Source organism: Pyrgilauda ruficollis, unplaced genomic scaffold (genome assembly GCF_017590135.1).
Source record: "Pyrgilauda ruficollis isolate IOZ18807 unplaced genomic scaffold, ASM1759013v1 scaffold25, whole genome shotgun sequence".
NCBI lineage: Eukaryota > Metazoa > Chordata > Aves > Passeriformes > Passeridae > Pyrgilauda > Pyrgilauda ruficollis.
In genome coordinates, this window is record NW_024523822.1 from 6,754,740 (window position 1) to 6,826,828 (window position 72,089).

General features: G+C 41.1%; 1 protein-coding gene and 1 non-coding gene across 2 annotated transcripts; both read right to left on the reverse strand.

Annotated features, from left to right (window-relative positions):
• Window positions 1-6,578: 6,578 nt before the first annotated feature.
• CUNH8orf37 (chromosome unknown C8orf37 homolog) lies at window positions 6,579-17,943 on the reverse strand. Its single transcript, XM_041470922.1, has 6 exons — window positions 17,795-17,943; window positions 15,854-15,953; window positions 13,408-13,478; window positions 12,837-12,902; window positions 11,943-12,038; window positions 6,579-9,982 (listed from the first exon to the last, which is right to left on the reverse strand). Exons 1-6 carry the CDS (start codon window positions 17,941-17,943, stop codon window positions 9,823-9,825), a joined length of 642 nt encoding a protein of 213 aa, XP_041326856.1. The 3' UTR covers window positions 6,579-9,822.
• A 204-nt stretch (window positions 17,944-18,147) lies between these two features.
• TRNAS-AGA lies at window positions 18,148-18,229 on the reverse strand. Its single transcript has one exon. It is a non-coding gene; the product is annotated as a tRNA-Ser (tRNA).
• Window positions 18,230-72,089: the final 53,860 nt, after the last annotated feature.

Consider the following 72,089-nt stretch of genomic DNA (forward strand, 5'->3'; position numbering starts at 1 on the left):
ATGCTGAACCCCTTCTTGAATGCCTCCCTCCACAGCCACGGCTGCCCTGAGAGCCAGTCTGGTCCTTTTAAGAAAACTGCTGCACTCCTCAGTGGGAATTTCTGTATTTAAAAGAAATTGCAATTTCTCTAATCCTTCAGTCAAGGCCTCAGCAGTGACCAGGGGTGTCCTTGATCCCTGCCCAGCCACCGAGTGTTTTCATCCTTTAATTCAGGTTAATGCTCCAAAGAAGTACTGTATTTATCCCCATTACACAACCACAGTCTGGAGGCATTTCAGGGCTGGCATACCTTATTTTAGCATCAACTCCTCTTAAAACTATTAAGTTCCTGATGCTGTTTGCATCATGTTGATTTATTTTATGAATCAAGGAAGATAATTTCTCAAGGCTGTAAGGTGTAAAAACCTGTGTCATTAGACTGTGGCTGTAGCTTATTCTCTTAATTTTTTTGCTTTCCTTGCTAAGAGATGATTTTTTTTTTTTAAATAACTAGCAGTTTATGGAGAGATTTTAAAAAGTATGCTATGCATGTGAGTACTCATTGTCTGAACTCCCCAAACTTCTAAAAAAGTGCAGCCTGCCTCCTTCATCTCATCTTCCTCTGCCTTCTGGCTGCTGACAAGCCTTCCTCAAGCACAGTGCACTTATAGCTTCACAGATGCCTCCTTCTTTCATGGTAGAGCCCCAAATCCCTACTAGCAGTGTGGGATTTAGGAGAGGAGGAGGTGTGGAAGGGCCTTCATCTCACAGGAAGCATCCTCCATCTCCTGCCTCTTTCAAACTCATTGCTACTCTTTTTGGCAGCAACCACTGAGGAGCTCCTGCTAGGAGCCCCTTCCTTTGTATTTAAGGTGCATGGGAAAAAATGGAGCCCCTTGGCTGGCGAGGTGGGTTGGTGCCATAAATTAAAACTTCCTAGAGTATAATTAGCAGAGTGAGGGGAGCTCCTCAGGTGTGCCTTTCCAGGGAGCAGGCTCACTCACACCTACCTGGATGGCAGCAACTTACGTGATGATGTTTGTACACAAATATGTTAATGGTCTATAGTTTACACACAAGAGCTGAATCAGAATATGCTACAGTGGAAAGATTTTCCTGAAAACATCTTTGCATTTCAAAAAGAATTTGGCTCTGTATTTTGAAAAACACAACAGCTGTGGCTGTCCCAATTGTGGCCATACTCTCAGACCTTTCTTTCAATCTGCAAACCCACACTTTATTTTTTCCCCAGCAGTACAGTTTCCAGCACAGAAAAATTTAAGGCTGCTGACAACAGAATTGCTTTTCTTAGCTACCCTTCTTAGACCTATTTGATGTGGCCTGTGACCTCCTGGGGCCCAAAGGCCCAAGGACCCACAGCTCCAGACTGCACGCCCCAGAGAATTACTCAGTCTCCTTCAAAATTCAGAAGGATGGCTGTCAAACACAACAGTTGAATTGGCTATATTTATTGAGAAACTAAATTTACTTCCTCAAAGTTTGCTTTGCAAGCATGCCCTAAGCTTTTCCCAGGCCATTTGGACAGAGATAAGGATTTTTCTGGAGGATGAATAAGCATAGTTTTAAGTCCATAAAGAAAACAACAGCCAACAGGAGCCAAAAAAATTGCGGGAAGCAATGTTTTATTTTAAAATGTTTGAAGCATGTAGGTGTTCACTTAAAGCAAGACTGTCAAAAATACCATCAAGTGCCTAAAGCCCACTGTGATGTTAGCTTATTGCAGCTCTCCCCTGTTCTCCCAGGTATTTTTCTTCTTGGCTAGGACACAGCCCAACCCATCAGTCAGCAGGGAGAGAAGGGTGTTCCTTCCCTTCCTCCTGGGACTCAGGGGGCAGCTGGCATGGAACACGTGGTGTCACTTTCTTTGATGTATCCTGTAGCCAGTTCCCCTGTAGACAGGAGGGGCATTTCTTACAGCAACCTGCACCTGGGCTCAGCCTGAGCTTCCTGTAGGGGTAGTCCTGTCTCAAGGCAGAAGGTGACGCCTTGCAGCCCTATGTTACTGTAATTCATTTGAGCATGGCTGTAGAAAAAGGAGAATATTTAATTCCAGACAAGTTAATGAACTATCATATTCAGCCCTTAGTCCTTTAAAAAGCAGGACAGGAAATATGAGTAACCTGCAACATCTGACAGAAAAGGAAAGTAGCTGCTTCATTCTTTTATGGCCTGTTACCCTCTTGAACAATGACGTGAGAATGTGTTGGGCTAAACCTGATGAGGTGCTCTCTGCCACGAGGTGCCCATTAGGCTGCTTGTTTTTCCCCTTCTTACTTAAAGGTGTCATTTGCCTTCTGATGGATCCTGAAAACACCCAAGGTAACCACATGTCCAGCACTGCCTGAGAATCCGGAGTAGAGAACTGTTATTGTAAAGTCTGCCAACTGATTTGACATCTGGAAATTATCCAGTTTACAAACATATACTTTATAAAGAATAGTGTTCTCCAGGTTTGAGGAACAATTTGCAACATACCACAGAGATAAAACTCTTTTGCAAAACTAGAAGGATTAAAGATTTTGGCTTACCCTAGCAACCCTGGTGTGGAGCACCTGGCTGGATACTCCGGTGCTAAGACTGCTGACAGCTGTGTCATCACATCCTCTTGTGCCCAGGAGATGTGTGGTACCCACATTCAGTGAGCAGAACAGATGGACCCCAATATCCTCTTGACTTGAATTATTTTAGCCATTCAAATCCAGAATGTCATCTTTGCAATGACCCAGGACAGATTGCTTTGTTGCTGGTCAGGGCATGGGTAGACTCTTTTATACCACTCTCCTTTTTCATAGTTTGTTTCTAGCCTTCCTCATTAGAATGGAAATAAATATAAATCTAGCATGGAGGATGGGGAAAGGGAAAGGGAAAAGGAAAGGCAAAGATACTTCTATGTGTGTGAAGAAGTAGTTTGTTTCTAGCCTTCCTCATTAGAATGGAAATAAATATAAATCTAGCATGTAGGATGGGGAAAGGGAAAGGGAAAAGAAAAAGGAAAAGGAAAGGCAAAGATATTTCAGACACGTGTGTGAAGATTCAACTAAAAGACTGCTTTAAACTGCCTCCAGGTCTCAATCTTAGCCAAAACAATTTCTCAGTATACTTTGGGGAAGACATGAGAAATGAGAGTCATCATTCATAGAAAAACCACTGTGGAGGAGCCTAGCATTTTGTGCCACTTCAGCCACTGAGGAGCACATATTGATGGAATGGTGCTTTGCTGTGCTGTAGACTCAGAGCAGATGGATTTCCCAAAATATAGACACACATAAATCAAAAGGAAAAATGACATCATATGTTAATGAGAAACTAATTACACTGCAAATAGTGTTTTGAAGCCATGTATCTGCCACTTGTAAACAAGACATCTCACTGACCCAAAGCACTTAAGACAATGCAGCAACAGCTTTTATTTCTGAAGAGGTAGAACCAGAGCTGTGCCAGCACTGATATAAAATCTGTAATCTAAAAATTAAACCATATATTGCAGTGCAAGTTCAGATTCAGGAAAGGCTTATATTCCTTTATGGCTAGTAAGACTAATAATAACTCTTACTATGACAAAGTTTTTATTTTTAAAAATAAATTAAATAAAAAACCCCACACACCTCCTGCTTCAGCATGCAGATTAATCTCTTCCTTCAAGTGCCAGTAAACCAGACTGAATGAGACTGTAGTACACGAAGCATTATTTTGGACAAGTGGTCCCCAGATATAATCCCTTCCTAAACGCATCTGCACGTGTAAGATTGTACTCTGATTACACTGATGAGAATGGTCTTCCCAGGAAGGGCCAGGCAGCTATCACAGGCTGCTGGAGTAATGTATACACTTTTTCTTATCAGCATCCTGAGCACCCCGCTCTGCCTAGATAAGGAGTTTGATGCTAAATTCAGCCTTCCTGTCTCTGCTAACTGCTTCCCCCTTCCTGTGAATGCTGTTTACATCAGGGCAGTCAGGACACGGAATTCCAAGCACACTCAGACTGCTGACTATCCCAAGGCTCCTAGCTGGAAGATGTGTGCTCACTATCAAATCTACTGCAATGTCTTAGAGAGGCAATATGGCTTGCCTTCAAAGAGAGATTGAAAAATTCTATGGGTACATCATAAACATCAGATCACCATTCAATAGTGAACATTTTTTCCTCTTTGCAGGCAATCACATTTTCTAGGCAGAGGAATTTAAGGTACTAAGGAGCTAGAATGTTATGTGCTGGTTTGACTGCTGTGAAAATGCCTTTCCTCCTCTCTGCCTCCCAGTTCTTTAGCAAAAAGTTCTGAAGCTGCAAGGGTTTCAGTTTCACCCAACTCTCTTTAAAAACTTCAATATCTTTTGCTTATATTTGAATAACAGTTTTTAACCACTGTCTAAGAGGGTTTTACAAACCCTGAATATCTTAGCTCTGATATCTAAATATAATATCTATGTTAGCTATTATCTGTAAAACCTAACAACAGGAAACAGGTTTCAAAATACTACAGGAAACCCTGAAAAAGGGAATTAGCGGGGGGGTGGGGGTGGTCGATTCACCCCCATCTTCTGGGCCAGCCTGTGGAACTGCAATCATAAAAGATTCCTAGAAAGGACATCTCCCATGTGAAGTTTTGTCCTTGCTTTTGGTAAATGGACATTTGAACTTCTCCCTGCAGCATGGTATTTTTTATTTCTTTCACTTATGTGTGTCTTTAGTTTAGAAGCAAGCAAAAACGAATGGCTTATTTCTTATCTGAAAAAATGTTTTATCAAAATACATATGAAACCTCTGACAGTGTGCTACTCAGCCTTGCTTGTTCCTTTCTGCTCTATTAAACTTTTAATTCAATTGTTTCTCCTCTTAGAAGAAATTAAGTAAGTAAAGAATGAAGTGTCACAGAGGCCACTCACCTATGGTGTAACTAGGCTAAATTTAGATCATACTCCCTATTTTAAGAGTAAAATATGTAAACTTTAGTTTTATGGTTTAGTTATGTTTGTATTCTAGTTAAAAGCACCGTGTCACTTCTGCAGAAACAGACACAACTGGTTATTGGAAATAATGTTTACTTCCATGCACTTTAAATCTGCTTTGTACACGTTCTGGACTCCCAAAGAACCAGAAGAGTTCAGAGAGTCAGACTTCACTAACCTCAGCCATGGCTCATGGATGATGGACTGCAGGATGTAGGTCTTTGGATGATTCCCATGCTGTATCTCAGACTGCTCTGCAGCATTTCTGGTCTACATTGCTTTCCTACATAGACAGGAACAACTTTTTTTTATATCTAAATTTTGAACTTTTACTATTTCCTTTTAAAGAGCTGTCACCTTGGGTGATGTGCTATATAAATTTATATTGAATATTAGAAGATCCTAACATATGCAACCTCTATTTGCCAAAATTATTTAACATTTTCAGGGAAAATTAATTTGGGCAGGGTGGAAAAATCACGAGGCAATTCAGGTTTTCTACTGATGTTATTAGAGGATAAACATACACAAATATACCTACATATAGACACACAAAGAGTTTTTTTATGCTTTTTTACATGACAGTTAAAAATTTAATCTACTTCAGTATTGGTCAAGGACCACTTAAAGAACATTTGGATGAATTCATACAAAAATCAATTGAAATTCCTACAGATCTGGCTACCCCACTTATAATGACACTAGTAGGAGACAAATGCAAGCCTTGGTCTGCTGAATGTAAACCACTATTACAGAAAAAAAATAGGAGTATGAACAAGTGAGGCAGAAGCCTGGACTGTAACTCTCAGCGGTGCTGCTCTGCCCTCTGCAGACTGGATTGCATAATCACATATTAACCCTGATCATGTACTTCTATCTCAACAGAAAAAGAAGTTATCAAAGTGAATGAAACACACATGAACATCACTGTGACACTGCAAGTCCTCAGGAAGTCAGGAGTACTCCTGAGGCAGTGGCTAGTTTCTGAGGATCCTCACTGTGTCCACACTGCCAATTAAGTTGGGGAAATAATTATTGCCTGAATAGCACCCATGCCTGGAATCCAAATTCAGAATGAGGTACAGGAAGTATTTATGTTGTTACTCTAATGTAAGCCACACAGCATTTCTGGATGGTGGAGAAAGAAGTTCCAAATTCCATGCAGAGCAACTCCTCCCTGGTACTAAGAAGAGTTTCCTGCAGCAAGACCTGGGGCACATGAGCCACAGCAAATGCATGACTGATACACCAGGCTACCAGCACCCCACTCTGCAAGTTGTTTAGCTATCTGACACCCTGTACAGCACCTGCCTCCACCTTTTATCCTCAGTAAACATCCAAGAAGAGTGGCAAACGCATTCACCTTTATGACCTCTCTATTTCATGTGCTCTCCTCATGTTAGCTGGTAAAGAATGTTAAAGCTTCTTTAATTCTCCTCTATTTGCTGCATCCCCACTGATGTGAGAAAACACAATAGTACTTATTGCTTCTTATGAGCTGGACAAGGCTTTTGAACTAAGGACATGTCATAACACTTCTGACAAAAAACATCATTTTCATAAGGCTCCTCTTGGATAGGAACAGTACACTAGAACTCACGCAACACAAGATTCAGATTAGTTCCAACTTTTCATTTTATTAAGCGCTGACATTTGAAAAACTTTCTCAAAGCACACAAGCCAAACCCTAGGCATCAGATGTAGCCCTCACAAATGAGCAGCACCTGATGTTCCTTTACTCCACCTGCCTGCAGTTACCAGGTGTCACACCACAGACAGAATGTCCGGTCTTTTGAAAAAAGGGCCTGGCAGGAAGAGAAATTTGTGTATGCAGCTCCCAGCATAGCACTTCATGTATTGTGTGACTACCACATGTGCTGGTGACATGACCCAAAGACTCACATGTCAGGAAACAAGAGAAGTGGCAGTCTTTCAGCAAGTGGCAGCATTTGCAGAATATCTTCAGTACAAAACTAAAATAGGTGTTAGGACAAAAAAAATCTTTATTTGATATAATACAGTGCAGAGCTTGCAATATGTAGTGCTATTATGCTTCTGCAAGTTAACTTCAATGGCAGGTCAAGTCTTAATAATGACTCTTCTGAGCTATATTCACCCTCCATAGTTTGCAGGTAAAACAAGTGAAAGGTAAGTCAGAGCAGCATATTAGAAGTTGATGGAATCTCATTTTGTCATCCTTCATTGCTTTTGTTTTTTTGAGGGATCTGCTGCAGACTAATGGGACAGGCCAGAAAATTTCAAAGCATATCAGTAAGCAAAATAAAAGTGTTAACTTTTCACCTTGCCCATTTCACAATTGGAAATGGTATTAATATTCCAAAGCAAAAAATTGGAGGAAAACAGTGGTCATGTTTATACTTAGCAACACTCTTCTCCAGTACTTCCATTCGACAACAGCTGAGTTGCATTCTTAAACAGAATTCTTTACATACTCTTAAACAGAATTCTGTACATAATCCCTCCTATCTCAGATAACCAACACAGAAATATCACTTAGGGTCTGGGCTACAACATCTTGAGAACCTTGTACAATCTGACAATACCTTCATCAGATGAACATTCAAGCCCTAGTTTTACCTTTCTTTACATTCTTTTCATCTGAGGACTTTGAAGTGGTTTGTAAGATTTAACTGAAGAAAGCAAAGGAAAGGGAATCAAATCTTAATACTGCTCCTCCCTCCAACAAAATAATTGTATCTAATGATGCAGCAATTATTCTCAAATCTAGAAATATGATAAATTCTGAAAACCTGTACAAGAAGTACTATTCTGTACCTGTTTACAACTTCCCTTGGACAAAAAGCTGTTATACTCCACCACTCTGACCAAGGCCAGAAACAAGTTAATTACACTTGAATATACCTGATTATTCCAGGGGAGTCTTCAGGGTACAGGAGACACTCCACCATCCCTTTCCTAGTCATATAAGACTTGGTCTCATGAACTGAGATGGGAATTAGGATTTTCCCCATTTTTGGCTCACAGATTGCAAGTCCAACTTGTTTCTACACTGTGGCACAATTTCCAGTACAATTCTAGCCAAAAGAAACCCTGTGGAATTACTTTGTCATGAGTTTCAAATAGCCTTGAAACAGAAAAGCCAAGACAACTCAGCACTTTTTGAAATGCATTTTTTGAGAAGAATGGAAAGCAGGTTTCTTCTTCCCAAGAGCTTGTTACCTAGCTCTGGGTTCTTCTCTTATTCTTAGCACTGATGTTCTCTAGGCATGAAAGCCGCTTGGGCCCACCTGAAGAACACCCAGGAACACTCATTGCATACAGCCCAGACCAGGGCTACATCTTCACAAAGGACAGAAAGGCAAGCAGAGCTCTTTTAGGAGCTGTCTGGGCAGTAGTCAACTGGTCCCTGGTCCTGAAACTGCAGTTTTGGACTCTAGCAGTTGAAACCTCAACCTGAAATACTAAATTCATTGAAAACAATACATGACCCTAAATATGCCTACACCATCATGCCAAGTAGTACCTCTCCAAAGCTAACTCACCTCTGACTCTGCAGCAAGGCTGCATGGGCACTGGAAGGAGCAGTCTGGAGCACCGAGGAAGCACTGCCAGACTTCCCAGGCACACTGCTGGGCCTCTGCAGGCTCTAGAACAAGCACTCTTGGAAGGACAAGGTAAGCAGGGTGCAGAGTGCGTGATGCCTCTGATCACTACTGAGATCTGCTCTTTCAGAGGGTGACAGACACAGCAATCACCTCTGCAAGACCACGTAATTGTTTTGGAAAGGCTCAGAAACAGAACAAATATACAGATTAGAACCATGGGCAAAACTTCAGAAAAAAGGAAATGGCTCTGTACAGCTAGAATTGCCCAAAGTAAGTAATTCTGAATTTATCTGTACAGGTACACATACGGCACAGCAAAAACACTGACATACTTCCCATACTGAGACACTTTTCAATGTAGTAAATGACAGGACTGGTTATTCCTTCCTCCCTCTCCCCCTGCATAAAACTGAAATCTATCTTCTGTGTTATGTATACATAATGAAAAGAAAAAGCTCATTAACTATAGTGACTGACTGTAAGAAACACAACTCACCAAGTAACAAGTTACTGAGGGAAGGGAGTATGTTGAAACAGGACAGTTGCACTTTCTGAATACAAAATTTTTTAAAGAGAAGCTGAAGTGAAAGGTAAGTGAAACTTAAAAAAAATCTGAATTTGAACATCAGTAGGGATATATATTTTCTCACTCTTAAAAGCTTGAGCCTTTTTCCCTTAAAAATACTGATAAAAAGAGTAACATACCCTTCAGAATATCTTTAAAATTGCATATTTAAAAACTGAACATTTAATAATTGCACAATAATTTTTTCATCTCTTGTGCAGTGAGGGCTGAAGAGAAGTTCAAGAAATTCATTGTGGTAGAAGTCCTTAGTCAGCAGAAAGTGCTCTGAAGAAAGCAGTAGGAATTGGAAGAAAATGTTCAGCACCTGCAGTTTTGGTTACTGGTGGGTAAAAGTAAGTAAAGTTTGGGGGTGTGCTGAAACCTTGAAGATGAGAGCTGATCCCATAGTAATTTTTTAAGAGATAAACAACCACTTGCTCATTAACAACAATGAGCAAAGCAGAAGAGCAGGATTCACTTCTGTGCAGAAATTCATATGCTTGTGTGTCATGGTTGTTTCCCAACCCACCATTTTGAATCCAGGATTCTGCAGACATGGGAAATGAGGCTCTCTGCTAGATGTGAGGAAGAGTCTCAAGGTGCTATAATCTATTTCTGGATCTAAGTATTCAATTTTCCATCTGTTCTCAGAGAACTGCATGGGAAACAAATTGATTTTAAGAGCCATTTCCAGACAAGTAGATATCCCACACAAGAAGACTTCATTCTCCATGTTTACCACAAACCCACCGAAGCTGCTGCTCTGTTTGCAGGTCAGTTAATTCATCAATGGATCTCCAGCTGCACTGACAAGCATATGCACGTGCTCCTTTCTTCTTTATCATCTTTGCTCTTAGTTTACTGAGCTCAGGCATGTTATTCCTGCCAAAGAAGTGAATTCAAGTTAGGATCATTCTGGGTTGTTTTGGGTTTTTTTTTTAAAGAAAAAATATTCATGAGGCCATTTCAAATCAGAAGACATCTTGACAATTCTGAGTACTTCTGTCATGGATTAATTTAGGGATATATTTGAATTCTGTTTTGAACACTCCTTTCCTGAGAGCAGTCTCAGTGTGTAGTTTCCGTGTTTTCAGACAAACCACAGACTGATGTTTTTGTAAACAATGTTATCTGTTGGGTTTAGAGATTTCCAGTCGGCCTCCAGAGAAAGAATTGTGAAGAAAACTAAGCAAAGCTAATTCTTGTGTTAAAAAATTACCCAAAAATGTATTTATCTTATCAAACTTACTGTAAAAATTGCTATGCATAATGGGTAAAATTACAGGGTTAAATTTTTCATCAGGAACTGCTACTCAAGGTGATTGTTAAAGTGACTGAAATGAAATGGCCATAAGAAGGTAGAATGGACATCAAACCAGAAATAATTCCTGTGCAGCCATTAACCATAACAAATGAAAAATCAGCATGCTATGACAAGAACAAGTTGTTTCAAAAAATCCAAGTGAAAATGTAGCATTTTAGCTATCTCTGCTCTCATGACCTCCTCCTGGCCACTGGACATTGAATTGCTCAAAAACAACATTAACAAGCCCAATTAAATAAAGAAAATGCAAAACAATTATCAAGGGAAGAATTTTTAGAAAAAGAGATCAGACACCTATTGATGGAAGGAAAATGTTTAACCTTAAAGTTTGCTTTCTAAAATTCAGGTTTGTCAAAATTAACAGCTAAATATCTTGCTAGAGATTACAGATTTTAGTCAATGTTACAGGTATCTGATACTAATGCCGCTCATGTGGTTTTTTCTTTTGTTTCATTTATTACTTTCAAGTTCTGAGAAGCAAAATAATTTTGCCTTTGGGTAAATAAAAGAATCTCACTTTTGTTTAAATCTTTTCCACTATCAAACTAATCTTAGGAGACTAGTGCAGCATGGTATTTTTAAAACTGCTTTAAGTAATGGGAAAAATAATGGTATTCAATAAGAAATACGAATTTTGAGACTGGAAGAAAAATACTGGAATAACCAAAGATGTAACATGGGAAAAATAATGGAAAAGGAGCCGGTATCTCCATTAATGTTCTTCTCTGACTGTCATGTGACTCTCCAAGCACATACTCTGAACACATCCACCTCTGCCATCAGTTACCAAGCTCACACAGAGACTGTACTAAAATAAGAGGAATCCAAATCTGATGTCTGTTAGGAACGTGCCTACTACACTATCTTTCACTAAGTCTTGGCATTAGCTTTAGAGAAACTGGAAATAAGAACTCCTTACTTTAGAGTCTTCAAAAACTATTTAAAGAATTAAAAACATCGCAATACAAGCAGAAAACAAAAATCCCACCTCTCTACTTAACCAATAGAGAATATAGAGAATACATAATGTATTTCAATAAAGAAATCTTAAGAAATAAAGCTATTTGATTTTCACAGAACATGACAGCACACCTGATAGTGGAAAAAAGAACATCTGCCTTGAAACCATCAGAGTCTGTATGAGTGAAGGTGAGGTGCAAAGCACATGCTGAACAGCCCGTATTCATGTTACTGACATGGCAGATACCCTGCACTGGTTGGCAGAGTTCAACCCATCACATGGATTACCTGCTTATTTCAGCAATAACCTGGCCTTTTCAGCCATGAAACTTGAATTATTTTTGAAAGCACAGGGAGAGTCATGGGAGAAGAGACAGAAATGGATGAAAACAGATTTTGGGAGATGTTGCTTCCCGCTCCCCACAGACTGTCCCACCTGATCCCAAACAGGTATCATGCATGCTTTTTAGGTGACACAGCACTGCTAGGGGCTTTTCATCTTTTCTTACTGAGCTCCAAAGCATGGTAGCACAACACTAATAGCCACCCCAGACACACCTGAAAAAAAGATAGTCACAGGACTGATCCCAGACGTAGTCATTGAAAAGTGACACGCGGAAGTCACAAGCAGTACAACGCAGCTGATCACACGCCCTGGACAAAGAAGAACAATCAGAGAAGCTGACTGATGCAATACACATCCACCATAAATGGGCCAAAGTACAGCAATCAGAAAGACTAGAAGCAATGTCACCTAATCTTAATGCCTTTACATCTCTGGCATGTTCAGAATTATGGTATGTGATTTAATTATATGTTCATGTATTATTTTTACAGGTTCCTATCTTCACTGAACACATAAAATAAACTGATATTCACTTGATATGTTCTCCCTAGTCTTCCTCACTGACACAATACCTGGGCAGCACCCAAATATCTGTTGAGTGCACAATTACTTACTACAAAAAATGCCACATGGAAATGCAGTAATGTTCTAAAGAATGTTGTGGATAAATCATCAAAGTACCTCCTCTGCTAAATTCAGCTGCAATTGCAAAGTACTCTGACCATTTTCAGTTCAGGTTCTGGAAGATTTCAACCAACCCACTGATTTAAGTCACATACTTGGCATCACATAGAAAGATCAAGAGAGGCAGGGAAAAATAACAATGCAGCAGCAATTTCCTTAACTACTTGTTACTGATTTTTGGTTTCATGTCTCATTTGCAAGCATCTTTCACCACCTCAAACAAACAAAAGGTCAAGTGGTCAACAAGAGAGGGCTGGAAGGGACCAGCTGATTTCAAGTGCAGTTACAGGCAGCCACTTCTTTAGATGACTCTAAGGTTGTTCTGCCCAGTTCAAATGCAGAATTTTGTACCACCACAGAAACACAGCTGTGAATAAAAACAATGATTAAACAAGTAGCACATATTTTTTCAGGTTTCCTACCTTTTTGAAATATTTGTTCCTATCCCAGATGGTGAAAGGCTTCCACCCAAGTACACTGGACAGCATCTATATGGATTCATTAAAAAATATTAAATTACAGCAAAACAGGTTGGAGAAAGCAGTATAACATTTCTCCCTAGTTTAACAGCATAGTACTTATAAAATATTTTTTTAATATAGGCAAAGCATCCAAATGCTTGTAAACTACAGAATTTTAAAATTTCCATTATCAAAGTGTTCAAAGAAAAACTCAATGAAAAACATTCTCTATGCCAAATATACAAAGATCTACATATTGCAGCACTTGATAAATGTATATGTCCATAAAGCAAAGGAAGATATTGTTCAAATAATTAATCAATTTATAATAAATTATTTTGACCACAAGAAAACACATTAACAATTCTTTGAAATTACCTGCTTATCTTTGCTTTTTCTTTAAAAAGACTGTGTCTCTTCTTGGTGTCTTTCTTAAGAAATGTCAACACAGATTAAACAGCAGCAGTATTATTAGCCTGATAAGAAGTTATAATCAAGCAATGTCCAACAAGCCAGAACATTTTTCACCTACCTTTTCCCATGTGCCTGTACAACAAGACTTTTTCTTTCAGGCGTGAGACTTGCAGAATTAGACTTCAAATTCTGTTTAAAAACAACAAAGAATAAAATGCAGCATTACAGCAAAGTCACAATATTCTGTTTTACTTAATAACCAGGAGCCAGAAAATCTCAGTAACAAAAGAAGGAGAATAAGACTTCGGGAATTTTCTTGTTCAAGTTTGTCAGGCTGTGAAGTAACAGGTAAATGAGGAACAAGGCTTCTCTTCCCACATTGAATTTCCAGCTCTGGCTGAAGGAATTCCACACCACATGATTACTTAGACTTTACAATCAAGACTTAGTATTTCATGCCCTCCTTTTGCTAACTTTGCTTTTAAAAACAGTTATAATTTGAAACCCTCTTCCTTGATGTTTTTTAGCTTTTGTTTCATTAAAACCCATCAAAACTTAGATTATTCAAAAAGACAGAGTCTTTGAAAGGTTTCTTATTTGCTGCACACAGAAGAGTTTATTTGAATTCTAGAATATGAGAACTCTAGATCCTAAAGGGGAAGTTCTAGGGATATAAAACAATAAAATGATACAAATTTGCTGGCATAATTCTCTCTCCTTCAGATGTACAGAAGTATTTTTTGTTGGTTCAGATTTAATCACTCTGTAAAAAAATCAAAAACAAGACAAAAACAATGTCACTCGTGAAAATATGGGAATCTGCAGGAGGTTATGAAGTGTAAGTAACACCATTTTCTACTGATGATACCCAAATGAATATCTATTTTCAATGCCTTCTATCATTGTAACTGCCTTGAGAATGTAAATTTGCAGCTTCATCTCCATCTCCTGCTGTGAAGTGACAAGACGTTTGCAGAGGATACAAAATGGGGAGCAGTGGTTGATGTATCAGATGACTGAGCTGCCATTAAGAAGGACCTCAAATGACTTCCAGAAACGGGGTGAGAAGAATCTTTTCAAGTTCAGCTAAGGTGAAATGCAAACTCTCACCCCAGGGGAGGAATAATCCTTATGCACAGAACAGCACGTGGGCTGACCAGCCAGAAAGCAGCTTTGCAGAGAGGGCTGTGGGAAATTCAGTCAATAACAAGCTGACCATGAGCCAGCAACGCGTCCTTGCAGCACAGAGGGCCAACAGTATCTTGGGATGCATTAGGAGGGATGCTGCCAGCATGTCCAGGGAAGTGATCCCTCCTCTCTACTCAGCACTGATGAGACAGAATCAAAGAATCATTTCAGCTGGAAGGGATCCTTCCCTGCTCAAAACAGGGTCAGTTACAGCAGCTCACCAAGGACTGTGTCCAGCTGCATTTTGAACACCTCCACAGACGGAGACTCCACAACCTCTCAGTGAAGATTGTCCCTGTGTTTAGTCACCCTCATAGTAAGAAAAGTGTTTGTTTTCTTGTGTACAGATGGTATTTAGTGTGTTTTCATGTATGCCCACTGCCTCTTCTCCTGTCACTGGGCACTATGGAGGAGAGCCTGGCCCCTCCTTTAATACATCCACAGCTATTTATACACATTGATAAGATCCCCCTGGAGCCTTTTCTTCTCCAGACTGAACAGTCCCAGCTCTCTCAGCTGCTCCTCATAAGACAGGCATTTCAGTCCCTTAACCATCTCCATGGGCCTTTGCTGGAGGTTCTCCAGTAGCTTCATCTCTTGTATTTGAGAGACCAGAACAGATCACATTACTCCAGATACGACCTCACAGACATGTCTGGAGCACTATGTCCCATACAAAAGAAGCATGGACATAATGGAGTGGGCCCAGGAAAGGACCATGAAGGTCCTTAAGGATTTAGACCACCTGACATCCAGGTATCAGCTAGGAGAGTTGGAATTGTTTAGCCTAGAGAAAACAATGGTCAGGATAACCTTATGAAGGTATGTCAGGGAGAAATAACGAACACGTAGCCAGATTCCTCTCAGTGGGATCACTGACAGGAGAGGCAATAGGTGCAAACTGAAGTACAAGAATTTCCACTCAAATGTACAAAAAACATTTATGACTTGTGAGGGTGGTCAAACACTGCAACAGGCTACTTAGAGAGGCTGCAGTCTACATCCTCAGGGATAACTGAAAGCCATTTGGACAGAGTCCTGGGCAACTCGCTCTAGGCAGTCCTGCTTAAGCAGGTGCTTGGACCAGATGATCTCCAGAGGTCCCTCTTCCAACTGTGACCATTCTGTGATTCTGAGCATTGACACTATGCTCTATTTTGAACTAGCATGTTCTTTAATTTCCTGTTATTGCCTAGGTAAGGACATCTCTCCTGTTCCTCACCACAGGATTACTGCATTTCCCTTTCTGCTTTACTTTCCAAGTTTATTCTACAGCTTGCTTTCATTCATGTTTTGCTTTAAAAGTTTTAGCTTATGGTGCTTTTACTTCCATTGTTGAATCTGACTTGTTCTGAATTTCTGCAAACCCTACTCACCGGAGGTGTTTTGGTAAAGCTGCTGTCATTACAGATTTCATCAATAATGTTGTCTAGATCTTCTTCGCTGCTGCCAGCACTCATTAACACTTTAGCTGATCTGAAAAATAAATAAATCAGCCTTCATTTTTGTAGCAAGACTACAGCAATTCTAAGAACTGTGAGTTAAAAAATATAAACAGTTACAGCCTTTTCCCCCTAATATTTTTGTAGTATCTCAGGTAAGCCATCCAAATCACGACTGAACAGATGCAAACTGCAGGATAACACCTTTCAGTCACTGTTGAGTTGTCCCATCATAGGTCTTATTTTTGCTTGCTTCTTTTAATTTCCAACCACTCCCAACTGTGAATAAAAGTATGACAGTATAACCCCTGCTACTACTGGGCAATTAACTGGACAACCCTGATTTTTCACACTTACCTTCAGCAGCAGGAATATGATAAGGTCAGAGGAAGGTCTCTACTCAAGCTACACAACTGAATGTGTCCTGAGGAGAATTCCTGGATGCATTTAGAAAGATCACCTGCACTTGCTTTTGCTCAAGTAACACTCAAGTCTGCTGTTTGCTAGCTCTTTGTCAAAGAAAGAGGCCTGTAGTACCACTGCATTAACCAATCAAGAACAAATCTACTCCTGAGAAAGAAGAAAACGACGTAATTTTTTTTCCAAGATTGTAATTAGATAGACTAAAATTAAGTGCTCATCTAACCATTATGCAAACAATGTGGAAGTCCAGTAATGTGACCAAAGGTGCTAGTCTTGCATTAGTCACTGGATTCTTCAAGATCCTTTCCTGAGACTCTGAAATGTGTGTTGGGAAAGTGCTCAGCAGCTCACCTGTGGAGATATCTGGCCAAGCCTCTCTGGTCCACAGACCTTCCAAAGGGAGTCTGAGATGCCTGTAAGGGCTGGGATGTAAATCTGATGGTCAGGATGGAAAACTGAGGGCAGGCAAAGATGCCTATCAGAGCCAGGATGGAAACCTCAGGGCCAGGATGGATACCTGATGTCTGCGATGGAAGCTTGAGGGCAGGCTGGGATGTCAGACACAGAATGCTTGGCAGTACTGTAAGCAATGACCCTGCCAGGACCAAACTGGCAAAATCACCATTTTGAAAACTGTGGAATTTGAGGCACATACCTCAAAGTGTAGCATGTAAGCTAAGTGCTTACTGTAGTGGATATGATTAACAAAGTATGAACAGAAAAAAGCAGACCAGAGGGAAGAGCATGAAGCTGTGTCAGAGGAGGTTTAGGCTGGACATCAGGAAAAGTTTCTTCATCCAGAGGGTGTTTGGGCACTGGAACAGCTCCCAGGGAAATGGTCACAGCACAGCCTGCCAGAGCCCAAGAAGCCTCTGGACAATGCTCTCAGACACACGGTGTGACTCCTGCAGTGTCCTGGGCAGGGCCAGGAGTTGGACATCAATGAATCCTTGTGTGTCCCTTCCAATTCTGAATATTCTGTGATTTCAGTGAAATGACTGAAGTATCAAGAGAATAAAAAATTTGATAATGCTATTGCTAAAGTTCTTCCTGCTCTAAATCGCGAGATTTATAGATATTTGAGGTCAGTTACATACAGAGAGGTTATATCATAAGGTCAGTAACAGAGCCAAGTAATCCCCAACCCTAACTCAGAGGCAAATTACTGCAGCTTTTAACGCCATATTTAATCCAAGGCTGCGGTACGCGCAGGCGACAAAGACTGTCTGAAATAACTAAACTCGCTGGCACATCATTTGGGTCTTTCAAAACCACGGGCTGCAGGTGACACCCGCCGACCGTCGGCCCGGCTCCGGCTCCCGAGCCCGCCTGTTCTGGGCTCTTGGGCGGTCCGGCCGCACGGGGCAGGCGGGACGGCTGCGCGCCCCCCAGGCGGCGCCTGGCTCGGCGGGGAGGGTGTGTGAGGGGCGGGAGCGCGGCGGGAGCGCTAACCTGCCCTCCTTGGCCGCCGCGGGCTCCTCCTCGCCGATGCCGTGCCGCTGGCACAGCCGCCTCTCCGCCTCGTGCTCCTCGCCGGTGCCGTGCCGCTGGCACAGCCGCCTCTCCACCTCGTCCAGCAGCCGGTCTAGATCATCCGCCATCTTGCCGCCCCGCGGTTGCCAAGGCGGCCCCGCGGCGCTGGCAGGGGCGGGGTCTGCCCTCTCGCCCCGCTGCGGCGGAGGCGGTTCCGGGGCTCCTGCGGGGTCGGGCCGTGGCTGCCGCCCCGCTGCGCCGCTCCCGGCGTTCGGCAGTGAACTACCGGAAAAAGAAGAAAAAAGGAAAACACAAAGCCACGGAACCGCGGCCGTAGTCGGCAGGATTCGAACCTGCGCGGGGAGACCCCAATGGATTTCTAGTCCATCGCCTTAACCACTCGGCCACGACTACGCATGCCACACTTAGCTTTCCCGCTTTACCATGACTACTTCCCCGAGAGGGAGCAGGGTTTGGTGCCAGGGTCTGTCTTCCTCACGGGGCTCAGTGAAAGGTTTAAAATAGAGGTTAAACTTCATGCATCTGTCATGCAGTTCACGGGGCTGGATATTGGTCTGTTTAGAGCAAAACCAAAGGGTTAAGCTTTGCTAAGTTTCGCGGGAAAAACCTGTTTTTGTTTTTTAAATTTTTTGGTTTTTGTTTTTGGCGTAGATTAGGAACAGTTGTGGAGCGAGCGGCCTCAGTCCCCTTAAAACCAGGATCACTCCCCAGCTGGCATCCCCAATAGAGCCCGGGAAGTCGGGGCAGGCATTTTTGAGGAAAGCCCCATAAAGGTGGGTCTCACCTATGGCCCTGATAATAAATCCAGACAGACGTGGGAGGTGTCAGTCACCAGTCTTCCAAGGGCAGCATATTATTTTATTCTTTTAGAAGTATAATGAAGCAATTTAGAGGGAGAGGTCCTGTTAAGCTAAACAGAGCATTGCCATCTCCTTAGGTCAGCTGAGACGGAAGGCACAGTGCTTTACCCTCCCGTTGCCAAGATGGCTCTAAATTTCTCAGCCTGTGATGAAGTGGGTTCTGCTGTCCTTAAGAGCTCCAAGCAAAGCCTCTCTGTAACAAGGTATTTTACAATTGTCTGTGCATTTCAATTAATGTGTTGCAAACCCTGTCTGAATTCCCTCATACTTAAGCTTTTATTTCATTGTTCCATTTTCCTCCCCACATATCTCAGGTCACTGTTAATACCCTGCCTGATCCATGGCAGTGCTGCTGAGGGAGACGTGTTGGGAAGAAGAGTTGTGAGCCTCTCCTGAGTTGATGTGATGGAAGAAACTAAATAGCATTGATGCTGCTCCAGCCCTTTTAAGTGGTCCCTTGGCCAGGACTCTGTGTCATGTAGGTAAATTCAATCCAGAAGAAGTGGATTTTTGGGTGGAATTTTACATTCATCTCTTGCAGCTGTGGAGAGTTTAAACTAATCACAATTCTCCCCAGTATGCTATCATCTCTTTAATTTGAAAAAGGATCAGGAGCCCACAGGCTTGGAAAATCTTGGAGAAACTCTTGTCCTGAAATACATCATCACATGTGGAAAAGACCACTTGCTGCATCATCTTAAAGGAGCTTAAGAATGCCGAAATCCAGTATCATTCTGGCATTCTTTCAAATGGCCTTAGAAATCTGAGTATGTTCTCTTCTGACTGCAAAACAGCTTCTTTCCCTTTCCATCAATCCTGTGGCTGTCAGCATGTCTGTTGCAAGGTGCCAAAAATGTATGGAGTGTCTATGGGATGACGGTGCCAAAGTCAGGGGTGCCTCGAGGCCTTCTCCCATGAACTCGTTGCAGCATTTGCTCAGTTGGAAAGCATTTGAAACCAAAAAGAAAAAGAAAAAGAAAAAAGACACAGACCTTTAAAAATTGTTGAACTGAAAAGATTGGCTTTGTGCAGATTGCTGCCTGCTGTTTAGATCCTTGTTGTTCAAAACTTCTGAAAGGCCTGATGCAATCAAAGAGACTTACTGGGTCAAATTGATTCCAGACTAGTCCCTGGAATCACATGGAGGTGAATCTGACATACTGGGCCTTCAGCTAAGCTGTGGCCAGAAGGAAGGAGTAGAGGTCATGCCCTGAATTTTGTCCTCTCTTAGGAAATCAGTGAAGTAGCTTGTTCAAATCATGTCTCCTACTGACTGCTTGGGTGCAAATGGAAAGGTTACTGATTGCTGAGGGCTGGAAAAGTACAGAATGACTACTTTGATGATGATGGCTTCTTTCTTTCTCTCTTCTTATATACTGTCTCAATATATCCTTAGGAAGAGAGGACAGAAAGCCGGAAGGCTGTCCTGGGTGGAAGCCATAATGTTCTCTAATCCTCAAGCTACTGAAAGCTTTCTCAGTAATGCTGGTAAAACTGGATTTTGCCATAACAGTGATGAAGGAAAAAAAAAATTTTCTAGGGCAGGATGTTAATTTCCCTCTTCTCTTTTCTCTGGGAACCAAAGTGAGCCTAACTTGAGGCTGACTAGAGCTCTTCTTAGCCCACTTCTCTGAACAATGAACTCTTGGGGGCTCAGGTAATGGTAAGAGGTCAGCAGAGCCTGGTAATACCAAAGTAGTTTCTGAGTGCTACCCATTGCCAGACAAGAGGAAAATGATTGCAGGGAGGCACTCTTCTTCTTGATACGTGATGGCATGTTACAGGCCTTTCTGCCTTCCAATCTCTTCCACCAGAAGTTGGGATGGAGGTAATGCAGTGACTGCCTCTCCCCAAGGTGTTCTGCTGCCTCCAGCATAAGTAGAACTGTACAACTCGTTGCTCCCAGCTGCAGGATATTACTGTAATCCTGTTCCTCATCACAATCCAGTATAACATCATTTTTAGTGACATTGCTTATTTCTTATTAGTAGTACAGTGCATCAACATGAGAAAATTCAGGGCTAAATCTAGATTTTTGGCCATATATTTAACAACTAGCAAGCATTCCTGTGAATTAAATTTTTTTTTATGAAAGATACCAGACTGGGAGACAGCTTCTTGAGAGCAGCAAAACCAACAGTATGTGCAAGATTCCTCATATAACACTGGTTTGTGATGTTGAGAGACAGACTCGGATCAAAGGACAGCTTAAGCTGGAGGCTGTCCCAGGCTTGGACTTCACTGTCAATGCTTCCATTGAAGGTGCCAGCTGAGAGGGTGGATTTTCAGTTCAGTTTGCTGGCACAGCTGCCTTACCCATGAGGGGCATGAGGACTGGAAAAACTTCCAGTTACTTCCAACCTTCCTCTCAATTAATAATTTCAAGGTTAGAGTATGTGAGCAGCCACCACCTGTTGCCTGGGCTACACAGTTCTCTTGTAAAGGAAACTGTTCCTGAGAAGAACAGGTAAGTGTCCAGAATGGAAATCTTAGTCCTTGCTGTGAGGGGTCAACTCACTTTTGGATGTTTGTAAACATACATGCTCATTTTCAAATGAGTGTGACATGGTGCTTACCAGGAGAAGCAGAAGATTTTTCAGGACAGTATACAAAACAAAAAAAATACTTGTCTAGGGGCCTTTTAATGAATGTGGCATAATCCTCAAAGCTTCTTATAACCATAACATTTCGATCCCCGTGAGGGCATGACAAACACTGGAAAGTAGTTTCTGGAAAAAAACTGTCATCTTGTAAGGCTGTGTAACAAGGAGATCACGCTTTCAAATCAATGATAATTATGTGTAACTTCAAATAAAAATGGTGTTGCCAGGCACTGTGCAGCTTTACTGCACCTGCATTCTCTGGCACCAAGGGTGTCAGTCCCTGTAAAGTGGAGCCAAGGGAGGCACATGGTGATCCAGCAGGTCAGTGCAGAGAACATATCACAAGGTGAAAATGTTTCCATTTAACCGATAGAAATAATAATAAGTAGGAGATATAAGATAATTGGCCTGCCAGGTAGGACCTAGGCTATAAGAACATGAGTAGGAAGGAGAAAGCATCAAGCACAGAGGACTGGGGACTACTGTGGAAAAATTCTTCCTGCTGGATGCCCACTGCACAGCTGTGGTGAGAGACAAACATCATGTAAAACCAGCCTAGCTGAAGGAGCTGAAACCAAAACAGAGATAGTGTTCCATCACCCTTGCCAAGGCTGGAAAATATTTTTCAGGGATGATTCTCTAGAAGAGTTGTGAACTAGGAAAAGCTATTCCCTAAGCCACAGGGGCATGGTGTGAGTGTGCATGTGGGGGTGAAGGTGCTGTTTGTGTGAGCTCCACACTCATATCCTGCTCCTCAGTGGGGCAGATTCAGATTTTTCTTCCTGAGGCCCCAGGATGATGCATCTCCAAGGCAGACAGATGTGGCAGCTGGCAGGGCTGGTGTTGTCACACATCGGGTTCCAGATACACTCTTTTATTTCACTGCATAGCAGTGAACTTTGTTTCACTGCATAGCTTTCTTTTCTTTTTTTACAAGAATCTTTTCTTTTTTTCTTTTTTACAAGAATCCTGGTCAGTGAAAATATATGTTAGGCAGAATCATACCTGTATAATATGAATGCCATTTGCATGTGTGATTTTGTAGAGATTTTTATAGTTAAAAGACTTAAAAGAATGGCAAGAAGAAGAAACACTTTTTCAGGTGAAAGCTTCTTCATAAAACCTCCCTCTAGAGCTCAAATGCTAAAAAGAGATCTTTATATCTGTGAGTAATGAGGTTTTCATTTGGACTTGAAATAAACAGTTTTTTGTTTGGTGTTTTTTTTTTTTTTTTTCCTCCAGTGCAGTTTTCAGAAGGAAGAATGTTTAAGGGCAAAGTGAAAATTAAAAGCTAGGACCTCACTGATTTCATCAGGGTCAGGATTTCATACAGAAGGTGAAAATTCCATCCATCTCATTGCAAATATCTGTTCCTTGCTGGAGGATGGGAATTGGTAGCTCTCCTTCCAGCTCCATGCTGCATCTCCCAGCAGAGGGCATTGCAGAATGACATTACCATTTTTCAGAAACCTGGCAGAAGGTAAACTGAACTTCAAGGGGTTGTTTGGCCAGTCAAAAATTTATTTTCATGACCTCCACTGGAAGAGTAGATCATTAGGCATTTAAAACCAAAAGATGCTGCTAGCAAACTGTAGCTGGAAGATAAAAAATTTTTCCTTGCACTCTAAAAAACCCTGATGCCTGAAAGAGAAAGCAATTGCCAGAAAGCATTTGTTCCTCAGTTTCTCTATCACACAATTTTTTTTTCATTTTTTAGATGACAGTGTAGGCTGGATTGCAAAGACTTGTTTCAGGTTCAGATCCTCTTGATGTTCTGTAAAAAATAATAAACTGTTTCCTATAAAGAATAAATGCAAAATTAAAATGATAATGATGTGAGCAACAAGGAGATGAGAGAAAGTTCAACATTTGCAGTAGATGTGGATAACAGGCATAATTTAAAATCATGAAAGTAAGAAAGGAGATTTTTCAAAAGACTGGGGTGTGTTGTGTATCAAACCAAGAAGCTGCAGGGTACCCTGAGCAGTGCATAACCTTCAGTGCAGGCTTCTCTCTTCCCTGCCATCTTCCCTGAGCCATGACACATCAGGAACACATTCAGGGGCAGATGGGGCAGTGTCTATTGTGCAGACACGTCTTCTGACCCTGTCTCCACATTCTGGCTGGTTCTGTCACATAACAGTTGTGCCAATCCACCTTCTGGAGGCAGTGTGCATGGATTTAATGAGCAAGGTTGACTCTGAGCAGGTTGACTCCGTAACACAGGCATCCTGTTAAGTCTTTGTCTACAGGCAGTGTTCAGTCCAGCTTATTGTGTGGTCACCCAGCAAAGAGAGTGGGCACATACCTTGGCAGGGAAGAGTGAGGGACTGAGGGCAGGAGAGGCTGAGAAATGTGTGGAGCAACAGTACGTTCTCTTGGTTAGCATTTGTTCTTTGGCAGGTCACAAAAGGATCCCACGTATTTGAAAGTAGTCATTGCAGTTTTACAGGTGGAGAAACTGAGTCACTCAGGTGACTGTAGCCTGCCCAGACTCATTAGATAAAATCAGGATAGAAATATTAGGAGCACTCCCATCTCTCATGTTCATAAAGTTTCAGCTTTGCTGTGCACTCACTCATGTCTATATGCTACGATGAGAAACACTTCCAAGTCAAAGAAGTCCAGATGGGCAAGAGTTAAAGAGCAAATTCTACCACCTTGATCCTTGATAACATTCTCACTCAGGTCAGTTTACACTGTTAAAACCAAAGGGACTTGAACAGAGGAAAGGTCCTGAATCTGAATTTCTGTGAGTGATATTGAGGGAGTGATTGGGGTATTTTATACATACCCTAAAAATGCCTAATAGGCATTCAGCTCTGGAGCACTTGAAAGGACTGTAACCTTTCCTACAGTTTAACAACGCATTTCTCCATAAAACTAACTTGAGAGAAATTCCCTGCATTCCCACACTGAACACTTAGCAGTCTTTTCAAACTTATGTTATTGCAGTAAATATAGCTTATAACCATAAAATTAAGGTTATGTAGACTTGTAACTTTTTATTTTATGCTAGCTCTGTGGGCCACTAGCAATTTCTACAGAGGTTACTGTCCTGAAGTCTGCAATGAATTACATGAGTGAACTAAGAAGAAACAAAACTCAGAAGAGTAAGAAGAAATAGAAAACAACCCAACATATTGGATGTTTAAGGGGAGAAGGACAAATGAAAGAAACTTCTCATACTTTACCATTTCAATTTAAGATAGTTCTTTGTGCTGTACAGGGAACTTGCTAGTATACATAGCTGTGATTGCTCTCAAGGGCTGTTTAATGGCTACAAAATTACTCAAAAAAGGGTGATAGATCTTAAAAATAACAAGTAGTGTTTTCTTGGAGTGCTGCCAATGAGATTCTGATAACCTGTGCCAAGTGAAGCTCTGATGAACAAAATTTAGATGATTTTTACTGTGATGTATTAAATAAAATTTGTTTCCATCTAGCACCATCCTTGCAATTTATCCTACAGATTGATTGTGAAGTTACAGAACCTCTGGTTTCTACAGAAAATGGACTCTGCTTTTATTATGTGGTTTTACAGTGATTAGAAAATCTTTGGCTTTCCAGTAATGTAACTGTAAACTAAAATCTTAAAAAGATAGTTAGCTTTTCTTTTTTCAGTAGTGACTGTAGACTGACCGTAGAGTCAAAGTACCTCACCTTTTGAGTTCCTGAACAGAAATTCTTTAAAGTCCGCTGCTTTTAAGGAAAAGGGTGCTCTGAAATTTTTGGAAATTAGCCCTCTCTATGGCAGATTTGTTACCTCCCAGTACTTCTGTTGTCTTGAAAATTTTGAAGGCTGAGAGCCACCTAATGAGCAGCCTTGTTTTTCATGATAGCTCAGTTTATTGTAAATCTGTGATTACAAGCATTTGGACAGCATGGAAATTGGAAGCATCTTTAGTGGCTCAGGCCCTTAGCTAAAATAAATATGGCCACAGCAGGAGGGGAGCAAGGAAAGGAGCAATTAATTTAGTTTTCCAATAGTATTGCAACAACACGGGCATCATAATTTAAAAACCTTTGGAACAGTCTTCTTAATTTCCTCCTATCCCATTCCCTCAACTTCTTGTCTTGGTCTGGCTTTTGTTCACTTCATGCAGCCTGCCAGACCAACCCAAGGCTGCCTGAACCCAACCAGTTGGTCCCTGACGTAATCCCGAGTGGTGACCTGTGAGGCCGACCTCACGATTCGCCGGGCGGAAAAGGACCCACTTGGTTTTAAAGTGCTGGCTCTGTTTTGTGAAGAGCTGGCAAAGTATGTTTTTCTTTTTACTTTTATAGCTTGTTCCAAAGTCCATGGAGAATACACAGCTGGCTGGCAATACCACAGCTAATTCCATGGCTGTAGAGTCTTAAAAAGCCTCTGGTGGTGATGCTCAGAAGCAAAGCACAGGAGTGGTGCGCCCTGTGAAATACGCGTGCTGCCTACAGACCTTCATGCTCTCCACAAATGCACAATGTTAGTGAGGTGTTTCATTAATCTGTGGTGGAAGTAAAGCAGATGTTTCTCTAGATAGCAAGTTCTAAGTGCTCCTGAACTGTGTCAATTCTGCTTTCCCCCCCCTGCTTCTTGCTCTCTGTGTCTAATGCTACTGAAAGTGAATGACAATTCCAACCTGTTTTACAGTTTGGAAATTGCTTGTGTCAGGGAGAGAGAAAGCTGTTCTTTTGAAACTCTAAATATTCAGGTTCCAAAATTTTTCTCTTCAGTTGTTTATTAATGATAGTTCTATTTTCTCTAGAATATCTATTTTTATGGCCTACCTTTTTCCTTCTTGATGTCTGTGGCTTTGCAAGTAGTCTGGAAAAGTCTGCAGGACAAAAAAGAATACAAATTTACTGAAATTTCATCTAAATCATAACCCAGAAAAGCAGCAACTAGAGAAATAAATAGTAATAACCCTTTTGGAACTAATCTCATCTCTCTCTTCTGATTAAGGGGAATTGCAAACATAATACATGTCTCTGTAGTAGCAATCCCAAGGACAATTGTATGAAACATGGCAACTAGACAGGTCTCCCAAACACTTGCTGGTAGCTAGGATGAGGTAGTTTGTATTTTCCTGTTGTTGAGTAAAGTCACCCACCCAGTCTTTACACAATGGCTGCCTGTGAGCACTGACGTGAATTATCTTACTGTGACCATTACACAGCTCATCACCTTCAGTCAGCTAAATGTCAGCATGTCTTAATAACATAAGAAAATCGGGATGTCTGCAGCTGAGGCTCACACTTCAGTTAGATTTATGTCTCCAAACATGGAAGAGCTACTTTATGTTCTTAGAGGAGCAGGACGGTCCCAGCTCTCAGGACAAGATCCCTAAAACCTCAAAGGAATGCATCAGTGCATTGTTTCTTTCACAGGTTGTGCTTGCCTCTTTTGTGACTCCCCATTCCCAAAACCTAGAGATTAGTGCTCTTACTGAAGGTGTGAAAAATCCATGCTCAGTTCCCTCCCCTGCTCCCATTTTGGGAAAAGGATTTTTCTCCTTTTTGAAGAGGTGTTCTTAGTTCCTCTTGTGGTGCAGAAAAAAGCCCCAAGACTCAGTGGCTACCATTTAATGTTTTTTTTAGTTGTTACATTAATGAAATTGCCTTTGATGTGTTCTTAGGAACTTCTCCAGTGTGTTTCCAGAGTGTTTAGAGTGATTTCTTTTTTTCATTGCAGAATTAATGGATAGGAAAACATCTTCGTTGGCCTTAGAGCAGAGACTGGAACATGAGTCCCACTTTTTCCAGGTGAGTTTCCCAGCCATATTTATGTGATTTTCACCAGAGAGCCTGGAGTTGTGCCCTGTGGTTAGGGCAGGGAGCTTGAACCTTTCAGGTAGAGAAGGGAACTGCTCAAGTGCTCTATCCAGCAGAGCACTATCCAGCAGATAGAGCACTTCTACATAAGACACTGACGGTACAATCTCTGTACTATAGCTTTTCAAGCACCATAATGATCTCTAGCTTGTTCCTGAAAGAGCTTCAAGAGTTACTCTGGAGCTCTTGACCTCAAAAGTGTGTTCTGCAGCACATGGAAAGGAGCTTCAGATTGGGGTGGAGGGAGGCTGCTAACACCCTGTTGTTGCCCATGTTTCATGTTATCTAGCTTTAGATTTATGTCCTCTTGGTGCTGAGGGTATTGGGCCCCATGCCTGGGATTTCTGACTCAAACTGCGCATGTGGGGAGGGCTGGTTTCTATTTCACCACTAACAATTCAGGCAGTGTGGCTCTTGGCATTCAGTCCGTTCTTCCTGCACTATCAGAACGACACAGTTGCCTGGTGGTGTGAGTCTTGGTTGCTCGAGACTAGAGTTCATCTATGCAGCTGCTCATGTCTATCTCAATGGTTGGGATTAATTAATCTCTTTTCTTTCTACCATTTATCTGGGGAATAGACTTGGAAGGAGATCCAGCTCCATAGTACTTTTATTTGTAGGTAATCCAAGTTTCAAATATTAGTTATGTGCAAGGCATAACCAGGTACTCATTTCATGGGTACTGCCTAAGTCCATCCTGAAACGGATATCCATCTTCTTCACTCAAGGCTTCTCTGAGGCTTTTCCAGTTGTCTCTGGCACAGTGTATGGTAGAAATCTTGACTGGAATTGGCAATGGGATAAATAAATGCAGTGTAGTCCATGACTGAGGCAAAGAATGGTGTTAGATCATTACCTTAATCAAGTATTTTAGCTGCATCTCTTCTGAGTGGATCATATGATGGGCAGTGGTTTTTTGTGGTCAGTGGGTCATTTGTTTGGTGCTTCGGCAAAAAGATGAGGGGCAGAGAAGAGGGAGGAACGAGGAGACCAACAAATACCTTGATGGGGGGGAACACATTCACAAAGTGGAGGAGGAGTCTGGGCTTGACTGGTGCTTGCTGACTTCATCACAGGCTACATTTATCCAAAAATCAAGGAGGGGGGTGGGAGGGGAGTTTCCTCTAATAAAAAACCTGAGATGATTTGCTTTTTGTTGACCAATGTGTGAGCAGCTGTCTATGCCTACTACCCAAGCACAAAGCTCCTGTATGATTATAGAGAGGTTGTTAATACACTTTTTAGTTTGCTTCTATTATTTATTTTTACAAATGTCCATGGTATATCCATCATGGGAAAACCAAGATTAGCCAATGAAAGCTGAGCTGCAAAAGCAAAGTCTTCCTATGAATGTAAAATGGAGTTTTATAAAATCATGTGTTTTATAATCTTTATGAATTGTGACTGGTTTCCAGACTGAAAAAAAAAAAAAATTACAGTATCTGCAAAACTGCACCTGCAGCAAGGCTGTATAGTGCTGATGAAAAATGTGTATCATGGATTATTAGAGTTTTGGGATTTTTTGGTGTTTGTTTTATTTTGTTTTTTTTTTAGGTCATGGATTTTCCATTATTTATGGCAATTCCTTAAAGACAGCACTGGAGTCTTGAGTGTTAAATGTGTTCATGTGCTCTGGGGTACCTGCATGCAATTTCAATGGAAAAGAAGATAAGTGTTTGAGAAGATTGAGCTCTACAGCCACTGGAAATTGGAAGGAGAGAAATTTTTACAGCTAGATGTCACAGTTAAATCTTAATTACAATCATACTGGTATAAATCCCGTGTAACTCCACGGGGAGCTTAACAAGGTCCTGACCACACTGCTGCTGAATTAAACACAGCTTGTGCCTAGCATGTTGCAAGCCACCCTTCGGTGGAAATAGCTTTGGTGGATGTAGGCAGGTCCAGGCAAGTTCACAGGCAGTATCCTAATTGTCTTTTATAGCACTATTTTCTGGTGCCCTGCTGGAGTTCCTGGTAGCCAGAAAGCTTAATAAAAAGCTGTGGTACATCTCTAGAAAATGAAGATCTAAGAGAAAAATGTCACCAATGAAAATACTGAAGAAACATGATACTAAGATTAAAAAATGCCATTAGTCAGGTTGCCAGCTCTGTCTAGGTAGTGCTAAGTGCTGGCTTGGAAAAAAAATTAATAGAGATTTCTGAAGACAGTGCAGGAATTAGTAAATAGAACATTTCATAGGTTATGTTTTCTCCTTTGTGTGCATATAGTCAGGGAAGAATATACCACATAGGAAAATTAGTGTGCCTAACATAATTCACATCATGGCTATCCCTGCTGTGCTTTCCATAGTTAGTTTAAAATTGTGTTCCATGAACTTACAGTATTTTCTTTGATTTGCTGCCAATATTTGCTTAAGCAAATTGAAGAGCTTGTACTATACTAGGGTAGAAAGAGTGATAAATTGCAAAAATGCAGTAAATGTTAAAGCCACAATTTTAAGGAGAAATCTGAAGAAATTGCTCTTATGGCTGATAACATTAACAGATTGAAAGGAAAACACATGATCACATAATACAGTAAGTGAAAGCTTATGATAGAGGATACAGGTTAAAACATTTTTGCTACACCTAAAAAGAGTTTGAAGTACTTTTTACCTGGTTCCCTGAATCACAGTTCATTACTGTTCAAAACAAAGGCTTTGATTCCCAGATATTGTGTTCAAATGTGAGAACTCAGATGCTAAAATCTCCCTTTAAAAAAGTGCTTGCAGCTCCACTGTTGACTTCAGGATAGAATTTGGTCCATTGTAGTTCTTTTAGTCTATTTTCTTGTTAACAAATTTATGCTGCTTTTGTTTATTTCTGCATGTGTGGAGAAAACCATTGCAGAAACTCTATTTTCAGAGCCATGAGGCACACAGTACAAAGCAGAACTGAATCCTGACTTGGTGCACTCTAGTTTTGCTGCACTGCAAATAGAGGTTTAGATACTAGTTTTACAGTTTCTGGGAATCTCTTGAAATTCAAAAAAGGAGATGCATGATCAGTTATTATGGACAGGATGTACTGTTTTATGAAGTATAGCAATCAAAAAATAGAAAAGTGGCATGTATTCTGTCTCTGATTTATACTTGATTTATACTTGTCTCTGATTTATGTTTCTACATACCATGTATTTATACTAGTTAATCTGAAGATATGTATGCTACTTAGATCACTTTAAAGTCAGGTGAATACGGTACAAAAATATTTAGAAATTCTAATTTCAACAAAAGAAGGAGCTCAGTGAGGTACAGAACTAATGACGTCTCATATTCCATTGCCTTGTTACTTTTAAGAACCTTGGATATTTGACTGAAGCTGTCATTTCAATTAGATGAAGTTCTCAGATCTTTTAATGATTTCCCTTAATATGGGGATACCTAATTACTTTTATTGAAAGGCTATTAATGGAAAATAGGCCTCATCACAGATACTTATTATATATTTGTACAAAATTTTGTAAGAAGTACATGTTGGGAACAGACAACAGTAGAAAAGAGGGAATAATGAAATCTCTCATCATTTCCAGTGATGTGAGAATTAGGTAATATTGTCACCAGGTGGGGTAAAACCAAGTACAGCCCTGGAAGAGTAAATAGCATGCAACACATAGTGAAAGAAAGAACTGAAGTGAATCATTTAAGAACATCTAAACAGCTGAAATATATTCACTGACACTGTTATTTGAACAGTTGTGAATAACAACCAGATTAATTGAAGTCAAAGTTTCTCCATAATAATTCAGAAAGAGAACAAAAGGCTTAGTCTACTAAATAAAACATTTGCTATGAAAAGCTTGCCCAGCTCTAGTTCATATATTGTAAAAGGATGTTGGCTTAAGATATGCTTTATTACCAAACTCAGATAAGGATACAGGGAAATGCTGCCTGAGGACTTCATTAAAGGAGCTATGGACTAGGAGATCTAAGAGTGGTCAATAGTTGAAATGAAGGTATTTTTACAACTTTATGACTCTAGAGTAATAAGCAAGGATGTAACCAGTGGAACTTGGGGGAGGAGGCAGACAGAGGAAAATAAACGTAAGACAGAGTGCCAGAAGATAAAACGTCTTTTGGCAGGCTTATTTTGACTTTTTAAATTGGAGCAATGAACTACTATGGACAGTCCCTCCTTTCCACCATTATCCATTGACTTCCACCCCTTTTCCATTGGTAGCCCTCTGTGTCAGTAGACACAGATCAGCTCTGGGTTTTAAATGGCCCTGGCATATTATGAGATCTCACCTGATTCAGGTCTGTGAGTTTCCTCAAAGCAAACCCCTGTTTCTGCAGAGTGCTGTGCTGTTCCTCTTGCAGCAAACAAATGTGTGTGGCTTTACTGTGATAACTTCCTCAAGGTTATGTTGACCTTAACTAGTGAGTCAAGTGGATAATATCCTTGTGGGAAGGGAGAACTAAGTGAGGCTTTCCCCTTCTTTCACATGCAGCAATTTTAAGAATTACACAGTGTAACTGGAAAGGGATTGTAGGATTGTCCTGAAAATTGCAGTCCTTTGAAAAGGAAGCTTTATTAATTTTTAGTCATATAAATGACGTTCACCTTTGCAAATCTTAGGCATCTTCTGTGGAGCAGTCTGTGGACAGTGCTAGGAGTCCCATATGCTTAGGCAGGTTGCTAATTTTCCCTAAAGGAAGGCAGTTTCTCACATGGAACAGCTGGCAGAAATCACAATCAACAATGAGACAGGTACATCTTTATTGGATGGGAACCGTCATAAGAAGGAGAAGGGTTTCCACTAAACAAGAATCTTTAAAGATTTCTTTTATAATTTTCTCCTTAGTTCTCTTCTACTTTCTTCTTTAATTCAGCGGTTCCTGAATTCCTTTTAATGCTGGATGGTGAATTCCACACACAGGGTTTAATGCTAACCAGGATACCTGAAGGACTGTAGTAAGTGGAGAAGTTTTTTGCTCAAAGACAGATTTGTATCTTTATTTGCACTTGATTTTTGTGGCTAACTTAAACATTAGCTTCTCCAGTTCCTCTTCATACTGTCCAAATTATCCATGCTCACTTATTGTACTTTTGCAGTTACTGGTCTGCTTTCAGCCATTAAAGGCTGAAAAGGACCAAGGTGAACACAGATTCATGGAATGAAGTATTCTGTCTAGTTTCAGATTCCAGATTACATCTTCTCCCTGGCCCTGCATCCAAGACTTTCATAGAAAGTGACTTCATGGTACTGAGGACCAGGCAAATTTGAGGAGAAAACAAGTTGGTCAAATGAAAGAAGAAAAAGACATGCTAAATCCTAAAACAGTCCTGCCAAAAATCCAAATCCAAAGCAAAGCACAAACTGAGTAACACTGGAACTGCTCTGTGACCTTTCACAGGTGGGAGTTGAGGAATTAAGGAAACCTTAGAAAACTGAGGTCATGTCTGCTCAGCCTAGACATTAAAGATCCCATGGTGCTTTACATACTAGGAGAGGATTTACCCTCATGTTCTGACCAAAACATAACCTTTTTCCCAGAGCAAAGGAGCATCCATACTCTGATTAGAGTCTCTTCTCCATCCTGGAAGTGTCTGCAATTTGATGATGCAGCTTGTGCCTTTGTGTAAACACACAAACAAGTGTATACAGCGAGACTTGGGTATTAAAGGGGGCTTTGCACACAAAAGCAGATTTCCCATGTTTGTACAGTGTGAAAGGCTTATGGTCATGACTTGGGAAGGTATGTTCCCTTGGAAAGGGAAGTATTTGGGGATTGTTTTTTAGATAATTTTCATTATTTATTATTAGTGTGGAGGGATGGCCAGCAGTGCAAGCAACAACATGGGACAGCTGTTGGGCTTGATTGGCCAAACATTCTCCTTTTACACATTAGGGCAGTCCTTTTGACTTCATCAGAACTGTTAGGAGTATTGGTGATATTTACCAATATTAAATTTAATTTGGGAAAATAATTTAGCTGAGAAAAATAAATTGCAAGTATACAGGTAAACTTGCAAGAATATTTGCAGAGCATAGATTTGATTTATAATTAGTGTTTGCCAAGTTCTGTGCTAATGGGTCAGAATTTGTCCCTCCTATTTCCTAATTTAAAAAAAAAAATTCCAATGCAATTTCTGTCATCTTTTAAAGCACTTTGACTCTAGGGATCAAAATAACTCTGACTTCTGCACTAAGTTATACCAGAGAATAATTTTTGTTGTACTGTAGCATAGACTTTGAATAGTTGCTGTTTCAATACAAAAATAAAAACCATTCGCTTAATGTGTAATTAATAGTTTGGCATTTCCCTAAGGCTTTACCCAGGACCCCTTCTGTTTCTGTTTTGTATTACTGAACTCCCCTGCTAAATATTTCCAGATCATATAGATTTAGATAAGACATGTTCCAGAACTTATAACATTTTTTATTTTGACTTTTGCAGTATTTATTAGTGTAATGAAAATAATACTTTGACAAGTCCCCAAATAAATGGTAATATTCACCCCTGGATAGCTGAGTGAAATGTTCAGTGCCATGGGTTATTTAACTGTGTTTACATTACAGACATAAAAGATATGATAAAAATATTAGTGCAGATCCGTTAAAAGCTCGTGACCCTCTCCTTTGACCAAGGTGTTGATCCTGTAGTTTGGGAAGCACTGGAGTACATTGGCAGACATGAGAAATGCCACAGGGCTCTCTTGGGAATACAAAGAGACTACAGGATTGGGACTTAACCTTGTAAGTGCTTTGTGGCATTCTCTGGGACCACTCTTACCTGCTTCTATGCATAATAAAAAGGTGTATGAGGAATGATTTGGTGAAAAATATGTGACTCAGAAATGGAATAGCTGGGAAAATATCCAAAATTGTCAGACATCAACACCCCAATTATGATAAATTGATATGAACTTCTGCATTCCTAGAGAGAGAGAGAGAGAATTTTACCCCTACTCACCAATATGTATGAAGTTATTGAAGCCACTTTTATACTTAGTATTGTATGAATGAAAACTACTTCTGATAAGCATAAAAAGGCCCATTTCTGTGTAACAGGTTGTGTGCTTAACGCCTGTAAAACCTTAAAGGTGACCTTTGTCTTCTTTGTACAACTTTTAACACACTTTTGAGCCTATTCAAAAATTAAGGAGCCTTTGGAATCCAGGCTGGATTTTGGGATGTGTGTGCATACAAAAAGAAGGGCGTTGTAGAGCTCTTTGGCCCAAATGAATGCATTTTCTCCTTTACGTGGCAGATCCCAATTTATGGTTCCCCAGCTGTGTCTTCATACCATAGTTCTTTTCCTGGTGGATGTGAGTCACATGGTTTTTACCTCCACACCATTTGGTCACCCACACAGACTTACAAGTTAGTTTTTAAAAAGTGAAACATCAGTTCAAAACCAAGAGCTGATGAGTCTCCGTTAGAGAATATTTAAAACGATGTTTCAACATTTACGAAAACCAGTATTCCTTTTGCTAAATGAAAAGTTTCAACATAAAAAAATAGTTTTTCCATTTTTTAATCCCAGCCATAAATTGTTTCCAAACATGAGAAAAACTCCTAAGTTTATGCTTCTTACAAAGTTCAGTTGTTCAATACATTTATTGCTTGTTTAAAAATTGTGTAAGTGGCACCAGGTTTGCTACATGAGCAAGGCTGAGAGGCACAAAGGTGTTTCCCTGACAAAAACACTTCTGTTAAGTAACTTGAAATTCTTTTTCTCCTCTTTGTTCTTCCAGAATAGACCACATTGAATGTTGGTTCAAATTTTCATTTCTTTGGAGCATGCCCACTTTTTCATTGACACATCCACAAAGTTGGCTGTGATTTTTTAATATGAAGCTTCATAATTGGAAGAAATTCCTTCTTGCCAGTCTTTTTCCAATACATGCTTTCATGTGTCTATAAAGGGTATGTATTTGACTGCACAAACACATGGAGAAATTTGAGATTAATTCGACATTAATTCAGTGCACGCCTTACTGTTTTTTCAACATAAGGAAGAGTGATCAGTTTTTTGTTTGGTATCACTGTACACATATTGTCTGACACCATCTGGGAATGATCATCGCATCTATGACTGGAAATGCCATGTTTTTACTCTTTCCTATATGTGTGAAATGCCATGTGCTGGTCCACACATTACCTCAACCCTTTGCAAATAGATTATTTTTATAACAGCTCTACAGAGCTCTGTCTCTTTGCAAAAGCCATGTGCCTTGCAAATTAATTGGACCTGAATGTAATGAATCTGAAAAGAAATTAGCTAACTCTCAACTCTACTGTTCACCAGTGTGTATGCAGAAGACACAAAATTTATCATCGCTTTCTTTTTCACCACAGCTACCATTATGTGATGGATCAGTGGAAATGGGTTTCTTGATGATTAAGGAGTAGTATTTATCTATATGAAACATAAATAGTTAGTAGTATTTATGTATATGAAAAACTAGCAATATTTTTAATTGCTGAATGTCTCCTTTGAAACTAAAAGATTAAATCTCTTGATTTAGCGTTATTAAAGTAATAAATGTAAAATTAAAGTATGATTAAAAACCTAATGCATGACCCACCAGTAGAGTTAATACATCACCAAGTCTCCTCCCGAGCACAGTTTCACCATTCTTATTGACATGTTGAAAACTGCTATTGGCATCATTGTGCAGGTTATGCTTTCCTTGTTTATTCTGGTGTCTGAGTTCTTCAGGGATTATAAGGCGAATTTGGGACCCTCCTGTGGCTAAGTGCAACAGGAAAATGACTGGAAAGGAAGGGGGTAGAAAAGTAAAATAAGCAGAGTAATAGCAGTAAGACAGGACTGGGAGGGAAGGACATGGCAGATAGTGAATCTGTATTGAGCAAGTGAATTTCTTTCCAAGCAATCAAGCTGCCATTCTCTGTTGTTTTCCAGAACTCTTATTCAAACTGTTACCTCTGCCTCATTGAAATGGCTATCTCCCATGACTTCAGTGAGAACATGATACCTAGCACTAAGTACAGATGGATATCTCACTTTTTGCATGTTTTGAAGGTTATGTATTCAATTTACACTGGTCATGTGCACGAGGTTGGAGCACACTATTTTTATCTTTAAAAAGGAGAAAAAAAATTTCAAAAAATCAATGCAATTCTTTATCTCTGAGATAGCTTTGAATTTCCAAGACCCTTGTCTGAGTTTCTAGGTCCTGCATAGTTTTGTGTCCTGCTTGGAAATACTTGTATCTGAACTAGAGCCTATGATATGCTACAGGTTCTGCTTCCCTAAAGTGGTATGACTGCAGGGTAAGCAGCTTTTGAGTGTGTGGGCAACCAAGCTGTGCTAGTGGCAAGCAGGTTCTGCCTGCTTAGATTTATCTGTGTAGAAACCTCCAGAGTATCGAATGCAGGGAGCCCCTGACGCAGGGAATGATTGGCATCTGACTCCATGATTCAGAATGCTGAACAACTGCTTTACTAAAACTATACTCTGTTACATTAATACTATATTATACCTGTATAAAAGATACTAAAGAAAAACCCGTGACTGTCTGAGACAGTCAGGACACAGCTTTGACCCAATTGGCCAAGGAAACAAAACAATCCTCAGCAGAATCCAATTGACAAATCACTTCAGGTAAACAATCTTCCTAACACGTTCCACACGTGCAAAAACAACAGGAGCAGAGAATAGAGATAAGAATTGTTTTCTCTTCTTTTCTGTGCTTCTCCAGGAAAAATCCTGGGAGAGAAAATGATGTCTCTCTGTTCAGAGAATGTGAATGCCACACCAGAGCATGCTGGTGATGCAAGAAGGACTTGGAAATTGTTCATAACTTTCCAGAGTCACACTGAAAGAAGGTCTTGATTGTTCATTTTGGTGAGGAGCAGGAAGATCACAGATGGCCAAGAAAAAGTCTTCTTATCTGTAAACAAGTAAGTAATTCAGCTGAGCTCTGTGAATAGGACTGCTGCAGCGCGCGTCCGACCACTGGTGATCTCTCTGACCTGGCTAGCAGCGGAGCAGCTGGAGACAACACCCTGAGGGACCTGTGGGGAGCACAGGGAAACCCTCTGGTCTTGGGAGCTCCACAAAGGTGTGGTCGTGTGGCACAGCAACAACTGGGTACAACTGAAGTGCCAAAACTGAATATATGTATGAAATAAATAAAAGGGCACAAACAAGGGTGCAAACCAAAACATAAAGAGGCTGCATCAGAAGACCCTGAAGCGGGGCTGGCACACACATTTATATATATATATATAATCATGGGCTGTTGATCTGCATGACCACTCCTAGATGGTCCCAGTTGGTCCTCCTTATGGTGAGGAGAAAAAGACTTTGTGAGTCTTTTTCTCCTCACCATAAGCTGCTGCCTGGATGTCATCAGTTGTGGCTTCTTGTTTCTTGAGGCATGATGTTGGTTGTCCGTGGTATGGCTGTGTGGCCAGTCTCTGTCTGGTTCGCTCCAGGGAAAGCTCCCACACAGAACAATTGGAAAGGCAGGATGGAACAAGTCCACACTTACTTAAATCTGGTAACAGCACAGCTTCCAGTAACTGTTGTCAGAGGTTAACAGAGGAAATATGACCTAGGGTTCATCCAATTGCAGATTTCCTTGGGGTCTAGACTTCTGTTTTCAACAGCCTTTTCACCAGCCTTTGTTTGGAGAACAGCTGAGGATAGGGGAGCATTAGAGCCATGTTAAAACTCAGGAAATCGGATTGCTTTTTGTTTAGAATTGCAGAACCATTTAGGTTGGAAAAGACCACTAAGATCATTGAGTCCAGCCAATAGTCCAGCACTGCCATGTTCACCATTAAACCATGTCCTCAAGAGTTTCTGTCTTTTGCATTTATTCATGTTGCAGGTGTGTTAAAGGAAATGGCAACACTTTGTGGTACACACTACAGATGAGTTGGAAAGGGTCTTTTCTAAGTGGGGGCCCATGCAATGTTCAAACAACAGCCAGTTGAATATGCTCTGCAGCAATATTTCAGCAGCGAGATTAAAACAGACCTGGAGGCAGCTGTAACTTAGGAACATGTGTTGAATAATACAGATGAGCTAGTGGTCAGCATGTTTGCCTCTCTTCCAGGCACTCCAGGCTTGCTTAAGGTGTGCTGGCACTGCTAGGGTTTTTGAGAAGCCATCACTTGTGGAAGTGGGTTTGAGGTACAGCACATCACAATAAAATCTGAAAACACTTGAATAACCAGATGTATGGTTTACCCTGACATCCTAAAAGTCGACTGAAATCTCTGAGTAAAAAATAGTGAAGTCTGAGCATGGAAAAAAAACAGCAATGTGTCAGAGAATCATGTGAAAAGCTTGAGGGGAGAAAACAGAACTTTTGCTGAATGCTTAACTACTGTTTCCCAAGCAAAAATACAATGGCTTCTATGCTGGTCACAATTATGCTGTTATAAATCTACTGATTTCTTCTGTGCTACCTAGGATTTACAACATTGTAACCAGCCTTACAGTCTTATTGGGTCTGCTGCTGCCAAAGAATTGTATTTTATCACTCAGGCACACCCAGGAGAATTCTCTTTATGTTGTCACTCAGCAAGTGGTCTATCTTCTGAAAGTAAAGCATGAAGATTCAGCATGCCCAGTTCCTGCTTCTTTTGGTGATTATTCTGTATTTAGTCAGGGTTAGGAACAAAAATTTAGTTCTAACTGGCTAATCTGATAGTGATCTGGTTTGCAACCTTCTATTTTGATTTTGAAGTAGTGATTTGACAGAGAAACCCATTGGATTAAACGTGAGGCTGATCTGTATCAAGGCTCAGTCACAAAGCTGTAGGACTGGAAGGGGTCACAAAATGTCCCACCACCTGTATCACAGCAGGATTCCATGGCATGTCTGGTTTGTTCTCAACAATCTGCACTGTCTTCTCTAACAGACTGCAGCTTTGGTACATTTCTCACTTTCTACCTCTAGACTGAAAACTCTTTCTCTCCTTTCCTGCATTGCTCTGAAATCTTCTTTACTGCAAATTAATTTTTCATCCTGTTCTCTGTGGCTGCAGAGAACAGTTCATCATATCCGTCTCCAAGAGGCTTTTTGATACTGGAAAACTGTTATCATGACCCTTCAGTCTCCTCTTTTCTAGGCAAAACAGACCCAGTAATTTTAGCTTTTCTCCTCATAGGTCATGTTTTTGAAACCTTTAAACATTCTTAGGGAGTTTTTTTTTTTTTTTTTGGGAAAATTATTTCCCCAGCATTTGGCCATAGTGAGTCCCTGCTGTGAGACCATTTCTTCCTTGCTAGACAGTGCTTTACTCATCTTTGAGTTAATGGTAGCCTTAAGGTCTCAGGCTCGTTATCTTGTTATCTGTTATCTCTCATTATCTTGTTATCTGTTTTCAGTCTCTGTGGCCACACAGAGACTGAAAACTCTCTGTGTAGTGTGGGAAATGAAAGTAGAATGCTGAGGAGGTATTACTGAGTGGGGGTAATGTGTGCTAATGTGTGCCAAGTTGTACAGATTTGTCATAGAGATAACTGATTGAGAAGTCACACATTTCATGGTTTCCAATAAGCCCATCTTTAGAAATGCCTCCTTCAAGAGGGAAGTTAGTAGATACCCTTCTTGGAAGATTCTGGAAGGTGGATGCTGTGGAGTCATGGAGCGTCAGTGCTGATGATTTGAACTAAGAATTGATGTTTGCACTGCTAGTGGGAAAGTCTTCTCGGCAGTGGAGAAGAAATTTTCTGCCTCTGACTTTTTCTCCCTCACCCCTCATGACAATGTTATTTCTGGAGGAGGAACTGGTCAGACTTGTCTCAAGAGTCCAGACTTGGCTCATTTCTACCCTAAACATATAGGAATGTTATGTTCTACTGACTTTGTACCTGAAGCTTGAACTACTCTTTCTTTTGTTACTCATTTTAATAAAGTACACCAGAGAATGCAAGGATGATATGAAAAGCCTCTTAGATTCCAGGATCAGCCCTGGGATCCCTTAGTCCCATGACTAGTCAAAATAATGTCTGAACTTATACTAGTTTTTTCACATTTCCTTTCCATGGGGGCAGAGGACTGTAAAATATAATCAGATATGTCTAAATCCATTTTTACGCTTATTAAGCATCATCATCACTTATTGCCCTTACTTTGATACATAAAATTTGCCATAATTTCTGAGTCTGGCACTGCTGAGGAACTGCAGCCTATTGATTCTGGCCTGCACTATGTCTGTGACAAACACACGACAATTACTCTAATGAGTATATTTGCCACAGTATTAAATGCTGGTGGGAATGCAAGTAATAATTATTTCATCTTACAAATTTAGAATTGCCCCTAAATTAGCTCAACTAACTTCTGCTGCAGTTAAGCTCTGCTTACACTGGCCATGACAAAGAGCTTCACCTCTGCTCTAGGACAGAGTTAAGCCTACTTCCAGCTGAGATGGTTTATGAAATGTTTTCTCAAATGTGTGTGGACAGCACCAGACTGTTTCAGAGTCACGTTTACGAACTGCACTTTCCTTCAGGAGCTGTAGACCCTGTTCAGAGAAGAGGCTGAAGGAGCCACTTGTGTCACAGTTTGCACTGTCAAGAGCACAAAGCAAGCACTAGCCAGCGGGGTGCAGCTACCAACCAGGCCAAGCTTGTTGGCGTGCTGTGTCAGCTGGGAATAAGGAAGGCGGAAGCACTGCCCTCCTGTGAGCCCCAGTGGCAGGATTTGACAAGAGGAGAAGGCTGTGGGACTGACCAGGAGGAGCTGTGAGGGAACCAATAAAGAGGTACAGACACTTTTGCTAGAGGTAATCTAGTAATGGATGTCCTGGACCTTGATGGGTCATGCATCTCACTGCCTTCCATATACTAAGGCAGGAGGGAATTTGCCCAAGGTTCCAGAGATACTACAGAAAGCTGCCAAAGAGTAGACCTTATGAATCCTTCTAGACAGTACCTTCTAGACACAGCTGCAGACTGACTGCCTGGGTGTCCATATTGATCCTGAATTGCTGTTTATCCCTTTTGCAGCCTGGAAGAAAGTTGCAAGATTTCTGGATTTTCATTCCTTCAGGGTAATTTTTATCTTCTGTTTTCTGTGTTTGAATTATAAATGCAGTGATGTCCATATAATATTGGCAAAAGGATTTCCTAAAAACTGCAAAGATACTTCTAACCTTCTGCCATTATGTGATTATTTTTGTCAACTTCCTGGACATTCAGAGAGTATTTACTTTCCCATTTTATATTTTTGCAGAATGGAGATAATTATCATCAGACTGTAGTCAAACACATCTAATGAAATAACCCCATTCACATACACATACAAGAGTGGCCAATTTAGGAGCTGCTAGCAGTTCTGCCACAAGCTGAAGGACCATGCCATTAATTTCTTTACATTAAAGTGCAGCTTGCTAAAAAATAATATTTTTTTCCATCACTGGTGGAATTAGAACTTTCCTGATTCCTAGTTTGGCAACAGAAAGGATGGCTTTATGAATGAATGTGTAAAATAAAAGAAACTGTAGCTGATCAGAAGGCAATTTAGCTTTCTGCCATGAAGAACAACTTCCAGAATCAGGAAAAATGTGAAGCCTGTGTTCTGTGTATTTGCCATTCACCGGTGCAGGATGCTATGGTCGATCAGTTGTTAGCGTAGACCTTCAACAAATCACATAACTCTTTCAACCTTTCTACTTTTCTGCGCAAATGAAAAAGTAACTGTAAATCTTGCTGACAATTACTTCTGTATCAATTGGCAGGCAGTCAACTTTGGCCTGAACAACATGGGAACAATATGTGCTGCACAGCCAATGCCCATTAATTGTCTCTTTAGTTTCTCCTGCGGCTTGTAGAACACATTTCTCCCAGGTGATCTGCTTGTTTAAACATTAGTACAAGCTTGTCTGGCACAAAATGCCAGTAATTTATGAGTCAGATTCTGCTTTTCAGTAATATTTACAGTGTGCTCTGTTGTAGAGCACATTAGATACTTTAAGTACAGGTGAAAATGTAGGAAAAGTGATTTTTTTTTTTTGTTAGCATCAAGAAGCAATTAAAATTACTCTAATTTTTCTATGTACTGTTTCATCAGCTGACACAGACCCAAAGCCTGTTTTTATCTCAGTCTACATATGTATGCTCATTAGTGAATGACACAAGGATACAGTAAAACAGCTTCCAGATACTTTCCTCTTTGTGCACAGAACTGCTGTCTGGATTGCCTTGTCGTCTTGACTCCCTGATGTTCTGATTAATCACTGTTGTTTTTGTCTTGTAGCTTCTCCAAGACTTCTTCCTGGTTTCTGAGAAGGGTCCTGTGACAGTAGGCAATAATAACTGCTTGGCTGTTATGGATACTTTTCTAGTGGGAGCAGTTGACCTTTGACTTTCTACTTCTGAACTAGTCTGTCAGTGCTGAATGCTTTATAACACTTATTTAATGAGCAATCTCTTCTCACCTCTCCCAAAGACTTAATAGCAGGAGCTGTAGTGAGATCTCCTATCATCATCTTTTTTTGTTTCAGAGGCATTACTGAACATGCACCAATGTTTTATGTGGTGTTGTTACAGCTAAATCCAAGTAACACACAAAAGCAAATGAGGAGGAGCAAATACTGTCCTGAGTACCATCTCTTTAAGACTTTTCATTCAATTTTATTGTACAATTTAGTCACTGGAAACCCACTGAGGATTAGAATTTGTTAGACTATTTTAGTTAAATGTTAAATGAGAGTTCAAACTATAGTTTAGGTATACTAACAGAGTGACGTTGAATTTAGCGTCCCTTACAATTTTAAGGATCACCTGCTATCTCAGGCTCCCAGGTCTGGAGTTTGGAACTGGACATGTTTTCTGTCCATATTCTGGTCATAATGTCTGGATAATGCTGCACCAGTTACTGTATTTGGCCTATAGCTACTTCAGTTGACTCAAAGTCTCCTTCTTACCTTCAAACTTGAATCCAGCTCAAGTCTGTTTGAAGGCCTGAGAACATTGGAAAGGATGGATGGCTTGCTGTGGTGTGTCACCCATTCAGCTGTGACAGGAGACCCCTGGCCCCTTTTGTGGGGTCAGTTAGTGCCTAAGCTCTCAGGGGGAGTGGATCAGGCTCCTGCTGGTAACCTGGCATCATCAGCTTGCTCCTCTGTGCGTGCATGGTAGATTTATCTCCCACTAGACTGTGCCCCTTTTTCACTAGACCTGAGAGATGGAATAATAGCAAATCCAGCAGTACAGTGTGTCACAGACCCTGCTGACCCACACTGCCCTACTGTGCTGCTGCTGCCCTGCCAGAGGCAGGGCAGGCAGCCCCTGCCCTCTCTGTCCCCTCAAACAGTGCTGGATGAACCAGGATGGTGCACAAGGAGCTGTGAAGACCTCAAAAATGTTAGCTAGTGTGCTGGAGATGTGTCTGTAGCAGCCAGCCTGCCTTAAAGAAATGTTACCTAGTGTGCTGGAGATGTCTGCAGCAGCCAGTGTGCTAACAGTGCTGTGTGAGAGGGGTGCTTGGGCTTTGGGCTGGCTCTGCAGGGAAGCTCTGCCTGGGCTCTGGGCCTGGGGTGTGCCAGGGCAGTGCTTGTGCTTATGCCAGTGGCTATCAGTTCTTCACCTGGACCAGTAAATAATGGGCACAGCATTTACTCTCTGGGGAGCTGCATTTGTGCTAGTGAAATATTTAGGCCAGAATGTGATGGTGCTTCTCAGTCTTGATTATGAGGCTGGACAGAGAAGATACAACTGGATTACAAGGACACTCACAGACCTGGGAGGATGCTCCTTTCACCTTGGCTGGTTTAGTTGAGCAGATATAATTTTGTTGCAATTCTCAGGCTTGGAGTGTTGCAATTCTCAGTGCTCTGGAGAGCAGCACTGACACAGTGGGGCTCCTCTGCCCATCTCTGAGGATGTCTGTAGTCCTCCTCAGAGGTTTCTGGACATGCTCATTAATACAGTCTGTCTGAACTAAGTATCCTAATGAGAAAAGAATAATGCTTATCCTGTCTATGGACAAATGACAGGATTCCCAAATGCCTTTATTTTTTATTTTTATTCAGCAACACTCAAGACACCAGTGTCTATTCCTGCAGAAAAATATTTCCTGCAATATCTCAAAAACTCACTTGTAGGAGTCCCACCTTGTCAGGTGTTTTTCAGCCCTCCTCCTTGTCCTGCCTGGGCCAAAGGTGGTGTTGGACAACCTGCATTGTTCCTCCTGGGGGATGGTGGGAACATGCTCTCTGCTCTGCATCCCATGAAGCAAAGGCAGGGGGAGACTTGTTCATGGTCACAATCGAAAATTTCAGAATGAAACTGAAATTCTATGATTGGCACATAGAAATATGTGGCTTTTCCAAAGGTGCCTAATTTTTACAGCTCCACATACTCTCTTGGGGAGTTCTTTGTGCTGAACATTTTTGGGTGTCAAAAATGAAGCATGAGTGATCTGAGGGAATCTCTGAATAGCTGCTTATTCCTGATGGTCACATGCCTGTAACTGTATTTATTCCTGGTGGTGGTGATGGGGATAAACCCCATTCCCATCTCCAAAACAGGGAAATACATTGTAAAAACAAATTTACAGTGCTGATACTGACTTAGAGGAAGACCAGAGCCAGTAAAAACAGTTATTTCAGCCTTCAGATGAAGTCTCTGATATGCAGTAGCTTTCCCAGATGTACAGGCACAAGGAGGATGGCTGGGTTCACATATTTTCTCACACATATCTGCTAATGGAGAAGTCCCATGTCCCACTGTAAATGTAAATACCCAGTAATGTTATATAAAGTTATGGCTTTCTCTAGAGAATTTTTGCTTCATAAATTCTTGGCAGCTCAGGATGGATGTAATCCTGCTCCTATGTGTTAAGTGGAAACAGGGACTATTGCTGTCAGATCGCTATACTGAAGCCTTGAGGAATAAGGGATATCTTATTAATGGACACAAAAATACACTTGCCATGAATTTTGAGGCTTAGAATTTAAAATGTGCGTGAATATCACCTTTGAATAAAGTACTGCCTCCTGCCTGTATTTTATAACACAAGACAGGATTATTGGTTCACCAGAATACATGAGAGGAGTTGCTGCAGTGGTGGCATGTGAGGTTTGGATATCATAGAATTGCTTTGTCTTAGGTAGCTCATGACACCTTTTCATGATGATCATGATGCTGCATGACACCTTTTTCCAGTGATCTGAAACATAGCAATGGTGTATTCTCTCTTACTGTCTCTGACTTTCTGGGATTTGCCTCAGAGGACATTTTTTTGCCACTGCACATAAAAGCTTTGAAGGATATTGTGTTGGTGATATATTTAGTCTTTTTGTGCTGTTGGAAATTTTCTCATATAAAATCTCTGGGCACTGGTTTTGCTTATCTTTTGTTAAATTACTTTCCTAAACAAATATTTCACATGACCTTGATGTGATTTTACACAATATTTTATATAGCTTCATCCCTGACTCATTAATCCTTTGTATCTGTCTTCAGACATCTGTTGTCTGAAATATTCTCAAGTTGTATAAGGATATATGTGTATAAGTCTCACTTCCTAGGTTGGAGTCAGCACCTGTTTTTTTGGACATCTTTGTACCCTTTCCCAGGGGGACATCCAAGTCTGGGATCTTTCCAAATGGGAAAACTCATCACAAGCTAGATCAGCAGTTGAGATCTATGGAGCTGGCATGAAGGAACTGGATGTGGTTACTAGGCTGATTCCAGGTATGGGGTCTTCAGAAACCTGTGTGAGCTATCTACATGTGAATCTCTGTTGGCAGTAGGATTTTGTCCAGAAGTTTGAATTCCCTGGTCATCCAGAGAAGATTTAATTCAGCATGCTCTGCACTGGCCCTGTGATGTCTGTGTGTGTCCCATGAACACAAAGCAAGTCAGTTTGTTGGGCAGAACAGAGTGGGGTTGGAGTGTCAAGGTGCAGAGCAATCCTGTGCCTCTATTGAGTATATCTAACAGGGATTAGTCACTGTAAAAATGTCACTAGTAAAAATACCCTTTAGAGATGACAAAGAGCACACGTGCACTTCGCAGGTTAAAAGCATGTGTCTATAATTGTGTCATTCTGTGGTACTTATAAACATTTTGGAGAAACTAGCTAAAATTTATGATACATGAAACACAGTGTTTAGGCATCATTGAGCCACCACTGTTTTAAAAATCTGGCATCCCCTTTACTTGTAAGACTAAACTGTTTTAAATTTATTTACACCCCATCATTTCCTTAGGGACCTGTTTTCCATAAACTAATGAAGCACTGGTGCAAGAACTCTGCTGTTATTCCTGGCAAAGACCATTTTGACTCAGAGGCATACCTCACTGAATTTTTTTTTCTTCAGTAGCCTACTGCAAATAACAGATAGGAGAAAATACATTATGTTTTTAAGTATCGGAGACAAGTTTCAGGACTGTGAAAAGTTAAACAACGCAATTGCAAGTTGAAATCCATCTTATTGCACTTGTCCCACAGTTTTTCCTGTCTTACTCTTCTCATCTATTTCAAAATTGTACGTATGATTTGTTGAAGACCAGGTCAATCCACCAGCAGCCACAGAGCATGCAAGCTTGCAAAAGAGAAATGAGATTGACATTCCCCATTGTATCCAAAGGAGTGATATGCCATTCCTTTTCCCTTGGTTAGCAGTGTGTCACACAATGGATCTTTAATGTAACATTTGAGACACCAAAAGACTGCTGTTGCGACAAACAGGACTTTCTAAGCAAGTTGTAAGCTTAAGGTCAATTTTTAGAAGTAAAAAGCCCAAATCTTCAGTGGTTTTCTAGGTGCTGATTTTCAGTGCTGAGTGAAAGTTCTGTAAAGAGACTGGTCACTGTAAACAGCCAAGTACAAAATTGCAACAAAAGTGAGCTATAGCAATCAAACCCTATTCTTACATAATGCTTCCAATATGCACTTCAATTATTCACACCTTTGCACTAAGTCAAATAAGAACGTAAAACTGATTTATTGATGAGGAAAAAGTGGTTGTTATTGATGTGACTACAATTGATTGCTAGAATATTAGCTTATGTAGATGAAAAATGTCAAGATAAGTGTCTGTGATTAACCTCAAGGTAAAAACCTCTTCCCAATTACATATGAAATCATGTTGTTTTACCTGTGGACACGGGAGAATGGGCGCACTCTCCTCCTGGGACATCTAAAGCAAGGTGCCTGTGTAAGGATCTGCCGTTTCTCTGGGGTCGTGGGAGAGAGAGGCGAGGGTAGTAAGTGGCTCTGAAGATGGACTTCTGCTCCCAGTTTGCTTGTAAGGAGGATAGAGCACCCTTCTGATTGACTAGCTGCAGGGGACCTGGGCTGCTCACCTGGAGTGGGGAGGTGAATACTCATGCTCCCTGCCAAGGTTATTAACTTCCCTGGCATTTGTGAAAATCATGGTAGGTAGGAAGGACGTTGTTGTGGTTTAATTCCAGACAGCAACCAAGCCCCCCAGTTGTTCACTCACTCCCCCACCAGTGGGATGGGGGAGAGAATCAGAAGGGCAAAAGGTAGAAAACTCATAGGTTGACATGATGACAGTTTAATAGGGCAAGAAGAGGCCACACATGCAAGCAAAGCAAAGCAAAGCAAGGAATTATGTAATTACTTCCCATGGGTAGCAAGGTAGCAATGCTGTTCATCCATTCCCAGGAGAGCAGGGTCCCATCACGTGTAATGATTACGTGGGAAGACAGTCATTCTGAATGTCCCCCCTTCCTGCTTCTTCCCACCACTTCATATACTGAGCATGATGCCACATGGTCTGGAATATCCCTTTGGTCATTTGGGGTCACCTGTCCCAGCTGTGTCTCCTCTCAGCCTCCCATGGACTCTGAGTCTCCTCAGCAGCATGGCAGTATGAAAAACAGAAAAGGCCTTGATGCTGTGCAAGCCCTGCTCAGCAACAACAAAAACATCACAGAATTATCAACACTGTTCTCAGCACAAATCCAAAACATAGCCCCATGCTATGGAGAAGCATGAAGAAAACTATGAAGAAAATTAACTCTACCCCAGCACAGAAGTGATTTCTCCAAAGCAAAAAAAAAAAAAAAAACCCACCAGTGTGCCAAAGCTGAAACCAGAAGCTAAGTGTCCTGATTTGCTGGTCGTGTACTTTATCTGAAAGACTGCCTCTTCTTGCAGAGAAGAAGAAGTAATTATTAAACCAGGATACAAAATGTGCAGAAATAGTGATGAACTAGAGCTATAAAACAGCATTTGCTTGTTTGGTTTCTCCAGCCACTCCCATTCATCTCAGTTTTAATCTAGTTTCTTTAGTCATGGAGTGGAATACAGTCCTTTATCTGTGAACCCTCAGGAATGTAGAGCAACCAAATAGGACAGAAGTGAAATCTTCAAGCAGGGAATGTCCCTGTATATTTCACAAGCTCAGGTGACCATGAGAAAGAAATCCACACGGCCAAATTGTCAGTGGATACAGAAATATTTTTTCCTCTGACCTTTCTTTTGCTCACCATGTCACTAAATTGATTACTGTTACATGAGGGTGCACTCTCAATAGCTGCCCATTTAAACATTTCAACTTAATTAAATCCACCTTGAAGATGAGATGAACAGTACAGAAAATACTAAAAAATTCTAAATAATTCACTTCAAAAATAACAGTGCTTGAAGTTTAAAAGTACTAATCAGGATGTGTAGAAGTGGCTTGTGCATCACTTTTTGAATTTCATAATTTCTATGTTGTATCTCTGAAACATAAATCCTACAGTAAGCCAGATGAAATCTGTTCACACTGAAAATAGCCATTGTAAAATGCTTCTGAATTACACTAGAAAAAGTACTCTGTTGAATTACAGCATATTATACAAAGAGTACTGTTAAAAAAAAAGAGTTCAGTTTTCTGATATGTTTTAGATCTTCTAATCCATCCTGATAGCCCAAGGTTAAATTTTCCATGTGAACTTTTTCTTTCTTAAATCTTAGAAGGTGATGAGGCCCCATGCTTGTAGAGTATTTCAGACTTTCCATTTCTTTATTATGTGTGTATGATGTAAAGTGCTTTTATGTACAAAGTAAATAATGGCTTTTAGATATAAGTAGACAGATTTGTAAATTTAAATATTATTATATATGTATAACTGCAGCCAGTTTATTTGATAATGCCCATGTCTGCCTACTCCCACAGAATGTGTGAATGTTTTCATTTCATTTTATGATGGTGTATTGCACGTATGTGTGTAAGCACTTGAAAATATTCTCACAGATGTATAGGGATGATGGAGCCCATGTTCAGCCCTTAAAGTGGATGACAGACCTTTGACTTGAACGTATTTCTTGTAAAATTTATTGCTGATTAGGGGCAGAAATGAGTTTTTACACTAAACATGCTCAACATATCAGGTAATGCATTTGACCAAGGATACCTACAATCAAAGGCATCTATGCTGGCAGCCAGGCACCAAGATGCCCAGCATGGTGCTTTAGAGATGCTGTGAGCTCCTGCAGCCTGGCACAGGTCAGGCAAGTGCTACAGGCGAGAGCATGGGTGGGTAGAAGAAATGGTAGAAGCCACAGGATGCCCCATTCCCAGCAGTCCTGCCTCATCTCTGGGTGCACACTGCCTCTGGTATGCACAGCATGTGGGTTTCCCTCATCTCTCTGGTTCAGGTTTGGTCTGCAGAGGGAAAAAGGAGAGAGAGCCTCTGCCTCGGTTCTTTACCCTTAGTGAAGCCAGAGAAATACAAGATTTGGTCAGTTTTGGACAGAGCCTCCATTCCACTGCCTATTCCTGAAGCTTTGCTTGCACACACACACACACCACGGGTGCCGTTCTTGCAGCCAGGTGTTTCACTGCAGACACCTCAGTGAGATGAGGATGGGGCAGGAAGGGGGAGCAGGGCCATCCCTTGACCCAGCAGCCACCAGGAGAGAAACAGTAAATGCCCACTAAAGTAGGTGAATGTACCAGCAGGGTGGACGAGACAACTATGGGGTTATTCAGGAAAAAAACATTTCCCAGACTTGCCCGGGTCTTACCCCTGCCTGTCACTTACTGTGACCTTGCATACCCCATGGTATGCTTATTTTAGTTTTATTAACCATCATCCATTCTGACTCATGGCCAGAAGACAAGGGCCTGCTTTCCTTGCACCCCCTTCCTGCAACCTCAGCCCCATCCTGCTCAGTGTGGAGTGGGGTGACCAGCGCAGCGGGACTGCCACGAGTAGGGGATTAATGGTGTCTGAATGCACTCCAGCACTAAAAGCCACCTTGGTGGGACACTGAGGCTGTGCTGCACTGAGGGACAGAGAGCACCTTTGGGAGATTTATTCCCCTACTTAGACCCTCATAATTTTTTTTCCTTACCTTTGCAGAAAAGGAATTCAATAAATCACCAAGAAATGCCTCATATGCTCGCAAGGAAAAACCATTACCTGCACATTTTCTGCATGCATACAGCATCGTATCTACATTACAAATGTCACAAACATGTCTTAGAATCCGTCTGCTTCATTTTTTCCAGATGGCAGAAAAACAACTTTCTACAGCTGTTCCTTAAAACATATTTTTACTTAAGTAATGGTGTTTTGCTGAACAATGGTACTCATAAACAAGTAATAATGCTAAGAACTATTTTGCACTGTTTTAACTGACTACCCAAGACACAGATAAGTGATGAATTTTGCTTATAGGATCTGTTTTTTTCTCTGCTTCACAGTGTAATTGATACAAAAATTATGTAGAATGGGTTGTCAGATGTGGCAGCATTTTTTTCCACCCTGAGTAAAGGCTTTGAATTTAATTTGGTTATATTTTAAAATAAAGTAGCACTGAGCTGGAGAAACAGAAGTTTGAGTATCAAAGTCCTGAGATGTTTTATTTTGATAATTTCAAGACTTTGTAAAATGCTCTTTAAAATAAGGTCTTGGAATACATGTTTTCCTGTATAATACTTTACTTCTGGCAAATGGGAATTTTCTGAGAAAAAAATACTGTCATTACATGTCTCAATTAATTCCACTTGATATGAGAAAGGTCATTTAAATCTCTTGAAAATATTGTGTATATCCTCACAAAAGTTCTGAGATATTATCAAGGGATTTATGAGGAACCACAGTCAGATGAAAGTAAAGAGAGTCACAGGCCTGCCTTTAGCACATAGGGGATGTCCATCTTTGTATTTTTGGAGGAAATAAGTTCTCAAAACTTTCATCTCCACCTTCCATCTTCCATCCTTCCATCTTCCAGCTCCCTGAAATGGTCCAGAGTGTGCATGAAAGCATGCAACAGCATAGGCAAGCACTCAGCACTTTTGCAGGGCAGTGCCATTTCCTTGGATACAGGGAGCCACCAGGCACAGACAAGGCCAGTGCGCACGCAAGCAAGGCATGGGAGCAAGGGACTGATAGGGAGAAAAATGAGGGATGAAGGCAGATAAAAGATATGTCAATATTACTTTGTCTTTAGAGATAGTAAATGCTGTGGAATATAAAATGATGAAAAGGTAAAATTAATACAGTAATTAATTTCTGGAAAATTAGCCTCAAATACGTGGATGAGGGTAATTAAAAGGCTTTAGCTGTGAGATGGTAGTGAGGTTCTGGCATGCACTTCTAAAGAGCGCAAACTGCTTTAAAAGGGAGCTGATGCAGTTTGAGAAGGTGATTTTCTAACGTGACTAACAGCACAAGAGCTGCTGCACTACCTAGGGCTGCAGGTCCAGGAATCTAAATGCAAGGATATGTGCAGTGTTGTACCTGAGCAAAACCACCTGAAGCCCCTTTGCCAAAGAAGCTGACAGCCGACTGCTTTGCAGAGACATCCTTTTCTTACAGGCCAGTTTCTGCTGGCTCAGGAGATCAGCAAACATCATCCATAAGATTCACCCTCTAATGGACTTAAAACTATCAGGCTTTATTCCCTACATCTACATAAAATAACAATAAATCTGTCCTTATGTCCAAATAAAACAAAAATATGGTAAAATTTTAATGTATGAAGACACTGTTTTGATTTGATTGGTTCTTAGCTAAAGACAATGGAATTCCTTGCTCTATTGGTATGCAGATGCTATTCCCATGTGTACAACCATAACCAGTTTTGAGCCAGCCAGCTTCATTAAGCCACTCCTCAGTAACTCTAATCCTGGTGTTATATATTCCCTCTGGGACCAGCAGGCAGAAGCTGTTCTTCTCCCAGAAGACCGGTATTTTCTCTCAACTGTTTTCATTTCCATTTTTTAAAGCCCACATGGGAAAAGGTGAGATTAATGTGGCCTAACTCTGTGGCACTAAACCATTTAGCTTTGCTAAAGTTAATGGGAATTGCTTGGGGCTGCAAATGAAGCAGTGCATGAGTAAACCTGATTGAGGGCTGAAAAAGCAGTATTCTATGTCTTCTGCACTTACCTGATCACTGAAGTTCCATCTGGTCTTAAGGCCTTACCTTAAGAATTGTACCCAAGAAAATTGTATAAATGAATTTATAAAGTATCCAAAAACCTGTGTTAGTATACAATTATGCCATTAATGTCACTGGTACTTTTCCCACCTGTTAGGAACCTGGAAATCTGCTGTGCCATACTGCAAGTTTGTGTGTGCAGTGCAGACACAGGACTGGAAAAAAGAATTGTAGAGCTTCTAACAACCAAGAACAGAGGACCAAGAGACCTTTGGTGTAACTAAAGCATGCAGCAACATTTCAACTCATGTACTCAGGATACAGGAGTCCCTTTCACAAGCTGCTGCTGGAACACCCAGTGCACCCCAGGATACCATTGCCCCTCGGGGCTGCAAGGGCACTGCTATCTCATGGTCAGCTTGTCACCCACCAAAAGTCCCAGATCCTTCTCTGCAGAGCTCCTCTCTTGTGGGTCAGCTGCCAGCCTGTGCTGGTACTTCTCTCTCTGTTCATGTCTCCACATAGCCCAGTACACCTGAATAAAGAAGACAAAACTCTGGACAATCCCTCTACCCAGAGTTACCGAGTACATGAGTACCTGAGTACAGTAGTCCATGTTCTGTACTGCAGAGTACTGACAGATTGTAGTCACTCTATGTCTAAAGGTCTCTGAGACTTGCCTTCCCTGTAGGGACTGTGATTACAGCATTTGTGTGCTTGGAAATACTCCACAACTCCCTTCTTCATCCTTTCTCCACCCCTTCCCCAAACCTACATCTCTTCCCCTGACCTCTTCTCTAATGTGGAGAGAAGTATTATGGAAGATCTAAAGGACTTTTATTCACTGCCCCAAGCCATCATCATTGTCTGGCAACCCCCCACTCATCTCATGTTAGCCTGTTTGATCCTGTCTTGGTTCAGAGAAGCCATCCCAACAAACCAGGGATCCTGGCTTCTGCTCCAGTCATCTCACTTCTTTACACTCACTGAAAGCTAACTGAAGTCAAGCAGAGGGGACATGTTTTTATTTCTTTGAGTTTATTTCTTTAAATTTAAGTCAAGACCATTTACATGTATAAAAGTCAGTCCTTGGGGTTTTTCAACCCTCCAAAAATAGCCCTCAACATTCAGCCAAAATTAGTACAGCCACAATTTCCATGGAAGGCACCATCAGATGGAGGAGGCTATGCCAGCCAGCGTGCATAGAATGGCTGTTCAGTCTCCTCCCCTCTTCTCACCTTGATAGATTTTGTAGGGAGACAGGGAAAAGGAATGATTGAACTCTAAAATGATGTCATACTCTCCACTCTTTGGAGAAGATCACCAAACCTTTAAAAAAAGTCTCTTACAAAATCTATCAAAAGAAGTTAAAGAAACTATGCAATCACAGAACAAGAAGAAAGCACTGTCAATGATTAGAAATGGAACAAGAAAAAACATAAGAAAAAGGAAAAATGACTAGGTTTATACAGGCTGAAAGAAAAACAGGTGCAATCCATGCTGTGAAATGTTATCACAGGAGATCCTGCAGAAAGAGGTGAACAGTGAGGGGAGTTCTTGGATGTGAGCAGGGTTACACTGCTCACTGGTTGCCATGCAGCTCTGGAGATGGGTACATGAACCACTCACAGGAATTATGGTGCATTTAAAATGAACTGTGATAATTAATAAATGAGCCCAGCAGAAAGATCTATGAAGTCCTTTGGTAAACTAGCAGTGTCCAAACCCAACCAACTGAAAAATCCTCCTGTTTCAAAAGTAAACACTTTGATACCATGGGAATGATGGGCACAATAAGGAGAGGAAAACATCTTCATCTGAAATTATGCATCTCAGCTGAAATTGGTGAGCAATGCTCTCTTAGATAACGGGTGAGGTTCTGACCTTCATCACTACATTCATGACCTTCATTTCAAATGGAAAGCAGGAATAATAAGGACATAAGCAAACAGGTAAAAAGAAGGTGGCATCTTAGAAATAGATTATCCCATAATTTTATTACCACTGGGATTTTCATGGATTTCCTTTGAAACACCTCGGTACATCTTAAAAGCAAGACATTAGACTAAGAAGTTTGTGACTTGATGGAGTATGGCAATTCTTAATGTAAGTGGGAGGTCTTCAATAAGGTCTGACATGATACAGGCTATTGCTAAAGCTAGAATATACAGGATGAATAAATAAAATGTATTTATTTTTTAAAATCCCCCCTTCAGGCTGCAGGGTATTCACTCCTCTCTGGTTGGTAAGGTATAGCTGAAAGATCAGGTTCGGAAAGGAAAGCTCTACAATTTTTCCTGATTTTTTCTCTTTGTGCATGTTTTTATATGACCATGTGCACACTCGCACATAGTACTCTTTGCAAAGATTAATGGATCTAGTAGCACATATTCAGCATCTCTGCATTTCCCAAATCACCACATCTGCAGGAAAAGAAAAGCATTGAGTCCCTCTATCTGTCACTGATGTCAGGCTTGTCCAAAGCTGTGTTTTACACAGCTCAGATTGTTCAGATGCATCACTTAAGCCAGTCATGAGTAGGATGAAGTGTGGGGGACACTGAGAGGGAATGTTTTACAGAATGAAGGGCTTCAGGGAAAGGACTGGAAATGGAAAAACACCCATGATGGACTGTGCTTCTCTAGCTGTCAGATGTAGCTTGGAAGTCAACCAGAATGTCTAGAAAAAGCAGTTTTTTCATATCCTGGTGACTAAGTTCTTCCTTCATTTTTTCCCCCCTTCAATGTTTTTTAAAGTCTTTTACATTTCACTTATACAAAAATGGAATGTTATGGGAAAAGCTCCTTTTTCTATACACAAAATTTTGTCTTCTACCAACCAGGGCAAATTTAGAATTGATGCTGACACTGAGGGAGGTGCACACACAGAGAAAGTAAAAAATTGACCAAAGCATCTCTGGAAATAAATTTGTGTTTAAAGTTCTGGTTTCTAAGATTATTATTATTATTTTCTGTTATTACAGGCCCTAGGCAACAGTGAAGTAGTTCTGGGCATGGGACTAGCAATGGCAATTCCATGCATAGACTAAATAGGCGAGGCAGCTGAATAGGAAAAAGATTGCAACGTACAAGGCAGAGAGGGGCGATGCTGAGGGCTGAACACACCTCTTGGATTCCGCAGCATTAAGCACAACCTCAGTTTCTGTCACCTACATCTTGCACACCAAAAGTATCATCAGTCCTATCACTGCAGGTTGCAGCTCTCCATGGGTCTAAGGCACCTGCTGTTTCCTGCTGCCAGCAATGAAATTCCTGGCACATTGCCCCACTAAACACCAGGGCCTTGTCTAGATGACTGCACTGATGGTGAAAGTGTCTGTCTAGTCTCTTGGCTTGAAAAATTGCTGTTGCTAAAAGAAAATAATCTTGGTTCTGTTGTTTTTTTGTTTGTTTGTTTGGGGTTTTTTTATTATTTTTTAAAAATTTCTTCTGTTTGCAACTTGATTTTAATTTGATTCATGACAAAGACAAACATGGTTCCTCTGCTCTATCTACTCCTGGATTGCTGTATCTGTTGCGGCACCTTCTCAGGAAGTTCCTGCTCTCGTAGGCACGGATATAAAGATTGGAGCCATCTCAACATCTTTCTGGCTTCTTCTCATCAGCACTGAGAGTTCAGGTCTCCAGAGACCTCTTGGAGTTTGCTGTATATTGCCTTTCTTATCAAGCTGTTATGCAAACTCTCAGTACTGTGTGTAAGATATGGTATCTCAATAGCTTTTTCTCTCTCATTGTTTCTGACCTGGCTGGGGTTTGCCGCAGAGGATGTTTATTTGCCACTGGATATAAAAGCATCAAAGAGACAATACACCTTTTTCATGTTTCAGATCACTGGAAAAAGGTGTCATGAAGGATCACTTAAATGAGCTACCTAAGGCCAAAACAAATCTGTGATATGCAAACTTGGTTCTACAGGCAGTTTAGGAATTTAGGTCTTCAGGTGGCTCCAGACACTGCAAATAAAGTGACTGGGATAGTATAGACATTGTAGATAATGGTCCAGCTTCCTTTCAGTGGTCTGCGATTACCCTCCTGATACAAGAGAAGCATCTGCAATGCTGTGTACCACACCACATCATGTGTTTGCTGCTGCATCTATGCTCATTCAAAACACTTCCCTTGGATCAGTAACTTTTGATGCCTGTTTTGGAGGCAGAGACTTCTGCTGAAATTTAGTCATATGCCCCATTTGTCTGTAGTGGTTCGCACTGAGCTTTCTTCATTGGAGCAGCCAAGTCATTTGGAGTGTGCCATTGTGTGAATTTGTGAGGGCTGCATCTTTTTCTCCGCCAGTTAGTAATTCACAGAGCTTATGGGTGTGTGCTAGTGTTACTGCAATTATGCACTAATCATTATTACACACAAAACCTCTGCTGACTTAGTGTACTCTGGGTTATCATTTGCATGCTTATTATGTCCAACTCAGTCTCATCAGTGATGGTAAAACTTCTGCCAGGTCTGGATCAGGTGGGAATACACTCAAATCCTTCCCATTTGCCATGCTCTGACTGACATGTAATGATCTGTTATTTTAAACAAGTAGCACAGTTCTTGCTGACTCACCTGGCTACTTTTTGTGCTGCTGAAATTTATGCTGTTCATCTACCACATCTATCTTTTGCCAGAAAAAAGTCTTTAAAACTAAGAATGTGTTATTGTGTTTGTCTCTGATGAGGGGGAATGCCTTAGGGTGCAGATCTACCTGCAAATCCAATGTAGCACATTTGCTCTCCTGTCACCCATTCCACCCACACCACTCCCTCTTCAGCCACTCCCACAGATTTACTGGCTGATTTCGTTCTGGATTCTTCTTTTGCCTTTCCAGGATGTAGTTTACTGCACAGTATCTGTCTGCATCAGTCCTGTTGCTCAGTACAGATGCAGGAGGTTTTCTGCACCAACAGCAGTGTTTTTCTATGCGGTACCTGTGGGGATGTAACCACGCCAGGCAGCGGTCATGTGAGACTCCTTGGGAGCAGAAAGTCCAAACAGAAAGCTCTGGCTTGCTGATCCCTGTGCCAGCAAATACATGTATATTAAGAGAAACATAAACAGAGGTTGTCCTGGTTTCAGGGCAGCCAGGGAGGTGCAGCTGAACTTGTAAGACAGTCAGCCTTCTTGGTAGAGGCTTGGGGTAGCAGCCAGGCAACTCAGGTTTAATTTACAGTTAAGTCATCTAAGTTTATTTCTCAGAAAATACATATTTTAAAAATTCTGAAATTAAAACATGGTTAAAACTCTCTACAATAAACAGAAGACTTCAGGGGAAAGAATGACTGCCAGCTTTGCTTTTTGTTGAAGCTGTAACAGATTTGAAGTTTATTTTATACTCAAGGCTCAAAAGATGCTTGAGACAGTTCTTCAAAAGGAGCTGCACATCTGTGAAAGCACTCGCTGAATACTTTAGATAATGTTCAATCTGGGTTGGATGCCCCAGAGATCAAGTCAAAGAGAGAAGTGATTGTTTTGCTTTTGATATCTATACCAAACCCCCTTAAAATGGGTGACATTTCAGCTGCAGGCACATTATCAGTAGCCTGAGATCAGAATAGCTGTCAAGTACTTTCAATTTGGAATAAAAACCAAACAAGCAATAGAGGTCATGAGTTAAAGATTTAGGACATGCTGTTAAACTTCTCAGACCTTGTTCTCCCACAGAAAGGAAGCTGTAATAGCTCTCCATATAACTTATATATCATGGTGGTGAAGGAAGCCCTAACAGACCAACCAGTATTCCAAAGAATGCTTCTGCTGTGTAATTACTTGAAAAATGAAACTCTGTAGGACTGGGAGATTAACATGGCAGATTGATTTTTCTCAGGGTTCTCATATCTATGTCTTCAGCAGAGGCTGTGTGAAACTGGTCTGTCCCCGGCCTCACAAGATGGGAACAAAATGACTTCATGCTGACTCTGGTGAGCCTCCTGCATCATGCAGTCTGGGACATCCTGGTGCAGAGGGGCAACTTGTAGTTTGTGGTTTAGGGGTCTAGTTTTTCTGTTCAAAACTCCAGAATTCTTACATGACAAGGTGAGACAAAGCTATTTAATTTTGTCTTAACAATAATTTCTTCTCAAAGACATTTTTGTTAGGAATGACAGAGGATTTTGTTGGTGTTGAAAGGAGAGGAAGCCCCTCCCCCACACTTTGGCTGAATGAAGAGTCCGTGACATCTGCTTGTCTTAATTACCCTGTGTTGCTCTGTAAATGAGTGCTGAGGATTTATGTCTTCCAAGGCATGCCTGGTATCTCCAACACTGCCTTCTGACCTAGCAAATATCAGTCCTTCCACTGTAAGCTTCTTTCTTTTGAAGGCCCTGGAAGACCCCAGCTGTTCATATCCCATCCTGATGCTTTCTAAGCACTCAGAATAATTTTATTTTTATAGGGGTCATTTTTGTTTGTTGTTGTTGTTGTTTTTTTGGGAATTTTGGTTGGTCAGTTTTTGTTTTGGTATTTTTGTTTGTTTGAGGTTTTGTTTGTTTGTTCTTGGTTTGTTTGTTTGGTTGGTTTGGGTTTTGTTTGTTTTGTTTTGTTTTTTAACTACCAGTTAGGAATTCACTGTTAGGAATCAAGGGACATAGTAACCTATTCCAAGCAGCCCTTGCAGGTGCTGCCTTCAGTGTGAGAAATCCCTTCCCTGTCTTTCATTGAACAAACTTCACTCCATCAAGAAGGATTTCAGGTCTTCTTTTGTGTAATTCCCTGTTTTGGCAGCTAGGCAAATTTAGCAGATCTTCATGAAAATCACTTCCTTCTGCTCACAAGCTATGAATGAAGGTATTTCTCAAACCCTCTGTAGATCTTCACAAGCTTTGCGTGTTTCTATCACAGTATTTGAAGGTGTATCAGGCAAGTAACACCAGGTACCTCTAGTGTGAAAGCTTCCCACGGCCTGCCAAAAGTGTACTGATTGTCCAACTGTCCCAAGCACATACACCACGGTGCAGATGGAGTTTCCTGATTCTTCGATGTTCCAAAGGGAGCTGAGGTCTAGTCAGTGCCTGCTGCAGAGCTTAGAGGAACTTTGGTGATCAGAAGTGTTGTTGTGGAAGTCAGCAAGCTCAGTTTCCAGAGTTTGCTGTGCATCCTTTCCATATTCTCTCTGCCTCACAGGAAAAATGGAGGGATGGTTTGTTTTCTCTTAAAACCCTTTTCTGCACAGTCCTGTGTGCATATGCAATAACTTATGGATGCTGGTCTGAGGAGACCTGACAGCTAAGGGTAAGTGACAGTAGCACTGTCTTGTCTGGGATGGAGAGTGTGTAGGGAGCTCCCTCTATTGATATTCCAGGTCTTAGGAGAAAGGTTGGGTTCTCTCTGTCCTTTAATGGGGAAAAGAAAAAAAAATTATGTAAACCCTCATAGAAATATTCACTCAGTGTAATGGATTCTTAGGCTCTGGAATGCACTCATACCACCTAATTACTGACATCTTGAAGTCAGATGTTCAATCTGTTTCTTGGCCTCAGTGGAAAGAAGTGGCTGTTCCCAGGTTGATACATTCAAGCTATCATGGGCATTTGTTTTAGGACAAGTTGTCCTTAGAGGGTGACCATCACTCTGTGTTGGTTGTAGGGTTGGATGTTGAGGCACATAGAGAAGTTGGACCGCAGAACAGATAATTTTTTGTGACCTCTTAAGAAAAAAATATTTCTTCACTTTTTGTTCTCTTTCTCTGGCATGAAAGAAAATCTCCTTGCAGTAACACACAATGATACTTTAAGGACTGTGCAGTCAAGGTGTTTAAACATTTATTTAGAAACTGTGGCCTGAAAACTATAAACTCAGCAGCAGTTTAGATATTGACATTGCTCCTTAAACTACATATATTTATTTTCTCTAAGATTTCCTGTATTTTTACTAGAAACTATTTAGGAAGTTTAGAATTTTGCTTATCACCTGTGTTTGCAGGCTCTGTCATTCATCCAGAAATGTAAAATCTGTACTGTTAGCCCACAACTTCAGGTATCAACTCAGTGATATCTTTTTTTTTTTTCTGGATATAGGTTAGGGAGAAAGACATTAATTGCCTTGCAAAAAAAAAAAAAAAAAAAGAGAAGGTGAAAAGAGTATGATGCTCAGAAACCATGGGAGTTGGGAACCAGGTAAGGGCTTGCAGGGAGAAAGAAATGAAATAACTTCTGCTATGACAAGAGAGCAGCTGCTGCTGTACTGTTATAACAAAACAAGTAATATTCCGTTAAAGGATGAACTGTTATTGCTGAAAGACATACCACAAAAAAAAAGAAGCAGCCTTCCTGCAGAATATTAAGTTGTACCTGATACTGTCATGAGTAACATCTCAGAGGCCACAGGAAATGTATCCTATAATAGGAAGTATTAGGGATTAGAGAGAAAGCGCCACCTTTTATGGAGTTGGAAGCCACAACTCAGTGGGAAGAGATAGACGATTCCTTGATTTTGAAGTGTGCTTTCCTCTCCTGCTTGCCGCAGGTGAAGGATGCCATCCTGCTTTCCTGGTGAGCTCTGCCCAGAGCCTTCCCTGTTTGTCAGGAACATTGAGGACACAGGCTGTGTCTGATTCACCAGTGGGCAGCCCTTTGTTTATGGTGGGAGTCTTGGCTCATAGGCAATGCAGACAGCCACCTGTGGAAGGCACAGCAGTTTTCAGAGTCATTCTTCCACATTAACTAAACACGGCTTTAAAACGACAGCAGCTGCCCAGGGACGCATAGGCAGGCTCCACTGGGGCTCCGTGCTCTGCGGGCACGCACAGCCCGGCCATGCCATGCCTTGGCTGCGCTGGCAGCAGCCCCAGGCCCCCTCAGGTGTCCCCCCAGGTGTCCCCCAGCAGGTGCCCCCTGCCGTGTGTCCTCCCCCAGGTGTCCCCCAGCAGGTGTCCCCTGCCGTGTGCACCGCAGAAGCAGCGGTGGCAGCCGAAGCGGACGCGGGTGGCCTGGGTCACTCACCAAGAAATTTTTGCTCCCTTTGTTTTCAGCCCTGAGTCAAACTTGAGAGTGGTTTCTCTAACCTTGGGCTGTCAATACAAAATAGGGCTCAGATCCAAACTCCCCCAATCTTACTGCCCTCAAACATGCAGTTCCTGGTGGGGAAGCAGGAAATTCACTGGACTTTTTGATTATCATAATTTTTTAAGCTCTGGAAGTAGTTTTCCAAGATGGTGCTGAGAACAGAATGGAGAACTGTTTGCCTTTTAAATGCTACAAATAACTGATCATGTGTAAAAAATATCTGACCTGATTAAGAACTGGAAGTTAGACATCTGGAAGAGTGCTTCTGATCATGATTTGCCACCATTTTTCATGTGTGTGGCCACAGATCCAATTCCCTGTGTGTTACCAAGCTCTGCCTATGGTTCAGGTATGTGATTTGTCCTTCAGCTGCCTTTATAGTGAGTACAGTGCATGCTCATGTACTGATCTAGTTCTGATGGTCAATACATGTTACTCTTCTGCAGCTGAGGAAAAGATAATGGAGACTGATCATATCTGTTCAGTCCAAGCAGGTGATAAGGAGAATGTTCAGATGCAGTTGCTAAACACTGCACATTCTTGGAAACAAAGCATATGATGTTAAAACTAAAGCTATGGGCAGCTCACGAAACAGGTTTTCAAAAAAGCAGTCTAGAGCCATAGGTAGTGTTTCTCCATCCTGAAATATTAGGTGATGGTCAAGAAGACTGAAAAAACCACCTTAATATTATTCTGCCATCATTCAAAAAAAGCAGAAGATAATGCATTGTTAAATATGGCTAAATAAAGACTAGACAGCTTCACGTGTGTTTGGGGCAGATGGCAGAACAGCAGAAACAAGAGTAAGTCAATGACTGCTAAAGAAGGGCAGCCTTGTTCAATGGCAATGCTTCTACAGCTTCATTTTCTCTTTCTTAGTTTTTTGCTAGTGAGATTAGGGCAATCTGAAATTTAGTCATGTAGTTTTGTTCTTTTAGGTCAGATCTAAGTACTTGGCCTTCTTAGGCAGACCATAGAGACAAATGTGGAAAGCAGTCATTCTCATATTAAGATGGGTCTGTAGGGGAGGTGGGATGAGTTGAACTTTGGAGACACTGGTCCTCCACCAGGCTGACTGTGGAGACATTCTCTGGAATGTTCTCTGGAAGTTCAGCTCCGAGATGCATACAGCCAAATGAGGTGAATCATTTCTCAAGCACATGCACATAAAATTGCAAGTACTACAGAGGTATGACAACTGAAATAGTAAGAAAAAGCCAAATATTTAAAAGCTAAAGTAAACATTCTGGAACTTCAGTAGTGAAGATAACTTTTACTGAAAGAAATTTCTTAAAGGTGTTGATGGAACCTCCACCCTTGAAAGTCCTGATAATGTTTTTGTTAAGACTGGATCTTCTTCTAAAAGCTAACTCAAAAGTTCAAGAACTCAAGAGTTCAACTCAATATGAAAAAGGAATTAATTCCTCAAAACTTTATGCTTGGAAAGAAGTCAGATGGCAAACTCTTCTGCTCCTAAAGTCCACCAATCTGGTATAAGCAAGAAAGATGATACAGCAAGAAAAATACTAAGACTGGACTGGGATGATAGCTTGAATGGAAATGAGTAAAAAATTATATGTCTTTTGTTGTGGTTTTCATTAAAAAATGTAGTAAGTGCTCTCCAAGTACCAGTACCATGCTCTTCAACATCCAAAAAAGGACACAGGTATATCCAACCACAGGTTTTTAACACAGAAACACAGCTCTTGAGTACCAGATGTGCATTTAGAAACACCATCTAGGGGAATTAGGGTGTCCATTGGGAATTACTGTGTTGCTACTTCCTGCTAAACTAATATCTGTGAAGCTTTCCCTGAAGAGACGTTCCCATCCCTGTGTTTTATACAACAGGAGTTCACTGGTGTACCGTGCGCCAGGGAAATTTGCATACAGTCAGAAGCTGAGATATTTTTCTGGTTTCCCAGATTTTCAGAGCTCAATACACTACAGCAAAACTTGTAAAAGTCCTCTTTGGACCAAAAAGGGGCCAAAAAGCTGAACATCCTAGGTAAGGCATGAGGCAGCTACGTTTCCCTGGCCAGGAGTTGCTCTGGTGGGTGAGTGGGTTGCTTGCTGACTGCATTTGCAGAGGTCACCTGGCAGAGTAGTCATCAGATTAGTCCAGTAGGAACAAAGTGAGATGTTTCTATTGCTACATTGCACCATGTATTGTGTCACTCTCATGTTATCTCTTATCATTCTGGTACTTGGTAGCCTCACTGAGAAGGAAAATGTCACTGTGCCCAGCATATACCTTCCTTGAAAAGCAGAGGAGGAAAGGTGGTAAGTGTGAGGGAAGCAGGGAAAACAAATTCAAACATCTGCACGGGGCCTTTAAACCAGTAGGAACAAGTAACTGGAGTGAAGATTTCTTGCAGGAAAATACTGTCGTATGGAGGTACTGAAAGGAAAGTGCTAGGACACAGCTGACCTCCTGACATTCCTAACTGCACCCCTTTCTGAGTCTTCCAGGCATCAGGGGGTTCATTACTATCTTAAAAATGAGAAAACCAGAAAGTGTAAGCAGAGGGATTCAAACCAGAACCCCTGTTCTTTACAAACAAGAGTTTGCTACACTGAGCACCTGGGGTTTGAATGGCTCTCTTGCTCTGCCTGCGCAGAGAAGAGCAAGTGAATGCAGCTGCTAATGGACGGCCTGGTTTTGGCTGGGCTGCAAAACCCATTAAAACAGCAGAGCCAAGACAGTGACAATATTTTGGCATGCTTTTGCAGTGGTCAAAGTGACCCTATATATCATTTTATGTATTTATTTTTCTATATGTGTACAGTCACCTCAATGGCTTGGCATGCTTTCTAGTTATGCCAGCCAAACCAGACCTTTTCTATTTGGCTGTACCTTCAAACTTTCTGGCATGTCAACTTCTACAAGGAAAGATGGCTGGCAGAGGAGTCTTTGGTCTCAGCTGGGATGTAGTGCCTTTTTTTTGCTGCAGTCATAGGGCACAGAAGGAAGAATCTCTGTTTATTTCTACATATAAGATAAACACAGTAAAGACAAGAGGGAAAAGGGTTAAAAGCAGGAAACAGTAGAGTACGCATTACTTTTTGAACCAAGGAATGTGTGAAGTTTTAAAACATAACAGCACAGAACTGCACATAGCTTAAAACTGTCTAATGAAACCAGTTAGTAGAACAGTCTCATCTGAAAATACTTGGAAGTATAAGAGCCAGAAAGTACAAGAACTTCAGAGATTCACTTTCAGCTTCATGAACAACTAATACTACATTATGGGTGTAATATTTAATGTTTATGGTTTGCTTGTGTATTCACTTTCTAGGGCCCCAGCAGTCACAAGCTGTACAGTGTTTTAGTGAAGCATCATCTCAGACCTTGCATAAAAAACAGAAACAGAAGTGGTCTAGAAATGTCCAAAGTGAAGCAATGTTTTTGAGGATTGGAAAGTAGAATAGTCTTAGTAGCTTAGTAGCTCCTATCTCATTCACAAAGATACCTTTTATGGCCATGAGAGCATGTTTGAAAGAACTACTGCTTTGGGAAAGAGAGTGGAAAATGTTATGCTGGGAACTCATGTTTGGTCCTTAATGACATTTTGCCCTGGCGTGTGGATGATGTTGTCAGGCTGATCCGAGAAAAATGTCTTCCAGGACCTTGTGAAACAGGGAACTTGATTTCCTGAAGTAAAAAGCAATGAGATTATATGATGGGTGGTTGGATTAAAAAAATAAAATAAATAGAACATGCATCTGCTTCTCAGCAGCAGGCTGAGATATTGAACATGTTACTTACAGATCTGTGCCGTATCTTTCTGAATCTGCTGCTTGCAGACAAGCTCCCATGCTCATTTCTTATAGGAATAATGCTTTAAGTGAGCTGCCCATTTTTCCCATTGGTATAAATTGCCATATTATTAGCACACTACAATGAACTGAATGCAGCAAGGATTACTGTCCCATGGTGGAGGGCTGTTCTCACATACTTCACAGTCTGAAAAAAACCAACACTTTAAAATGTTTCCTATAGAGTATATAACAAGAACAATAACAACGAAAGAGGCAATAAGAACTACAGTACTAGAAATTCACAGGTGTAAGGCATTTTAAAATTAAAGCCAGTAGAGGTGGGGGCATCTGTTATTGAAACTCAGAATTTGATTTGGGAAGAACAGGATGTTCTGTACCACACCACTGAATATTCTTGTGAATTGATATTTTTTGAATATCTATACTGATATATTTTATATGATTCATTTAATATTTTTGGTATCAAAGATAGCCTTCATATAGCTCTGAAAAAATGTTGTAATACATTGCCAGAAATGGCCATGTGTTTGTACTGACTTTAAGAAAACTTTTTGTTGATTCATAAGCAACTGTAAGCAATTGAACAACAGCATAAAGGAATTCATCAGAAGGCACACAACCTAAAGCCAAATAAGGGCTATCTGTTGTTAATTTCTGAATCACAGAACTGTTTTCTGGAAGGGACTGCTGGCAGTCATCTGGGTCAACTTTGCTGTGGAGCTGGACTATTGTTTACATCAGGTTAGAATGGAGAGAGCTGCCTTCCACTGTGCCCTGAAAGAACCAAATACTGATAGGATATTCTGGTGGAATCCAGTTATACAAAGGCAGATTGCTGGTTTCACACGAATTTTGTGAGAAATTTTTTGTGAGAAGGTATGTAGTTATTACATATGATTTAAATTAAAATGTAAGACTGATTGCAGTACAGGAAAGATAATTGCTTTGCTCTACCTCTGGACTATGAATAAAAATGATGTCCTGACATATTCTAACCACTTTTCAGCTATCATTAATTGTTTGGCTTACTACAAAAATATTGCTAATGATTTACTATCATTCCCTAATTGTACCTAAAAGTATCCAAATACAATACATTGTAAAATCTTTCAAATATCTGCTTTGTCAACACAAAATGTACCCTGTTATGGTTTAGTGTGGCGTAAGACGTGGACACCACCCTAGTAAGGAGCAGAGATAATGCCACTTGGCTGAGCTGGACTTGGCACAGCTCTGCTGTGCATGCTTACAGTCTGGGCAAACAGGAGGGAACAATGTCAGCTTAAACTTCAGCAGGTATTTTAGGTCAGCAGATGCTAAATTTCTTATCCCTTGAAGGACGTGGGCTGATAAAGCTGGCAATTGCTATGAGATACTCATCTAGCAAACGCTGCCGTTGTGTTCATCGTGTAGAAGCTGAAAGGTGAATTGCAGGCTGTGAGGACAATTTCTTAACTGCTTTAATACCGGCCTTAGCTTCACCATCCATCCTGCCACCAGTATTTTAGTGAGAAGCAGAGCAAAACCTGGTTCTGTGCCACCCATCCCACCCCTACGCAGCACTGGTGTATTAAACTCTTGGTTTTGCTGCTCTCTTTCTCCCCTTTGCTGCTGGGTCCTTCTCACATCATGTCAACACTTTGAGAATTGGTATGGCATGAGCCTCACTGATGGGTCTGGCTTGTGCACATACAAATGCTACAGATGTGTTTGAGTTTGTATTTACTAGCAAGATGCTTGAGAAGAGTGCCCACCACTGGGTTACAGAAAAAAAAAAGCAAGTGTGTTCATTTGGGTCATGGATGCAATTCATATTCTTGATCCTTCAGTATATTCTGCTGTCCATCACAAGGGTTCATTTGGAGCCAAAATATTTCCTTTCACCTCTCTGTTGCTTGATTGTCAGTAAATACTGGAGTTGTCTGCTTCCTGCATACCTGCCTGGAGGATTAGATAGGGAGCAGTGATGTAGGCAGCAGATGTCCAAGCCTGCAGCAAGGTCTTGAATCTCAGTGTGGCACTACAAGAACTATTTTTTGTAAATGTGATGATGTTTTTGAATGTGTTCTTAGAGGACACCACCCAGTGCTGTCTTCTCTTCTCTTCCTGGACAGTAAAAGTGTCTTTGAGCTCCTCTGGCTGCTGTGCAGGGGTGAGATGATGAGCACTGGGCTCAACCTCAGACTGACAAACAGATAAGGAGCTGTAGCATCTTTGAGTGACCTTCACTGGATGCAAACCTGAGAGGTGTTCAACATGGTTAAGCAAGGAGTATGGCAAACCTGGTCTAATGGAGAAAAATAAGTGAACTAGTTATGTAAGCCACTACAGTGTGCATTTGACATTAGAATAGAATAAACAACAGCAGCTTAATGCACCTGTGGATCTAGGGAGTGATTTTCAGGATTGCAGCAAACCACTCTGAAGATGGCTCAGATACAGTGTCAAACAGAATTTGGCCCAGTGACTGTAGCCAAAGTCAGAATGTTTATTACCAGTTAATTTGTACACATGCCTGTGGCTCTTATTCTTGGAAACAGCCTCCCTGAGTGACTGTGAAATGCTGCTATTTCTGCTGCAAAAAGTACGTTTTTCCTGTGGTAGACCAATGCATCTTGGAAGCTGCTCAGCTGATGTAGCTGTTTGTTAAATGTTCATTATTTATGTGTAGGAACTTCTGGAATAATGTGATAGACAGTGTAGTCATATGGCACCTGCATCCACTTTATTGTAGCTGTAGGACAGGGGATCAAGTTCAGTCTGGGTTCAAGCAAATTCTGCTGCTACAAGGAAATGTCCTTGACATATACAGGTCTTGCTCTTATCCCACAGAATGAAGATGGGAAGCTGAATTTCTGATACTATTTTAAACCATCAGGAAGAAGCAAATAACTGGTCTGCAATTTCCGGACACATTCTACTGGGAGCTTTTTAGGGCTATTTGAGCATTTTGAACTACATTGTTTCCCCCTGAGTCGAAAAATTCTTCCCTGCCATTCTGCACCTTCTATTGATCATGGTTCAAAGATCAAAGTAAAGTGTGTTTTCTGGGAAGCAAAGGTTAAAGTAATTCACAAAGTTACTTGACTACTGGGAGTTCAGGGGCAAGCATTTGGGCAGCAAATGGAGTCTAGAGCCCTTATGTCCTACTGTCTACTCATCCCCTGGCATCTGTTCTGAAAACGTGTTTGCTTTTGCAAGAACTTCATCATGCATTAAAGAACCAGCACTGCCACTTAAAAACATTGAAAAAATTACTAGCCTAGTGTGAATTCCACAGACCTCTTTATAAGTATGACATTTTTCCTGCATTCACAAACATAGCAGTTATCCCTCTTCCTTGCTTGTTAGTGGAGGGAGGATTTTGTCCCTCGGGTTTAATTAAGCACCTAAAGTCATGGCTTTATTTATTGATAAGCCTTTCCAGGGTGCCTGTCTGTAATATCTGAGGCCACTCAAGCCATGACCCTGCTGCATTCCTTGGGAGGCAGGGAAAGGTCTCAGGGGTTTATCGCTGCTGCCCGGCAGCTCACCCATCACTAACTGTAATAGTGCTAAGTGTGCAAGCTGCTGGTACCAGAGTAACCCCCGGTGGTGGAGGTGGAGTGATTGTAACAGTATTTGACTTGCTGTGATATGAGACACTGTACTTAGAAACCAGTCAGAGGGAAGTTGGGTGGAAGAGACAATAAGGCAGAAGCTGTTAGTCCCTTCTGCGTGTTTATGGTAATTGGTATAGAAGCCTGTGTATATAAGTGAATGTACTTGAGGGAGAGAATCACAAAATCACAAACTCATAGATTTCACAGAATACACCAGGTTGGAACAGACCACAGTGGGTCATCGATCCAAGATCCCTGTTCTATCAGGGTCATCCCAGAGCACACGGCACAGGATTGTGTCCAGACTGTTCTTGAATATTTCCAGTGAGGGAGTCTTCCCAGACTCTCTGGGAAATCTGTTCCAGTGCTTGGTCACTTGCACAGTAAAGAAGCTCTTCCTCATGTTCAGGTGGGACTTCAGGTGGACAGTTTCTGCCCATTGCCTCTTGTTCTATTGCTTGTGGCACCACTGTGAAGAGCCTGGTCCATCCTCTTGACACCGTCCCTTCAGATACTTACAGAAATTGATGAGGTCCCCTCTCAGTCATCTCTGAACAGGCCCAGCTCCCTCAGCCTTTCCTTGTATGAGAGATGCTCCAGTCCCCTCATGATCTTTGCAGCCCTCTGCTGGACCCACTCCAGCAGCTCAATGTTTGTCTTGTCCTAAGGAGCCCAGAACTGGACACAGCACTCCAGATGTGACCTCACTTGGGCTGAGCAGAGGGCAAGATCACCTCCCTGGACCTGCTGGCAATTGTCTTCCAAATGTACTACAGGATACCTTTGCCATTCTTTCTTCTATTCTCTGCAGAGCTGTTTCCAGCAGGTCATGACCAAGGAAAGGTCTTCCTTCCAGCATCCCTTTCTTCTGGTCTCCTGGGTCAGAGATCCCTGAGGGCTGGTCTTGTCTTTGATGCAAAGAAGGTTTTTGGTACCTCTGCTTTCTCTGCATCCTCTGTTTCCAGTGTCCCTGCCCCATTTAATAATGGTCCCACATTGTCCTTTGCTTTTCTTTTGTTACTGATGTATTTGAAGAAGCCATTCTTGGTGTCCTTGTGTAGGAACTGGTCTAAATTATCCAGAAGGGCCTTGGCCTTCTGGTGCCATTTTTTTTTTTTTGCAAGACCACTATCAGGTTTTTTTAAAAATCTAATTAAAAGCAAGATCCTAGATTAAATCTAATCTAAACCTGTATATTTTCTGTGTCTTCTTATTTCTGACAACAGAAAAAAATTTGCAGGTTAAAGTAAATCCCAGAAGAGGAAAAATTATTTATAGCTCAGACGTTTTTTCCTTCCTAAAGAGCTGTGTGGTAAGCATATATTTAGAAATTAATTGAAAAATAATAAGAACAAAGAATTATGAATACTTTTCACCTCTGTGAGTACCTTTTTCTTTTCCCTTAGCAGTTCTGAATATGGAACAGGGAAACAGGTGTCATAAATCCACAAAATAATTATTCCCCATTTGCTATATTACATTTTATTTATATTCCCTGGCTGTTATTTTATGTTAAATCTGCAAGTTCTCTTGTTAGATTTTAGTTTTCACCCCAGCAAATGAGGACATAGCACATAACCACTGTTGTTGCAGAGATTTCTTTTCCAAAGCTTAATTACTCTCTGGTTATGTTCATAAGAGTATTAAATATTTCTGATAGTTTTTGGTAACTGTGAATTTTTGTGACAGACTTCTTTTTTGATTTGAAATAACTGGTCTATCAGGAACAAAATATTCAGATGTTTTTCCATTAAAGGTAAAATTTATTTTTGTGTAAAGGTTTTGGCCTTCAAGGTACAGGTAACCTGTTTCTCTTTGTTATGTCCTAGAGCAAAAAGGCCTTTAGACTTCCATGATATTTGCCTCAGACGGAAGAGTTTGAAATAAATGAAATTTTGATCTATGACAGAGCCTGTTGCCTTTAGTAGTGAAGACACAGTGTCCTGTGTACCTGCTGGACATAAAGGGAGAGATGTTAACTGGCATAAGGAGCATGTAGTCAAGAGGTGATTGAAGAGATCTGAGAGAGTAAAAGAAGCTGGAGCAGATGTACAAATCTGTAGGCAACTTCATCAAATGTGTCTCAAAGGATAGTTCAGCAGAATAAAACAGTCACTTGCAGAGAAGCTCAGAGAAGTCCAACCACGGATTTCTCTTTTCTCTCCTACATTTTAGATGTCAGTTTTGCATTCCCTTGGTTACGTTTTGCACCATCAGAACTGGTACTGCTTCCTTCCAACAAGCGCCCTCAGCTAGGGTGTGAGGCTGCAGACTGTAATGGCACACTGGCTGTCCAGCCATGCTGAGCAGAGGAGAGCTGAGCAAAGTTATTTGCACCCAAGTTATTGCTCATCAACACAAATATTTGCAGTCATCTTAAGTGTGGGCCTGAAAATAATATTGCTGTGTTAGCCTCCCTCTAAGCCTCTGCTAAAGAGGATTACCTCTGGTCATGCTATACGGCTTCCATCTCTGGACTAACATTTTTCCCATTTGCTTGAGGTCTCTGAACCCTGCTTTACTGAAGTTGGAGTAAAATTCCCTTCCATTCAAAGAGCACCACTTTGCAGAACAGCAGTGCAGAGGAGCACAAGTTTACATAGACTCCAGGACAGCTGACTGTGGAGAATGAACAATCTGAGTTCAAGTTGGGAGGAACTGCTGTTCTTTGTCCCATCATGAGCACAATCAGCATCTGTAAGACCTTTTCTCCAGTAAACCCTGGAATTCAGTCTCAGAATTCTTTCTTCACAGTCAAAATTGCTTTGTTTCTAGTTTGTTTTTTTTTTTTTTTGCAATTATCTTCATATATAAATTGAAGCAGATGAATAAAATTCATCCTCTGTTGATTCCAAAGACTTTTGATGAGCAGTAATATGAGACAGGCCTCTATTTAGAAAGCTGATATAGTTAAAATTTCAGGAGGTAAATGATGGCTCAAGATATGCACCATGTAATAGGAGAGCTGGAGGGAAAGCACAAGTTATACTCCCAGTGGAAGCAGGGTATTTAGCATAGCATGGAGGTGTATTCCACCAGGTGATTCAAAAGCATCTACCCTGCCTTGGACTGTTGCCCCAGCTCTTATTATGCCCAAATGAGAGGCAGACCAGACCATTTCTTCACCAGAGGTGACTGAGACCTGCCCAGCACGGATGCAGGGTTGACCAGGTTAGCAAGATGGGAAGCAGCATCGGGCTGGGTTGGAGAGCCACTGATTTCACTGTTTCTAGCAGGTAATTTTTGTCAGTGCATCTCCTCAGGCCTTTGTTAGAAGTG

Excerpts from the sequence above, each read along its gene's own strand:
- CUNH8orf37 (XM_041470922.1), bottom strand. The coding sequence starts at position 17,943 with ATGGCGGATGATCTAGACCGGCTGCTGGACGAGGTGGAGAGGCGGCTG. Across the intron at positions 12,039-12,836 it reads GGAACAAATATTTCAAAAAG|GGCGTGTGATCAGCTGCGTT; the intron begins GTAGGAAACCTG and ends TTCTTTGTCCAG. Across the intron at positions 9,983-11,942 it reads TGTGACTATCTTTTTTTCAG|GAATAACATGCCTGAGCTCA; the intron begins GTGTGTCTGGGG and ends CTTCTTTGGCAG.